This window comes from Lasioglossum baleicum, chromosome 19, assembly GCF_051020765.1.
Source record: "Lasioglossum baleicum chromosome 19, iyLasBale1, whole genome shotgun sequence".
Classification (NCBI taxonomy): Eukaryota; Metazoa; Arthropoda; class Insecta; order Hymenoptera; family Halictidae; genus Lasioglossum; species Lasioglossum baleicum.
Window position 1 is genome coordinate 886,010 of NC_134947.1, and position 72,089 is coordinate 958,098.

Sequence of the window (72,089 nt, forward strand, 5' to 3'; positions counted from 1 at the left end):
AAACTTTAAATAATGACTTTGAACAAATTTTTTTTCTTTGATACTATATCCACCTCCTTATATACTACTACTTTTGTTTGAAGAGTTTTTTCATATATGTATACATAACTGACAGAGATATTATATATAAATAAATTCATTAATACGCTCCAATCTACAAAAGAACAAGAAAGCGAGCTAATAAAAATGTGGTAAAAATAGTTCTAATATCGGAAAAAGAAGTTATTATGAATAATAAGTAGTCTGACTGAAACATGGACTGAAGATGGTCAATGATACCACTGAACGGGGCGTTAAACTAATGGAGGATCATAATAAAATTTTATCTAGAAACAAATAGGAGAAATAATATATGTATACTATACAAACTGTGATGGAATATCGAAAGCAGTATCCTGACGCCACAAAGCAGAATTTGTCAAAGGATTTGTAAATATTTTTTAATATAGCGAGAAACACCTGATCAATTCCTACATGATTAATTGCATTTTTAAGAGGCATTGAAGACTGCTTGTTAACTGGGAGTTATTAAATTTTTCATTTTCCTCAGAGTCAGTAAGTTCTTTACTTTTTTTGGAAGTCATTGAAGTTTCCATTTTTCTTGTAGTCATTAAATTTTTCATTTTCTTCAGCGTCATTAAGTTCTTTATTTTTCTCGGAGTCATTAAGTTTTTCATTTTTCTTGGAGTCATTGAAAAATCCCTCTTTGTCGTTTACGCGCTGTCGTAAAAAAAGTTCTGATATGTTGCTAGTCTAAAAATATGATCAATGCTATTTTTCAGTTTCTCTAAAAAATCTGCATTTGTCTAATTTTTGCGTGTTTTTCAGTTTGTGTAATTAACATTTTGAACCAAAAAATCGGGAAAAAATCTCAAACATCAATTTCAATTAAATGCAATTATATGATTAAATTAATGCAAGTAAATGGGAAAAATTGACCGAAAATTGAATGGCGCAACGGCTGTTTTAATAATTCGAAGGACTACCTCGTCCGGCTAGACCCTTCATTCCAAATTGTAATATTCCAATAATTCAGTATCATTTTAAATATTTCAAGTACTATATTTAAAACTATTAATGAGTTTTAACAACAAAATATTTTTAATGGAAAACTAAATTTTGACAAATAAGATACGATTATAGCAAGCTTGCTATAAATGTCGAAAACTCGAGTCTGGCCAGAGACATTAAAAATTTTCAGGAAACACTATTCTATGATGACGAACGGAGAAAAGGGAAGTGAAACTCGAGGGCTTCGGTCGCCGTGGAGTGGAGTGAAACATTGTAACATGATACGGGTCGGGTCGGCTATATCGATGTAAAATAACACAATATTTTTTAAGAATTATTATTTTATATTAAAACGTTTGTAGCTCATTGCAACGTCGACCGATTTTGACGAAATTTTCAGAATATGTTTAATTGACACAGATTTACAAAACGTATTTTTTAAATTTTCAATGTAGGCCCATATAAAGATGTTGTAAAATGCAACTTTTAGTAAGTGAGTAAATACTTATTTATTTATTTATTTCAGCCTCGTGGCCCAGAAATTGAACTTGGATTATAATTCTCGAAGCCATTCATCCCTCTATTTATCCATTCATCCGTTCCTCCACCCATCCATCCATATCCCATGCCACATCAAATACCTTATTGTCTATGTGTTGATCTATCCCAATGTCTCCCCGCTAATCCTGCCTCTCTCTTGATTATCCCTTGTGATTAATTCTTTCCTTTTTTTCTCTATACTCCTAACCCATTCTACAATTTCTCCCACTCTTTTCTCCTGTACTATCTTTTCTATACCTATGTTAATTCTTTCTACCCCTTCACAGTCTTCTGCCAGGTGTTTTAGTTTCCCCAAGTGTCTCTCATTTTTTCTACAATTCCGATCAGTTGCTATTTTTGAAAAAATTATTTTCACATCCTGTACTAAACTAATTGTTCTAGCTTCCCAAAAAGTTCAAATCGCATAGTACAATATTAAAAAAGTTATCATTTTTAGAGCGTCCGAAAATTTTTGCGAGTCACAGTATGTACATATATCGCACAGAACACAATTCTTCTTTCTATTAAATCGCATTTCTTAGGTCAAACAATTGCGTTTTGTAATGTATAATAACATGTAATAATAAAGTGAAATGTAATAACGTTAAAAATTACTTAATATACACCCGCGGTAAAATCAATAAGTATAACTTTCCTCCTCACAGCAGAAACGTCGAAAAAATTTTGACAATGATGTCCCACAATAAAAAAATCTGAAAAAATTGACGACACTGCCTGCTGTAGGACTTTATCAAGGAACCAAACAGTAGAATAGCATGTTTTCATATTTTCTAGAAATCTGCATTTTTCCGATTTTTGGGGTGTTTTTATTGTTTACGACCACAGTTTGCAACCAAAAAATCTGAAAAATTCTATAAAATGCGTCTTAGGATCCAAAATATGTAACATTTTTTTTAGAATTTTAGAACGTATTTGAGACCGGAAAATTTCGCTCGACTGTGCAACAGGCCTAACGGTTCTGGACAACCGATTACACTGTCCAACACCAAATTTGTTTTCAATATACTGTTGAGTCCTTCTTATAGAGTTTTTTGCGCTGATTCCGAATCTGTCCTTAATTTTTCTCCTATACGCACAGTTTTTGAAAAACATGGCTTTGAAAAAAAAACATATTTTTCAACTTTAAACAAATATTGTGGTTATTATAAAAGATATTGAATTGTTCTTTACAGCAAAAGATTCTGTAGACTTTCCCGAATACAGTGATATCCAATATTAATACATTATGATTGTTTAAACATGTTTAAACAATGATTAAAGACGGAGAGACACTACTTTTGCAACAATTTTTTGAGGATATTTTTCAATTTATCTCAAAAAATTAGGGTCCAGCGGAAAATCGAACTATACCACGCGATAGAGCAGACTTTTATCTTGAGAAGCTACCCTTTCAAGTTTATAACGTCGACGTTTTTTTCGAACCAGAAAACAAAATAACTTCGCCCGACATGAGTCACCAATGCACAGTGCGGTATTGGACCTTAAAAGCTGGCCAAAAATCAATATTGTAAATATTTACATAGAATGTTGTAATTACGCCCCAATATAGATAAATAAACATGCCATTACGTGGTGCACTCCTTTTTTTTGTTTATCCAAACAGTCACCCGTGACTCCAATTAAAACATAGCACTTGTTCGATACACACGCCTTTGATCGTAGCATTCCATTCATACGCATCTCTTTCTTGTTATAATTTTTATGTTGAAAGTGATTTTTGTGACGAAATTTGGAATAGATGTTGTTACAAGAAGGTATGTACATTATATTAAGTATATCTGTGTCAATGTTAAAACTTTTTTATACGTGTTTTTACCGATTTCCAATCCTGGTTCAAATAATGAATATGGAAACAAATTATAAAAATTTATTTATTTAAACAATTATTTTAACAATAAATTATTATTGAAATAACAATTCAAATAATTAATATAGAAACAAATTATAAAAATTTATTTATTTAAACAATTATTTTAAATTATTGAAATGGTATTTCAAACAATAAATATAGAAACAAATTATAAAAATTTATTTATTTATAAATTGTTTAAATAATAAATATTAGGTCGAACACAATATAGAATACAGAATGACAGAGAAACGAAATCCGGAACCGAAATACATAATATCGGTTCTCCAAAATCGTAACCGTAACCGATATAAGTCAGAACTGCCAGCCAGTACGGATATTCTCGTAACAGTTATAAGTGTTATAACATAACATCATTTCGGTTCTTAATAACTATTTCAATCAGAACCGAAAAATAACAGTTTAAACAGTTATTTTCATAACCGTTCCAATCCCTGTCTGTAGCGTAGATTTACCACTATTTTAATATACTATACGATTTGAACTTTTTTGGAAAATAGAGCAATTAGTTTACTGCAGGATGTGAAAAGAAGTTTATTAAAAAATTTCAATTGATCAGAATTATAGAAAAAATACTAAAAGTTGCGTTTTACAACTTTTTAATGTGGGTCTATCTATACTTCAAATTTAAAAAATACGTTTTATAGATTTGTGTCAATTAAACATATTCTGAAAATTTCAGGGTAACCCTAAAGTTATTCTTTTAAATTTTCGTAGAAAGATTGGTTTTCAATTTGGTTTAATTAATAATAACTGTGCCAAAAAATATGAAAAAAATTGGAGACAGTAAGTACTTCATCACATTAAATTAATTTCCAAGATGGTCGCTTTTCAGCTTCGATATAAAATCTGTGTTTCTTCGAAATCTTCCGGCTTTTTTATTTTTTACAACTAGAGTTTGCAAAAAAAGCTCGGGAAAAATTAAAATACTTCTATGAATATAATTTATATTATTAGAGATTTGTGTATTAGTTACATATTTTATATAAAACAATATAAATTGTATGTCATAATCCTGGCCAATGATGATGTAGGATCTGATGCAGTCTAAAGATGATGTAGGATCTGATCTAGGCTAAAGATGATGTAGGATCTGATCCATCCTAAAGATGATGTAGGATCTGATCCAGGCTAAAGATGATGTAGGATCTGATCCAAGCTAAAGATGATGTAGGATCTTGTCCATGCTAAAGATGATGTAGGAGCTGATCCAGGCTAAGTACTAGACTAGGGGGCAGCACTATATGGGCACTGCCAAAACCCGGGCGTGAACACTCTCATATACTCTCTGGTTATTATCAGAGAGTATATGAGAGTGTTCACGCAGAGAGTATATGAGAGTGCTCACGCTCGGGTTATGGCCGTGCCACTTTTGGCTGCCATCATCTCTTTTAGTCCGGACAAGAACCTGTCTCGACACTTAGTCCGGACAAGACTCCGTCTCGACACTTAGTCCGGACAAGTCTCCGTCTCGACACTTAGTCCGGACAATAACCTACATCATCTTTGGCCTTGATCAGAACGAACAGTTTATATCGTTTTATATAAAATATGTAACTAAGATTCTTTCACGAAGTGAAGGAAATATCCTGTATTAAAATAACTGCAAGAAATAATTATTTAATAAGGTCTAATAAAAGACAGGATTGCAGAAGTAGACACGTTGTACGGAATAACTAATTTAATTTTTTATTTAAACAAAAAAGATCGAACAACATTTAAGCTCTACTTCCAACAAACTAGAAAATGTATGTACAAGGTACTATTTACTTAGGACTTTTAGAAATTATATTTAGTTTGAAAGTCGGAATTTCACTATGGACTGGAAAATAAAAGAAAGGCGAAACAAAACAATTAATCGAAAATCAAAAAATCATTTATTATCACAAATTAATATCATTTATTACACACACACTCAAAAAACACAAATATTATAATACATAGACAAATATAATCCAAATAATATAAAACAAATAAATAAATAATTATTATAATACATAACAACTATATATTGATAGGGATGCAATAATAATTAACTAGGTGAAAGCCGATGGAGGAAGTATTGACCTTTTGGCAGGCAGCGATGACAGCGATGATTCTGCATATACCCAGACAACCAACTGCTCCGTTCTGCAGCTGTACTGCGCCGCAGCTATGTCGCGTTTTGGATCCCTGCTGCCGCGCCACTGAACGGAGAACGGGGCTCGATTTTGCCTCGCCGTAAGAGGGCAACACGGTCGCGCCAGGTCGCATTAATGTAGGACGTGCTATGTGGTAGATGTCGCTAAAGTAAATGTCTATTATACAAGTGTGTAGCAGCAGCAGTCTTTCTTTTTACTGACAAAATTAATATTTTTATTTAAATTACATACTACATACTATCAGGTCGTTTGGAAAGTAATTTCGTTTATCGTGTAGGGATGGCAATGCTTCCGTTTGTCATTACTAGACTGCGAATCTTTCTGCAAAGTAGAAATTGACTACATCGATTGCAAGAAATAGAAATCAAATTGAATGTTATTTCTTCAGCAAAGGAGAAAACGAAATGACTTTCCGAACGAGCTAATACATTAACATATTACAATAGGAGAGCTGCATAAAGTCTAAATAAAATCAATCTCATCATTTTCATACAAAGAAACATTTACCAGTTACTTTTAAGGTTCGGTAGGTGTAGAGGGTTGAAACGTCTTCGTGCAAAAAAAATGTGTCGTAGAAGGGAAAGGAAACTTAATTTATAATTTTCGGCTCGAGCGCGTTTCAAGCTACCCGAGTGCATCGGGCTGCCCGGGAGTGTCTCGATCTCGTCGGACGGGTTCGGAAAGAATCGGACAAATTCGGGCGAGCGAGTTTTCGCGCTACTCGAGATTCAATTCTGCGTTCGCACGAACTTGTCCGCTTCTGTCTGACGTCTGAACGCGCTCGACGAAGTCGAGCCACTCTCGGGCCACCGGGCCACCCGATGGTGTGTCACGGATAGACTGCGGATCTTTCTGCAAAATAAAAAATGTCAGCGTCGATTACAGGAAATAGAAACTAAATTGAATGTCATCTCTTCCCTTAATGATTTTAATAGAGGAGAAATCATATATTGACATCTTCAATTTTAAAAATTTTCCAACAACTATCAATTTCATCTACTCAAGTTTGCTATAAATGCATAAAGATCCGCAGTCTATTCGTGACATATCAAGCGGCCCGAGAGTGGCTCGACTTCGTCGAGTGATTTGAAAATTACAGTCAAAACGTGTTGGTCGAGGAAGTGTCGACTTCCAGCTCAATAGTAATGACCTGTCATAAATCTCTCTGTAGAGAACAGCCCCGGGAACGGCACTGAAAGAAATCGAGTCTACCGGGTTGGGTCTGCCTGGGTCTGCCTAGCCCGACCCCAGCCGCGCGCCCGTAGTCTCAATGTGTTGACTTCGATGGCGCACGCTGCGTAGTATGTATGATCGCTGTAATAAGTATTTCAATACAGCCGAAAATGCGTGTGAAACGAGTCCTGCCTCCTCCACTCTGATCCAATCGTCCGCGCATTCGCACCTAGACACGTCACCGTAATCCTGCCTGGGAACCTTCTTCTCAGGCTTACACCAAGTACAATGTCACCAGTTCGAATCCATGCGTGTTGGCGTCTTGCCGCCATTCCCTACAATTGCGTAGTATGTAGTGGGCGGTAACGGTATCGTATCCTAACCCACTGCTGTTGCGCTATCGCTCGTACTTACGAGGCAATGTATTGTGGGTTACTTGTTGGACATAGACAAATCTAAAATGTTTTTTCACTACGTGAATGAAATATGTAAATTCAGGACAGACGCTGTCGATCCTTACGTCAGAAAATGTCTGTTCCAGGGTTGTTACCTTTCACTTAAAAAGGTATCGTTGGCCAAGACTGGTTGCTAATATTATTCTCGAGGTGTAAATGGGGTTATTTAGTCGTATACAGCGTCCTTTGCCAGCTCCTTGTGACGCCCATTTTTATATCTCCATTTCTTTTCAAGGGCTCATTTTACAGTGGAAACTCCAAGGAATATAAACATATTTTTTTCAAAATTTAAATCACTGACGCACAGTGGTCTGGATTGGAAAATCGTGTGCCATTTTGTTATAACTTTTGAACCAGTAGAGATACTGCAATTAAATTTTCACTAAAAATATTTAAAAAATAGTCATTTTTAACTATAGGTAATTAAATATTTTTTGCATTTGTTAAACAATAATTTTTTATAAATTTTCATTGATATTTTTGATTTAAAAAAAATTTTTTGGAATATTCTAAATATGTATTTTTTATATTTATGTTTCACACATGTGTAACGTTTTATGGAATACGTAAAATATAAATTTGAGAAATCTTGTTGCAATCAACATACACAAAAAAAATTACTGTAAAGGTAAAAACGCATTACAAGCGTGTCAAAGATATTTTTTATAATAATTTATAATGATTAAAAAACGAAACGAGCCTACTACCTTATATCTTTATTTTACTAGAGGTGAGCGAAATATCAGAACGAAACAGAATTGAAAAACTTCTATTATATTTTAATACTAAAGAATTACTTCGGATGCAATATTTAACAATAAAATCTTACATTTTTCGCTATGTTAAGTCATCTGATAATAATTTGTACCAACAATATACCTCGCAAACATTCTATTACCAAATATTTGCGAAAATACATAATTTTTCACATACCCGACCGCTATTTTGTTTTTTTAATTTTGACATCAGATTCATATTCAACGACCCTTGAGTTTCAGCAATTGATGCGATACCGCATGCAACTTTAATGGCTTTAAACAATAATAATTTGAGCGGGCGGAGAGGGGCGGAATTAATTTTTTCATGATTATTCAGAAGGAAGGTGTACTAAAAATATTCCAATTAATTAGAAAGCTAAACTCGGCTAAACTTTAAAGATATACCATCTTAAATGGAAAGGACTTCACAAATTTTTCTTACGGCATTGAGCATTATTATATAAATAGAGTATTTACATTAATAAATAATAGAAAGATATGATTTTTATCACAAAAGTCTGCTCTTCAATATAAAAAAAAAAGCGAGAGATAATATCAAATAGGAACGTCAGGGCACCGCATCACAGAGAAGCAATTTTTCTCGTGAAAAATCCTCCTCTTAAAATGTCCTATTTTCAATGTTTATTGCAACTATTATATTTATTAAATTGTACTATTTTCTTCATTTCCGAGGTCTGTGAACATTTGGGAAGCAATGTTTATAGATATCGATACGAGAAAGTTCGTTTTTGGGCAGAAAGGCACACGATTTTCCGATCCAGACCACTGTGTGACGGCTCATCGAAAAAGACGTAAGAAACGAATTAGCTTAAATTTTTCGACTCCATACAGTTGATGGTCGAGGTTAAAAAAATAATTTTGCAATAGCCCAATCCTTTCCTAATAAAACTGCGACGAGGCGATACCTCGTCGCGAACATCGTCTGAACAGAAGCGACTGCTCGCACCTCTATTTATAGATGTTTTCGACACATGCGCGCGCCAATCAGAGAGCGCCGCGGCCGCTCGACCGAGAGCGGCACTCTCCATGGTCCGCGCTTTCGCGCGCTATATAAGTTGCGCCGGTATACCAAGCGAGCGGAGTCCGCCTGGAACCACTCCCGTGCACACCGGATCGTACGAGCCCTTTTCAGAGCTATACATCCGTCCAGAACGCAGGCTGGAAGCACGAGTTCCAGGAGACGACTCTCCACCGTGTTCCCGGCTCCCGGAGGACGCCGTGCCATCGCCTTGGCTGGACCGGACCCGTCGTGTCGGTGTGGTGGGCGCGAATACCCTTAGGTGCCTCTAAAGTGCGGGCATCCGTAACCCGTCGCTCAGGTGCTTCTGTGTGAGGGTTGCGGCACCACTCGGCTCTCCGACCGTCCAGCACGGAGCGACTGGCCTCCGGCCCTGTCCGTGGGTCGAACCTCCGCGGTTCAACGTCGCGATTTGGTGTGGCGGCGGCGGGTACGAAACTCTCAGGTGCCTCTGAGATACGTACGGACCGTGGTTTGTCTCCCAGGTGCTTCTGAGGGAAAACCGCGGCGCCTACGCTGCGTCGGGCCGTGACCTCCGACCGTATCCTGTCACCTCCCACCTCCCAGCGTAAATTCGAAGCGACTCCGCGAGGTCCCCGCGCCGTCCGATACTGCGAAAGCGTTCGCCGCGTACCGGTTAATTATTAATTGCTCCTGACCGCCTGATCGCTTTATAATTATCGCCGGATTATTTTTTCTGTCCACCGCCAGACCAGGGACGCCGACCCAGCTAACGAGTAGCCGTAGGCTCCAGCCGCTGTCAACGCAGCCATCGATGTATATATATGTTCTGTTACGCGGCCGGATTCGCCGGCCTGCAGAGAAGACTTTCTGTTCCATTATACATTCTTTCTAAAACTCGCTGAGCGAGAATAAAGTTCTGTTTACCCGATTTCGCCTTCACTTCATTAACATACCCGTCAGAACCCTGGTCGACTCCTGAGCTACGGGGCATCGCGAAATCGGAACGTTACAAAACCATCAAAAAAAAAAGTGTAGCTCAATCGGATTTCAACGAAAATATGATTTCATTTGTTTCGATGACAAAAAATTCGATTTTTTATAAAATCCTGAGGTGGTAGACAAATTCTGAGACCAGATTTGAAATAAGCGTGGAAGAATCTACGGGAAATGTTGTACAGCATGTTGCAAAAAAGTTTTATTGAAATTGTGCAGGTTTAACGAATTTTGTCAAGGTTAAAAAACGTTCGTACCATCATTTCCCTACTTTTCCCATATTCTGCAAAATTTGAGCTTTAATTTTAAAAAAAATTCATCGTTCTAGCTCTTTTCTATCGAAAGTTATTCGATTTCAACGCAGAATTCATCGGGTTGTCGCGCTGTGGCGACCCGGCGGTGACGATCCTGGCAGCGACCCGTGCAGGACCCTTGCAGCGACCCAATAGCTGCACGGGTCGCTGCAAGGACCACCCGACCACCCCCTGGATCGCGACGGAATGGCCAAAAAAGGTTTGTCACAGCTCTGACCGACCAGTCCTGAACCGCTAGAGGACTCATCAGTAAGGCGGGCCCTGCCCGAGACGCTGCGATATCGGAAGGCGGTTTAAGACTGTGTATATAGAGATCGGTGACGGATCAGGTAGCAGCGAGAAAGGTCTTTCTTTGACTATCTGTCCATCTTGTGGGAAATGTAGGAAATTAGCTGCCACAAAAGAGAGCGAGTTATTATTGTCCGCTTCTGTCCGAACGCGCCCGACGAGGTCGACCACGTTCGGGCCACCCCACAGTGGGCCAGATCGAATAAATAGGAGGAAAAAAATCTAAAATTATACTTATATCAATGGAAATTCTGCTGTCTATGTATTTTGTTATTTTAAATCGATTGTGACAAAAATTAAATCGATATAATCATTAGTTTTAAAAATATGTTGAAATTTATATTTGTAAAACTCATAACTTACCGGTATACTCGTACATTACTTCGTACATTATAAATTACATAGTCTCCGCATCATCAGACATCGGATCCATATCCAGCATACATGTATAATCCTCATCAAGAATAGTGTCTTCATAATTATCTTCATGTTGTGGATCTTTTGGAATGAGTACTAATTTCATAGCTTCTTGTGACAAAGGCAAATCTCGCTTATAACTTGGGACTCGCATAAGAGCTATCAGAGGATCTGATGCAAGTATTAGCCTGTTCAACAGATCTTCATTTGTTGCTATTCTGCTTCTTTTTCTTGTACTATGTTCACGGAAGTACCTAACATCCTTATTACGGGATTCTTGTGCTTCCTCGGACATGTTACCAATTGGCAACAGGAAGTGTTTTATTACGTCATGCCCGTGCAACAAAATTTTATGGACAGATGCTGGCATATAATACCATGGATATAATTTTACAAAAAGTTCTGCTGTCTCATAGGTGTATGTTTTGAAGTTTTCTATATGGATATTAAACCCACTTGATAGAACTTGCAAAATCGTTGCGAACTGCGCTATCAATGTTTTGTCAATACCAGAAATTAGCGAAGAAAGTGACGGGTTTCTGAAAAATCTTCGAGCAGTATTCCCGTCATTGCTAGATCCGAAACCCTGCTTTGTATGATCTATTAGCAATCCAGTTTCGTCTCTAAATCTTTTTATGATACGATCTTTCCTTTCCTTGAATAGAGCTTTACGTTCTGCACCCCTAACTTGCCATTTTTTCAATTCCAAACGATATGATACGTGAATAAGGCATTCAAAACACCTAATCCACGCGTGAAGTGTTGATAAGCCATAGCTTAGTGTTTCATGTTTTATCGATGTCTTTTTAACTAATTTAAGATTATTCATTTCCGATGGCTTCGCACCACACAAATAGCAAACCTGCAACGAGGTATCTGTTAAAATATTACATATTTTTCCATCAATCATGGTAAGTAGGAAAATGTGGTAAATTTTTACGTTCATATTATAAAATTTGACAACAGTAGGTTGAAGATTGTCAATTTGATTTTGGATTATTTCCATTTCGCTTTTGACGAAGTCATCAGTTTCTTTATGAAAAATAAGTCGAAGGGGACGGCAATATCTAGTGGAACTAGGCCTAGGATTTTTCCATAAAATTAAAGATTCTGTGGTTGAATCTACTGGAACACTTTTAATTTGAATCGGTACAAACGAAGACATAAAAAGGTGCGATTCATGTTCACAGTCTTCAAAATTCTGAAACCTATGTTTTGTGACGTTGCAACGTTTGCGACGTCCCTTCTCCGTTAATTCCGCGCATATTTTCGAGAGCGATAAAGGACCGGACCGCCCTCTAACGGGACACGTACCGAGACAGGATTCGAGAGCGCTCCTTTAAGAGACCCCGATATTATCGAGGACCTCCTAATGACATCTGTCGCGCGTGCCGAGAACGGCAAGTTTCAGGGCCGTATATGGAACGCGCAGAAGGAACCACCGACCGTCCGAATTGTCACGGGAAATGAACAATCGCCCCAAGGCCAGGAAGCGCCCGACGGAAAAGCGAATGGCCGTTTCGAGAAATTAGAGCTTGGTGCGAGGACACTCGGCAAGCAAACCGGAGGCGCCGCCAGGACAGTAGCTCTCTTAAACATCTCGTCCAAGGTGACGGACTGGAAGACCTGACGCCGTCTCGCCCCGTCAAGGGAGAGCTACCCCGGGGTCGGTGCCCTCGTAGCCAAGAAGAGGAAGCCCCTCCGCTGGTCAAGTCGAGCGATAGGCTCCTTGACCAATTTCGTGATTGCCCGGGGCCCTAGGGCGCGAAGAGGGAACGCTCCTGTGCCGTAGAGTTACGCCGTGGAAACACGCCATAGGCAATTCGGAAAAGCGGTCGAGTGGGGGGAACCGAGTTCGATCCGCTAGATTGCCGAAAATCGATGGATCACTGTCGCGCTGGCTCTCGTTATCGCATGTCGTGCGCTCTGCACTCGCGTTGCGAACTAATTGTAACTTAGCGTCGGGAAACCGAGAAGTGCCCGTTGGAGGTTTTCGTGGTGTCTAAGATGAAGTCCACCTACGCTCCGGCCGTGCCTCACGCTCTATCGAGAGCAGTTCCGAAAAAGGGCATCGAAAACGAGAAACGGTAAGCCGCACTTGTGATCCATTCGGTAGTTCGTTGCGCGACGGCTCGACCTTCGTCGCGAGAGGACGAATGCTTCCCATTCCGTCCTCGATAATTCGCTCGCGTTCGTTTCGGGAATGCTTTGAGATTTCGAGATTATTTTGAGAGTTTTCGTCTTTAAATTACGTGCGAAAGAGTGTCCTAAGGGGAGTCGCGTTTCGTGCGAGTGATCTTTTCGGTCTCTTCGCATTTCTCGAATCCTGTGTCTCTCGCCGAACATCGTAGGGTTTTCGTCGGCGTTCGATCGCGTAATCGTTAGCGTACGCGTCGGGGCGAATCACGGGCGGAAGTCATCGCGACAGTCTCGCAGTTCGCCGATCATCTGCGCCTCGCGTTTCCGAAGTTCGTTGCGAACGAAACCCCGGTAATTGTCAGCGGTATCGTGCGAGCAAAATCGGTAAGACAACCGCGCGGCGAACGACCACCTTCTCGCTATCTTGTATGAAGAGCGCGGGCTCTCGGGTCGCGGTCACGTGACCGCAGATTTTGTAATTTAACGACTGCTACAATAAATAGCTCGAGACCATATCGTAGTCGAATTACTCGATTCCCTGTGAGATCCGTCCTGCCGAGAGGGCTGTCCTAGTCATCCCGTGTTCGAACCATCTGGCCCAGTCGCGACGTCGTTTTCGATCCGCGTGTCTCGAAGATTCGACTCTCGATCTCGGCTTCTCCGAGCTCGAGCCTTGTTCCCCGTTCCGTGTGGCATCCTTGCGGTGCCTGGCGCCCGAACCTTTCGTTTGTCGTGAGGAAACCGTCGAATCCTCGAGTCTCGTTTGTCTCGGGCGGACCGCGTGTACTCGGCTTGCCCGCGGCCTGGTCTCAGCGCCTGCAAGGCCCGAAGTTGACCGGCTTCCGCGAGTCAAACCGCTCGTCGGAAAAAGGTTAACGTGACAGTTTATACTTATTTTGAGCAGAACTGCCATCAAAGCCCCATTTATGTGTGACTTCAAAAGTAGCATCTGTGCCGTGATAATGAAAAATTTGTTCATTACTTATTGTAAGGAGTAACCTCTCAGCAGTTTTATCGGCAATCGCCTGTAAGTTAACACAAGCTGAAGTCTCAGTTATTGTGCATGACTCCTTCTGTGTATAGCTCTCTGTCTTAGCGTTTATTATCTTATTGTAGGATGGAAATATATTGAAACCTTTTTCTTTGCATTTTAATCGGAGTGTTGTATAAGATTGTTTTAATCATTTTAAATCTAAAATTAATGCAATGGCTTCACTAGGTGAAAATCCTTCCTTCGGATTTTCAGAAAACTGTAATTTCTTTTTTAGTGTCGTAATTGCTTCTGTTGGAGATTTCACTACGCGTTCAACAATTGTAGCCGCTGCTCTTTGCCCTTGGCGATGCAAAGCTGTTTGAGTTGCTACAGCAAGTTGACTTACGGTTAAATTATCTACTAACGATGCAACTCTAGCACGTTGTGATTTAGCACATAGGTCTTCAAATTTTTTTTTTGGTCTTCCTGAAGGAACCGTGACAGATTTGGTTGTTTCTATTACAACTTCTTCGTCTAGCCATTTAGTGTACTTAGTTTCTAATAATTTGAATCTCCTGTAGCATTTAATCCAGTAGCGTTTTAGAACTATTGTAAAATTTGATACATATTTTTCAAGACTAGCTTTTGACAAATTTTGATTTTGTAATTTATTTGGAAATAAGTTACAAGAATTTGCCGATTTTTTGTTGTAGTGGATTGTAATAGTCCTAATTTTTGCAGATGAAGTACCATGTCGCGTCGAGTTATAACAGGTTCACGATCTACCAAAAAAATTATTTCTCATAAAAAAGCAACTTACTGCAAAAAACTTTTGAATTTATATAAAGTATAAGAATGTTACTATCGACTAAAAATAGTTTCAATTAGTAACATTTGGTAACTTAGGCTGTGCACTTTATGAAATGTGAAATAGCTTACAAAAAACGAACATTATGACTGTCAAGATTTCCGGAAATATAAGCAATTACCTGAATCACCAAATTAAAATAAATCTGTAGTTCTGTACTTACTTTCAACTGCTGAATTCATGTTATTAAGAATATAAAAGTCTTTGATAATAGCTAGTAGGTATTCACAATACACGTTCTGATACTCAATGTTTTGCAGCAAACATTCGAGAAATGTAAAACAACGCAACGCGGCATTTGCCTTTGTCATTTGTTTCATTGTTGATAATACTAATACCAGAGGTCACTTTACGTCTCAGGGGAATGTATAGTACATAAAATATTCACCAATAATTATATTTTTTTACCTTCAATTTCGGACTATTTTCCTCCTACTTATTCGATCTGGCCCACTGTGCACCCGCCCGATGTGTTACGGATAGACAGCGGGTCTTTGTGCAAAATAAAAAACGTCAGCGTTGATTACAAGAAATAGAAACTCAAAAGAATGTCATCCCTTTCCTTAATGATTTTAATAAAGGAGAAATCATATATTGACATTTTCAATTTTAAAAATTTTCCAACAACTATCAATTTCATCTACTCAATTTTGCTATAAATGCATACAGATCCCAAGTCTATCCGTTACACATCGGGCGGCTCGAGAGCGGCTCGACATCGGCGAGTGATTTGAGGAGTTGGTGACAGATGAGTTGGGCATTTAATCGGTCATCCGATTGACGATTGATAATCGTTAGTCGCGATTAACGACTAAAGTAGAAATTTAATCGTTATCCGCAATTAACGATTAATAAGTATTTAATCTTATCCGCAAATATAACGATCAATCGGTATTTATTCGTTAACCACAATTAACGACTAAACGAGGATATTAATTGCTAATCGCGATTAACGATTGAAGTAGAAATTTAGTCGTCAATCGTCGATTGAATTTTTGCCCAACACTGGTCAGTGATTTTATTTTTATTCTATTTTCTCGAAAATGAATAAATCCATGAATACTTTCGGCCAACTCGAGGCTACAATGAACACGACCGACGCCCGAGGGTCGAGCCCTGAGGCCTGAGCCCTGAACACAATAGTAGTGCAATAAACACGGCCCGACAATCCCCCGGCCAGCCAGGTAGCTCGGCATGAAACCGCTAAGGAGCGAATGCTGAACTTATTTATTTTCCGTGCTGCCCTCACGAAAGTCACACGAGCCAATTCGTGGCGTTCTGCCGATTAAGAAAAGCCTAAACTCGACGGAATTAGGACCGTTTCTAGTGGTTTTATTCATAACGGAGTGTACACTTTCCACCTTTAAATATAAGAAATTTAAAAATATGTGCTAGGTGTCTCTTTTTATTATGTCGAGCACCCTGTATATGAGCACCAAAAACTAATTTTCATCGTTTTGTTAGTGTTTGACACGCGATTGTAAATACGTTCAAAGCATTGTGCTACCGTCTCGTCCCGTGTTATTGTCTTTACCGTTCGCGTTCAATTTGAACGATTTCTAACGAGCTCCCCAGTATGAGAGTATGGTGGGGATGCCCGCGTGTTACGCGAGGACTCCGATCCGCAACAGTCGAGATTGATGACTGAGAGAGATCTCTGTTCCTCCGAAACGAGAACCGTGAGTCGTTCCTCCGAAACGACATCTCAATTGTCAGTTATTTGTACCGCGTGTTTAAAATTATTATTAAAAGTGATCTTGAAGTCGCAGAAACCCGGCTTCCCTGTTTAAACCAGTGGTTTTAATTCACCCACTTACACTTTCTCCACTACCGGACTGATCCAACCCTTCATACCTGATTATAAACGAAGTGCTCGTGTCGGGGAAAACAGTTAGTTTGGCCGTTATAATTTAAGGAAAAACTTGTGACACCTCATATTACACGTCCGTAAAACCAACAATTTTCAAGACTTCAAGGAATTGTTTGAGATACGTTTTCTCATATTTCACTAAAGACTGCAACATATCCAAATTTGAACAAAATCCGAAACAGTAGTTCTATTTCGCATGGAAATATGGATACTCGAAAACAATTAAAAATTAAAACAATTACAAGAAACTGCGATTTAGATCAATCGTGAGCAGAACAATTCAAATATTCTTTTCTTTACATCTTTCAATGCCTACTATGTATATCTGTTTTATGTGTTGACCGTTTTCGATGACATTTCGGGTAATCGGATAGTGTTTTTTCATTTTCTTAGTTTTAAAAATCTTAAGCTTAATAAATATGGAATGAAAAAATCGTTTGTCCCGCTGTTTCCAAAACCATTGTTTAAACATGTTTAAACAATGATACTGTATTAATATTGGATATCACTGTATTTGAAAAAGTCTACAGAATCTTTTATATGGCGGGGGTAGCGAGCGCACGGTAACCCCAAGGAATCTGGTTAGACCGAATTGGTCTTTAATGTCTTTATGGTTATTACGGCTATTAACTCCTAAGGGTACGGCTGGTGGCACATTGCAGTTCGGCCATGGCACAACAAAAGCCCAAACTTAGTTTTTCAGGAGCTTTTGCTCGAAAAAGTATATTAACGGTTTCGGTTTTATTTCAGCCGCTTGGCATAGTACCGTTACCGGTATTGTCCGGTATGTATAAATATTTTACCGGGATTAAGTCCCTGATTTCACACAGTGAATTAAAGTTTCAAAACGAAATGTTCAGCTCTGTACGAAGCATTAACGACATTAGATTCGAGACTAAAAGACTTGAATTTTTGGAGATGTTATGACATTCCGACGAACATTGCGCCGGACGGCGCACACGGTTTTCACCGACATTTCACCGACTCCAGATTTGACCGGCAACAGTTACAGTAAATAACTCTGACGTTTTTTATTTTGCATAAAGACCCGCTGTCTATCCGTAACACATCGGGCTGGTGACCCGAACGTGGTCGACCTCGTCGGGCGCGTTCGGACAGAAGCGGACAATAATAACTCGCTCTCTTTTGTGGCAGCTAATTTCCTACATTTGCCACAAGATGGACAGATAGTCAAAGAAAGACCTTTCTCGCTGCTACCTGATCCGTCACCGATCTCTATATATACAGTCTTAAACCGCCTTCCGATATCGCAGCGTCTCGGGCAGGGCCCGCCTTACTGATGAGTCCTCTAGCGGTTCAGGACTGGTCGGTCAGAGCTGTGACAGACCTTTTTTGGCCATTCCGTCGCGATCCAGGGGGTGGTCGGGTGGTCCTTGCATCGACCCGTGCAGCTATTGGGTCGCTGCAAGGGTCGCTGCACGGGTCGCTGCAAGGATCGTCACCGCCGGGTCGCCACAGCGCGACAACCCGATGAATTCTGCGTTAAAATCGAATAACTTTCGATAGAAAAGAGATAGAACGATGAATTTTTTTTTACATTAAAGCTCAAATTTTGCAGAATATGGGAAAAGTAGGGAAATGATGGTACGAACGTTTTTAAACGTTGACAAAATTCGTTAAACCTGCACAATTTCAATAAAACTTTTTTGCAACATGCTGTACAACATCTCCCGTAGATTCTTCCACGCTTATTTAAAATCTGGTCTCAGAATTTGTCTACCACCTCAGGATTTTATAAAAAATCGGATTTTTTGTCAACGAAACAAATGAAATCATATTTTCGTTGAAATCCGATTGAGCTACACTTTTTTTTGGTGGTTTTATTAAGAAAGGATTGGGATATTGCAAAATTATTTTTTTAACCTCGACCATCAACTGTATGGTGTCGAAAAATTTAAGCTAATTCTTTTTTTACGTCTTTTTCGATGAGCCGCCAGAGTGATTTAAATTTTGAAAAAAATATGTTTATATTCCTTGGAGTTTCCACTGTAAAATGAGCCCTTGAAAAGAAATGGAGATATAAAAATGGGCGTCACAAGGAGCTGGCAAAGGACGCTGTATACGACTAAATAACCCCATTTACACCTCGAGAATAATATTAGCAACCAGTCTTGGCCAACGATACCTTTTTAAGTGAAAGGTAACAACCCTGGAACAGACATTTTCTGACGTAAGGATCGACAGCGTCTGTCCTGAATTTACATATTTCATTCACGTAGTGAAAAAACATTTTAGATTTGTCTATGTCCAACAAGTAACCCACAATACATTGCCTCGTAAGTACGAGCGATAGCGCAACAGCAGTGGGTTAGGATACGATACCGTTACCGCCCACTACATACTACGCAATTGTAGGGAATGGCGGCAAGACGCCAACACGCATGGATTCGAACTGGTGACGTTGTACTTGGTGTAAGCCTGAGAAGAAGGTTCCCAGGCAGGATTACGGTGACGTGTCTAGGTGCGAATGCGCGGACGATTGGATCAGAGTGGAGGAGGCAGGACTCGTTTCACACGCATTTTCGGCTGTATTGAAATATTTATTACAGCGATCATACATACTACGCAGCGTGCGCCATCGAAGTCAACACATTGAGACTACGGGCGCGCGGCTGTGGTCGGGCTAGGCAGACCCACGCAGACCCAACCCGGTAGGCTCGATTTCTTTCAGTGCCGTTCCCGGGGCTGTTCTCTATAGAGAGATTTATGACAGGTCATTACTATTGAGCTGGAAGTCGACACTTCCTCGACCAACACGTTTTGACTGTAATTTTCAAATCACTCGACGAAGTCGAGCCACTCTCGGGCCGCTTGATATGTCACGAATAGACTGCGGATCTTTATGCATTTATAGCAAACTTGAGTAGATGAAATTGATAGTTGTTGGAAAATTTTTAAAATTGAAGATGTCAATATATGATTTCTCCTCTATTAAAATCATTAAGGGAAGAGATGACATTCAATTTAGTTTCTATTTCCTGTAATCGACGCTGACCTTTTTTTATTTTGCAGAAAGATCCGCAGTCTATCCGTGACACACCATCGGGTGGCCCGGTGGCCCGAGAGTGGCTCGACTTCGTCGAGCGCGTTCAGACGTCAGACAGAAGCGGACAAGTTCGTGCGAACGCAGAATTGAATCTCGAGTAGCGCGAAAACTCGCTCGCCCGAATTTGTCCGATTCTTTCCGAACCCGTCCGACGAGATCGAGACACTCCCGGGCAGCCCGATGCACTCGGGTAGCTTGAAACGCGCTCGAGCCGAAAATTATAAATTAAGTTTCCTTTCCCTTCTACGACACATTTTTTTTGCACGAAGACGTTTCAACCCTCTACACCTACCGAACCTTAAAAGTAACTGGTAAATGTTTCTTTGTATGATAATGATAAGATTGATTTTATTTAGACTTTATGCAGCTCTCCTATTGTAATATGTTAATGTATTAGCGTGTTCGGAAAGTCATTTCGTTTTCTCCTTTGCTGAAGAAATAACATTCAATTCAATTTAGTTTCTATTTCCTGTAATCGACGCTGACATTTTTTATTTTGCATAAAGATCCGCAGTCTAGTAATGACAAACGGAATCATTGCCATCCCTACACGATAAACGAAATTACTTTCCGAACGACCTGATAGTATGTAGTATGTAATTTAAATAAAAATATTAATTTTGTCAGTAAAATGAAAGACTGCTGCTGCTGCTGCTGCTGCTACACATTTGTACAATAGACATTTACTTTACCGACATCTTAATGTGGAAGATCCACATCAGCGCGACCAGCTCTGTATCACCTTACCGGGGCGAGAGACCCCCTGCCCCCTAGTAGAAGGCCTGTACGTGCCTGTACGGCGCTGCGTACGGCATTCGAAACATTGGCGCGACTGTGTTGCCCTCTTACGGTGAGGCAAAATCCCCCACCGTTTTCCGTGCAGCCTCGCGGCAGCTGGGATCCAAAACGCGACATTGCTGCCCGGTGCAGCCCTGGTTGTCTGGGTAGGAAAATGCATTTTATTATTCAAATCTGAAGGTTTTTTTTACTCTATTTAAATATGTATTATAATCTACTTAAACCTATTTAAAAAATAATACAGATTATTTACATGTTCAAAAAATTATATTTGTTGAAACAATTTAATTTACCTAGAAAATTCTGTTTATAAAAGGATACGAAAACTTTTATCTGAGCAAAAATATACTTTGTTTAGACAATTTTTCTTGCAAGATCCTGTTAAAAAAAGATGTTAACTAATAAAAAAATATTTGTTTTAAACTCTTGATTTGTTTCAAAACGATTGTTGCAAAATTTAACATATTTAAAAACTGTACTTGCTTAAATAGATTGTATAGTTAGAAAAATTAAATTTATGAAATATTTGATTATCTAATACATTTAAATAAAAAACATATTTGATTGAATTGTAAATGATTAATTAAACTTACATTAGCGGATCTTGATCATTTCCATCGTTGACTCAGCTTATCCCGACTCGCGTTTCAGCTACTCGGTCCACCGAAACGCGAGCTCGGAGAAGCGTGGAAAAATTGGCGACGAGAGATGGTCTGTATCTAATTCAAAGATCCTTTCGGATCCTTCAAGATCCTTTTGACCAGCTCGAGGCTTGAATGAACACGTTCCGAGGCCCGAGGGTTGGGCCCCCTAGACCTGAGCCCTGAACACAATAGCAGTACAATAGCCGGGCAATCCCCCGGCCGTGTTTATTGCACCACTCGGCCAAGGCGCCCGAGGCACCGATGATAGGCAAAAATATTGAATTAGATACTTTTTCCAAGATATCTTCACGAGTAAAAGCAGTAAGCAGTGACCGAATTCTATCGAGTTTAGACTTTTCTTAATCGGAAGAACGCCACGAACTGGCTCGTGGCACTTTCGTGAGGGCATCACGGAAAGATCAACAAGTTCAGGATTCACTTGTCAGGGGTTTCATGCCGAGCTACCTGGCTGGCCGGGGGATCGCCCGGCCGTGTTTATTGCACCACTCGGCCTAGGCGACCGAGGCACCGATGATGGGCAAAAATATTGAATTAGATACTTTTTCCAAGATATCTTCACGACTCGTGAAGCCAGGTAGCTCGGCATGAAACCCCTGACAAGTGAATCCTGAACTTGTTTATTTTTCCGTGATGCCCTCACGAAAGTGCCACGAGACAGTTCGTGGCGTTCTTCCGATTAAGAAAAGTCTAAACTCGATAGAATTCGGTCACTGCTTACTGCTTTTACTAGTGAAGATATCTTGGAAAAAGTATCTAATTTAATATTTTTGCCCATCATCGGTGCCTCGGGCGCCTAGGCCAAGTCGTGCAATAAACACGGCCGAGCAATCCCCCGGCCCTCGGGCCTCGGAACGTGTTCATTCAAGCCTCGACCTGGTCAAAAGGATTTTGAAGGATCCGAAAGGATCTTTGAATAAGATACAGAAACTAGTTACAAATGTATCCGTAGCTTCGGATCCTTCTGCTTCGGATACAAGAGTATCTAATTAAACGTCGGATACAAGTTACTTTTGTATCTATATCTTCGAGAGTAACTAATTACAAATTTTGTATCTATTATTCGTGATCCGAAATTTGTATCTAATTACATATTTTGCCCAATTCTGTTTAGAAGGCATATCTTAGATTTTCATTATAGGCACAGATAAAAAAGTTAAAAATCGTAACCTGTTAAATCGTAACCATTTATCTTCAAAATTCCAAGCAATAGTAATTTAAAAAAAAAATTCTTATACATTATCTATTAAAGTGACTTTTCTAACATCTTAAAAAAATCCATTTTTCGTAAATCCATTCCAATATGTCCACCATGGAAATAGAAGAAAGGTCAAAGAGTCACTGCACACGGTGTGCGAGTTGATGGGAAAACTCCGAGATGAATTGCTGCAGCTCTCAACTGACCGTGGAGGTCTGCAAAGTATATGTATAACACATCATTGCTATTGAGGCATAGAAAGATGTCCGAGTCATTCTTGGTGGCACCGACAGTAAAGTAATAAAGAACCATTCTTGACACTAGTGCGCTGGTAAAGAACGACTTCATTCCATTCAAACCGATGCACAGTGGGCCCAAACGCCAATCTAACTGATAAAGTCGTATTTTCAATCATATACTATTACTTACTTTTTTATTTGTTTCTATTCTTAAATCCCTGTAGATGTTTAAATTATATTCTGTTTTGCTCTGAATACTTTTTATATAGGGTAATATTTACGCAAATGTCTATAGTCGCTGCGGCCTTTAAGAGTCCCCCAGAACGGTCAGTGCTTTTGCTACTGGTAAACGTTAATATTAAATGCGAATATTTTGCCTTTCATGGGTTTTGGAGAAGAAAGTACGTACTTTCATTCTGTAATTACAGAATTTGCAAAAGTTAATGAATTTTCCAAATACCCGTGTTCAAAGGTAGACAATTTTTTACTTCATGCATTTCAGTTTTATCGAATGTAAGTAACCAAATTTACGCGTATTCGTCGAATTTCCTGTTTGATTTCGTAATGTAGACTCTGTTTTTTAATTCTTGTAAAAATCAGCTGCCAGAATTTGCCAGAAATTGTTTAATGTAACTTTAAAGTTTGGGACAGTTTGCGATCACTCATAAAGAGGGTTTAAGATTTTTGTGGTTCATAGTACTGACTGAGAGGAGTAAAAAATGTTTAATCAATGTAGGTCATAAAATTAATACTTCTAGTGTAAAACGGAATTTTATGTTTTCTTGTGACAGCACATAAATTAATAGGATGGCTGTATAAGATTTAAAAGACTGATACCTTATAGTACTTACTTAATTGTATTTGATATATAGAATGTTTTGTGAAAGATTTTTTTTAATATTCTGAAAATTGACAGGATTAGAGTAAAAATTGCACGAGTAAATATGACAAGCATTGATAACTGTGTGTCCACGCGGCGATAGATGAACACTCCGTAATCGATGAAAACTCTGAACAGGATTCTGGTTATTATAAATGTTTTTAGAATCCAAGACTTTCGGTTTTCTGTGCAAGTCAAGTAACTGGTAATTACCTGTCTATCATAAAATAAGGACCGCGACCGGGCGCGACCGCGGGGCCTCGGCTGCGGCCGAGAAGTCTCAATCATGGTTGGGAGGAATAGTCCTCGGTCGTAAGATTTTTCCCGTAACAAACACGAATTTTTGGAAAAAATGGCTATATTTCCCTGTCCAGAGATCGTCAGTATCTCTCCTATAGTGTAGGTGTGTATTCAGTGCATGGATGTGTGTACAAAACTAATCAAGTGTGTATGTTTGTAAATATATATGAGGTTTTTATTTTAGTGTCCGTTTCAGTTCATTTTGTGACTAAAAACGCTAGTAACTTTAATTTCCGCAGAAATGCTCCTTCTCTCTAAAATTACATTAATGTGAATGACTATAAAAAGTTTAAAAAATTTTTTGTGGTCCAAATTACCATAAATTTAAAGATTGAAGTCTCCCGGTTACAACGACTCCATACAAGTTGCAATAAGAAGCTGCGTTTGATCACTATGATTTTTTATCAGCTAGATTGGCATTTGGGCCCACTGTGCGATGAGGGTTTCGGGGTTTTTACCTCTTCATTAAAAAGGTATCGATGGCCAAGAGTGGTTACTAAAGTCTGTCTCATGAGAGAAGGGACTTGGGTAACGACCAGTTTGTGTCGTTCGCTGCGCAGGTTCGCCCTGATTGTTAGTACTCCCAATGCACAACGCATGCGCGCAGTGGCACTGAAGCGACGCCACGCGCCACAGCGCTGCAGACTGCCTCATTCGCGTTCTACCGGGTGTACTCAGGTGTACTGCATTACGCACGCTTCCACAGTTTTCTTTGTCTTGTCTTTGCACAGTGTTTTTGAAGTGTCAAAATTATGTAGATACAATATATTAATACACATCTACAAAAAATGTACAAATTATATATAAAATTAAATAAAATATATTAAGTCTTTACATAATTCAATCATATTCTTTGTGTGTAAATCGTAATTTGTACATTTTTTGTAGGTATGTGTTATTATATTAACACTTATCTACAAAAAATGTACAAATTATACAAATAAATTAAGTATATTATTTATTACGCGTGCAAATAGTCCCGATTTCCCATTCCGAATCATTTCATGCTAACCCGTTTCACTCCGGTACACCGTGTACATGAATACTCGCGTCGAGTAGAGTGGGGAGTGGGTAGTGGAGTGGGAGCTCGGAGGTTCGCAGCAAGCCGCTGCCTCAGTCGAGCTGCGCGAAACGAGTCCCTTCTCTCATGAGACAGAGTTTAATATTGTTCTCGAGGTATAAATAGGGTCATTTAGTCGTATACAGTCTGCTGGTAAAAATACCAACTCGAGACCAGCGGTATAGACAACGGCTCATAATAGCGGTCCGCTCGACTCGTCTCTACCTGAAATGGGGGGTACGTATTTTATTTATCGATATAAGTCCCCAACACGGGTCTGCCGAGGGTCATTTATACGCCAGGGATGCTATTCTTTGAGTATTTCCGAACGCCGAGAAGTGTAAACATTTTTTATGGAACTTTCACCAACATATCGTGGCATTTTTCTTGAGATTTTCTTGGCTTGTTTCATGTTTAGCGAGCTAAAAAAAATAAGACATTTTTTCCTATAACTCTGATTCAGCGACGATATCGGCACATCCACTGAAGGTGTACGTCTTTGAAGTCAATCGGTCGACTAGACTCTAGTCACTAGAGTGTGAGATATCATGTCAGCCATGTAAAAAAACTTTGTTTCGAGAAAAACGCGTGTTTAAAGTTTCTCATACCCGTTATATGAGAATGGCATACTTACGACTAGTCTGCTAACCCAGGTCCATACAATGGTCCTTCCTCGTGTTCAAAAAGTCCTGTTTACTTTCAGAAAATGCAAAAAATAAAAGACCAATTTTTTTAGTGGTGTAGACTAGAATACCCACTTAATAATACCTGTAGCTAAAAATATGAAAAAATCGGAGATAGTGTTGATGACAATACCTCATTATTAAATTAATAATATTCAACATGGTCGCATTTACGCTTCGATATGAAATCTGTATTTCTTCGAATTCTTCCGGGTTTTTACCACGTTTTTATTAGCACGCTTTCTTGTTTGTTTGTCTGTTTGTTCGGTGGCAAATTTTGCAATTGATTATAAACTAACTTCCTGATGAGCTAGAGACTTGAAATCGGTTACATGGCTCAGAACTGGATGACAATGCATTATTCAAAAAAAAATTTTTTTAAAGTCTATCCGTTTCGGAGATATAACAATTAAATATTTACCTGTTCACCCCCCCCCCCCCCCCGCGAAACTACGTCATCGCGTTCAGCGACCGCCACGCCACGCGACAGCGCTCCCTACTCCACTACCCGTTCCCTCTCTAACTCATCCCCACTCCACTGACCTGATTCGCACCGAAGGAGCTCAGTGTGCGTCCGTGTGTGTCAGTGTGCGTTTGAGCTCCGTGCGGTCTTTACAAAGTTACTACGTATTATTATACTATAATGTTTGTTTACCAATCGAAGGGACAGTTACACCGAGATTTTCGGTCGAACCTTTATCTTTGACATTTTACCACGGCGTTCGTTTTCGATATGACGCGTCGCAATACCGTCTGAAATTTACTACATGTCTCTGTTATAATCTCATCAAAATGTTCAAAATCGATTGTAAAATTTCACACATACAAGACTAAAAAGCAGAAAATAATTATTTAAATAAAAATAAATTTTTTAAAAATACCACGTTTTTAAAACGGACTAAAAAGTATATATATATATATATATTAATTTATGTATATATTAATTTATGTACATATCGGGTACCGTACAAATAAGCTTACGTTAGTTTAGCACACGCTTGTGCACGTGTTTGTAATATAAAAACCGTGTGTGAATGATCCGGTAACTTCAGCCACCTGTCACACGATTGTATTGGTGAAACTTGTCACTGTCACAGGTAAGTTTTTATTTTATTGATATGATATAATTTCCATTATTTGTAACAATATGTTGCCATTTTTCAGGTAACCTGTCAATTCCTGATTTGCGATGACTTGGTATTGTGTTGGTAAAACTTGTCACTGCCATTTCAGGTAAGTTTTTATTTTATTTATATTAATAATAAAATTAAAAATTTATATTTTATAATTATATAGATAAATATATTGTGATAAATATACATATACATATAGATAAGTATATTGTTACAAATATATTGTTATGTATTATTGTATATATTAGTGTTATACGTATATGCGTGATTGTATTGTATTATACTATGTACCTAATGTGTTTGTAATAAATGGAATTTTGATCAATTTAAATGTTAAATTAAAATTAAATTTAAATGTCCTATAAACCTCATATAAATGTCCTGCGTCCTGAATATATCCAGCCGTACATCCAAATAACATCCGTATGTTTCCAGATACGTCAGACGATTGTTTAAACAGTTAAATTTTTATTATTTGATCAAATGTTTAAACCAATAATATTTGATTACTTAAACGATTGTTAAAACAAATAAATATTTATTATTTAAACAATTTTCGTCGTGTACAACAAATAAATATAAACAATTATCATGTTATTTGACGAGAAAATATTGTTTTAAATATTACTGACAAATAAATCGAATTACTTTATTAATATCATATTTTTCCTTTCTTTTACCAATTACACTTGTACGTACTTATTACCACGTTTTTATTAGCTCGCTTTCTTGTTTGTTTGTCTGTTTGTCTGTTTGTTCGGTGGCAAATTTTGCAATTGATTTTAAACTAACTTCCTGATGAGCTAGAGACTTGAAATCGGTTACATGGCTCAGAACTAGATGACAATGCATTATTCAAAAAAAAATTTTTGAAAAGTCTATCCGTTTCGGAGAAATAACAATTAAATATTTGCCTGTTCACCTCCCCGCGAAACCCTACGTCCACGTGTTCAGCGCTCCCTACTCCACTAGGCGTTCCCACTCTGACTCATCCCCACTCCACTGAACGTCGAACCTTTATCTTTGACATTTTACCATGGCGTTTGTTTTCGATAGGACGGGGTTGCAATACCGTCTGAAATTTACTACGTGTCTCTGTTATAATCTCATAAAAATGTTTAAAATCGATTCAAAAGTTTCACACACGCAAGACTAAAAAGCAGAAAATAATTATTAAAATAAAAATAAATTTTTTAAAAATACCACGTTTTTAAAATGGACTAAAAAGTATAAAATAATTTTTCCTAGCCCCGTACAGATTCCTAACCACGTACAGATAATCCTGAAAATTTGTGATTGTGAATTTTTAACATCTACGCAAATACTTGTAAGATTTAAAACGAAAAACGTGGGGCGCATGCAATAGATAATTGATGCATGAATAGTTCACCTAAATTACTAAAAATTTTATTGCTTCGCAAATGATATGAACTGTTGTGTGAGATTTCTCAACGGCTTCTACTCTCTACACTCCTTACACTATTATCTTGCGCCCCACGTTTTTCGTTTTAAATCTTACAAGTATTTGCGTAGATGTTAAAAATTCACAATCACAAATTTTCAGGATTATGTGTACGTGGTTAGGAATCTGTACGGGGCTAGGAAAAGTTATTTTATACTTTTTAGTCCATTTTAAAAACGTGGTATTTTTAAAAAATTTATTTTTATTTTAATAATTATTTTTATTAAATACTCTTATGGTTACACTATGATATAATTCAATGAAAAACTTGTGACTTTGGGTATTCGGATAGTGTTTTTATATTTTCTTAGTTTTAAAAATCTTAATCTTAATAAATGTGGATTCGAAATAATCGTTTACAGTCGGTTTATGGTCGGGTCATTATTGGGCGATCGACAGCGAAGCTATTTTTCAGAAAGCTGTTTTTTGCGCGATTTAGACAGATAATAGAGTCACTGAAACCCCAAAAATAAATAGCTGAAAAAGAATGAAACTTCTACCAGCCAGACCTTGAAAATTTAAAGACTCGCCAGCGACAATGGGGATTACCGTCTAATGTACTAAAAACAGCTACGATTTGCTCCCTTTAAAGACTCGTAAAGTATAATTGAGGGTTGACTCTTAGAAGGATTAACGCGGGACCATGACGCGGTAATCCCCATTGTCGCTGGCGAGTCTTTAAATTTTCAAGGTCTGGCTGGTAGAAGTTTCATTCCTTAAGGAGGTAGTATACCCTCGATTTGTAACGAGAAAGGGACTACAATCTTACTAGAAAAATGGCTCGAAACATGGGTTCGCGCGAATCGGTTGTTTGTCCTTATTTGAGCTAATTGTGGGCTGGGTGAGGGCTCATTCGAAAGAGGAAGGTTCACCGCATGGTGCTCTGGTCATGATTTTAACGACATTATGTTTATATCTAATAATATGAGGGCCCAAAGTAGAGTAAAAATCTAGGGAAAAAACCAGCAGATTTCAATGCATTTTTCTGTCTCCAAAAGACTTTTTGAATGATGGGGTGACCAGAGCACCATGCGGTGAACCTTCCTCTTTAGAATGACCCCTCACACAGCCCACAATTAGCTCAAATAAGGACAAACAACCGATTCGCGCAGACCCACTTTTTCGATCGAAAATCTAGTAAGATTCTAGTTATTTGCTAGACATTTGCTATTTACTAGAATCTTACTAGATTTTGGGTCGAAAAAGTAGGTTTACGCGCTTCGGTTGTTTGACCTTATTTGAGCAGATTTTGGGCTGGGTGAGGGCTCATTCTAAAGAGGAAGGTTCATCACATCCCGCTATGGTCATCATATAAGTCAAAAAATCTTTTGGAGACAGAAAAATGCATTGAAATCTGCTGGTTTTTTTCCTAGATTTTTACTCTACATTGGGCCCTCATATTATTAGATATAAACATAATCTCGTTAAAATCATGACCAGAGCGGGGTGTGATGAACCTTCCTCTTTAGAATGAGCCCTCACCCACCTCAAAATATGCTCGTATAAGGTCAAACAACCGAAGCGCGCAAACCCATGTTTCGAGCCATCTTTCTAGTAAAATTCTAGGTATTTTCTAGTTACAAATCGAGAATATACTACCCCCTTAAAGAGTACAAGTTTAAAGGGACGAAATCGCACCCGTTTTTAAGGAAAAACCCATCACGAGGTCCGCAAACGAAATGGGGGTGGAATTGTAGCATTGGAAAAGATTGACTTCAGTTCTTAGGAATACCTGGTCGTGAATAGTTCACTGCATGACTGTGAATCACAGCGATTAGTTTCGTACAAACGTGAGATTTTTAAGGTAAATAGTGTCCGCGTTCCGGTAGCAATATATTGTATTACGCGATTAGTGGGTATATTGTGCCGTCGCGTTTATACAATCTGTGGTTGTGGTAATGGCTGGTGTACGCGCCAAAAGAAGTAAGAAAAGGTTTCAGCGTCATTGGTATGACGCTGACGACTCCTTGAAGGTTTGGCTGGAAGAAGTTTGGCCTCGGACGAGTCGAAATGTTTTTGTAAAGTCTGCAATAAGATTTTCGAATGCGGGCTGTCCGAAATACAGAGGCATGCGTCCAGGCAATTTCATGTGCAGAATATGCAACAACTGCTTCAGGCAAATGCTGCACAGTCTGCCCCAGGAATTAGCCAACCTGAAGAGATTTTAGTAGTAGATTGTTCACTCGACGAAAAAATTAAAGTTGCCGAACTTAAGTACGCAGCTTTTTTCACCGAGAACAATATTCCCCTTTCGGCCGCCCCCCATTTTCTTGCCATTATGCAAGACATAGGCAAAGAGCCCAAAGTATTACAGGGAATGAAAGTTAGCCGCAGAAAGTGCGGGCAACTTATATCAAATGTTTTGTGCGTTCGTGAGACTGAACGCATTGCAGACAATGTACGGCATTGTAAATTCTCTGTTCACGAGGATGAGACTTCCGACTCGACAAATGACAAGTGGCTGACATTGGCAGTCAGATATGTTGAGCCACGTCATTTGTCTGTTGCGACAGAATTGTTGCAACTAATTCATCTTGACGCCAGCGATTGCTCAGCAGGAAAGATTTTCAAATCTTTCGAAAATCAATTGCTCAGAATTGCAAATTCCTCTGAGAAATATCGCGGCTCTTAGTTGTGACAATGCTTCTGTCATGGTAGGCCGTTCTTCATCATTCAAGACTAAGCTTCTTGAAAAAAACCCGCAAATCGTAACAATGCCGTGCATTTGCCACTCGGTAGCACTTGCAGTGAGTGCTGCTTGTGCTACACTTCCCAAAGAGTGCGACGAGTTACTTCGTGGTGTCCCTTCTTTTATCAATAACAGCCCAAAACGGGCTGCAATTTTGCGCCAATTTCAGAAGTGTTCTGATGACTCTCCATTAAAAATATTAAAATTGTCGGGCACACGCTGGCTTTGTCGACACCAGTGTTTGAGACGATTTTTACTGATTTGGGACAATATAGATCATTTTTTAACCGAGCAGGCGTTTTCCGAAAATTCGGAATTGGCACATAGATATTCCTCCTTAATGAAGAAAGTCGATGTTAAAGGATATTTCCACTTTCTGGATTATGTCGTCAATATTTTGAATCAATTCAATGCCTTCTTCCAAGGTAGGGAAACAATGGTGCAGGAGCTGCAGCCGCAGCCTATTTAATAAGCGATTAAATTTTCGGATATTAAATCAAAAATTAAACTTTGCTATTTTTGGTCTCATGAATGCAAGGCGTAAATAAACGCTTTCTAATAATGCTCGATTAAAATTACAGAAAATCTGCTCGGATAAATGTTATCTAAATTTATTAGAAAAACAACGAAAATGTTGTGGGGATGCCGATTTTCGCCACAATGCACCACGCAGCTTCTCCACTTATCAAAAGTCAAACGAAATATGGGCCACTGTCGCCAGATCGAGGACATCGAGAGGAATACAGTTTACCCCCTCTCTGATAACCAGATCAGTCTACGGCACGGGCACCGTGGTCTACAGTCTACGGTCTTAGTGAGGGCGTTGGAGTGTAGCCATGGTAGGGGAATGGGATAGTAGAAGGGGAAAAGCGCTTCGCTATCTTCTGGCGACACTGATATAGACAAATGTCTTCAGTTAGCTTAAAAGCACCGCACCGACAACTACTGAATTTTCCGTACAGTTCACGTGTCATCAGCTAGCAAGCCAACTAACATTAATATTAATTTCATTCACTGTTAATTATCATTTTTTTTTTATTAGTTCATTTTTTTCGTTTCTATTAATTTCTTCATTATTTTCTTTTAACATTTGTTTATTATATTTTTTAAGACTTTTGCCGAATACTAGGCAGATTTGTGCGTGTTCGCGGATTCGTAAGTGTTCGCGGATTTGTGCGTTTTTTTTTTAGTTTCTTTCAGGTTGCTCTAGGACTTACGATATGGCTTCATCCATGATATCATCGCGGAAACTTATGTATACATGCATGTACAAGGACTGCAGCAATAACCGGAAAGACGGACATCACTTGTACTATTTCCCGAAAAGTGACAATCCCTTGTGTGCTCAATGGATTGCAAGAGCTGGTGAGTACATGATTAGTATTTATTAACTATGTACAGTAAAAATCCGCATTTGCTGTCAAGACTCGCCTGTGCGCTCATTGTTAAGTGCCTACTCACTCCACTGCCGGCCAACGCCGCGCCGCACAGTGGTCTAAACGGGCCATTTAGCTGGACAAAACCCAAAAATGGAAATTTCGCAGAAAATTTCTCGCTTCGGTAAATGAGAGGTAAGGTACCAGGTCAGAAGAATCACTGTTGGTTTTTCCCTTTTTATCACCCCATAATAAAATATACCCCCACGAACAACTCATTTTTCATCTTCGTATTTCTTCATCGTCGTTCGACACCTCACTATTCATTAGTATATCTCGTTGTGAACATCTAGTAGTGGAAATATTTGTGGAATTTTTCATTCTATGATGGATACCAGCATGAACCAAAAGGACAAAACTCAAATAAAACTTAAATATATTGTTTATTTGCTGGCAAGAAAATGTTTCAAACAAAAGTTAATCGATACTCAGTCATCTATAAATCCCAATAAAAACATTTCACAAAAATTTTTTTTTTTAATAAAAAAATATAATTATGTTAATTTTTTAAACGCCACTAAGTATTTATTATTACACATTGTTGTAGCTGATGTCAAGACGAATCTAATGACCTACTTAACTACGGCTTTAATCTTAAAATAATGCTAGAATAATTTTGTCCAGCTAAATGGCCCGTTCTAGCTGTTATAAATCGACGTTCTAGCTGTTCACACCTATTTCACCATTATTTCAATATATAAAGACCACATTAAATAGGGTAAACATTATTGAATAAAAAATATATAGTTATATATAAATAATGAAGGTGACCACAATTTTTTATTGAAAAAAGATTTTTTTTGAATTTTTTTGTATTGATATTTGTAAAAGACTATGTACTGATTGCTTTTTGTAGGAAACATTTTTTTGTCACACCACCGGAAATGTCTGAAAAATCGTGTGAATAATAAATAATAATTGAAAACTGGCTATTCAGGCATTCAAACACAAGAGTAATCCATAATTTTTTAGTAAATGAAGTTTATTACATGTAATGAAATAACAAAAATGTGTTATTAGTGTCTTATTTAAAGAATCACAAATATTCAAACGAGATCAAGTATTATATTTTACAAAGTTACTGACTACAATCAATTGATCATGCGGATTTTCTGTTTGTGACTGTATTTATCTATTAATAAACAAAAATGTATACTATAATTCCTCTTAACAAAAGTAAGGTCTGTATCTAATTAAAAGATTCTCTCGGATCCTTTAAGATCCTTTTAGCCAGCTCGAGACTTGAACGAATACGTACCGAGGCCCAAGAGTCGAGCCCTGTGGCCTCAGCCCAGAACACAATAGCAATGCCATAAACCCGGGTAAAGGTGAGCGCATACTAGATGGTCGCGGGAAGGCCGCGGGAAGGCCAAAGCCGCCGATGGACGCCCAAAGCCGCCGATGGACGTCCATGCGGCAAGGGAGCAGGGCTACCTGCTGTGCGTGGCAGAAAAAAAGGTCTCCGTGGGCTCCCCACCTCTTTTAGGGAAAGGGACCTTTCTTTCAGGGAGCCCTGCTCCCTGCTGTGGAGCCGTCGGCCCGCTAGAGATTTCTTCCCGCGTGGACGTCCATCGGCGGCTTTGGGCGTCCATCGGCGGCTTTGGCCTTCCCGCGGCCTTCCCGCGACCATCTAGTATGCGCTCACCTTAACCCGACGGCCAGCCAGGTATATGTATTGGTGTGAAATCGCTAAAAATGCAATTGCTGAACTTGGTTATTTCATGTTTGAAATATTCATATTTTTGGATTTTCTGCTTGTGACTGTATTTATCTATTAATAAACAAAAATGTATACTATAATTCCTCTTAACAAAGGTAAAATACAGGTTTTAAATATGGAAAACCTGCTGTGATGCTATTACTATGATCTCTCAAATACAAATGATTCAACTAAGCTAGCATAAGTTCGAATGTTTATCAACGGTCATAATCTAAAAAATTCATAAGATAGGCCTGGGTTAGGTCTTTACACTCTTAAAAGCCGCTGAGAGTGGTCGTCAATGCGACTCGTGCAACGCGACTCGCCGCGGTATTGCGTGTCACGCGACGCTTTAAACTATCATAACTTCGGAGTTGGGATTAGTTGGGATCTGAATTTTGCACGATCTTTCAGAAGAAATCTTGCCGAAAATGTTCCACTTTGTTAGAACACACGAATTGACACGAATGACAACTTTATCCCTTGTCAAAGGTGAAAAACTTTGACGATTTTCCTTAGTTGATTAAATATTTTTTTTATAATAAATTATGAACAATGATGTTTAATTCCTGGTGCGTTCTCAACATAGATATACATTCTTCATATAAAAAAAAATTGGGCACTTAATCTTCAGTAGGTTTTCCAGGACATCATTATGAAAAGCAGGAATTTTTTCGGTGATAAATCGAGTCTGAGAAAGTTTGATCTTTGAACGCTTATTGTAGCGAGAGTTTTTAATAACTTTCATTGATATTGTCATTTCACAACCCGCCTTTTTTTGGTTCTCAGCGAGGCATACTGAAACGGCACGAGAGATCTTCCATGGCTAGGACCAGGTTGTGGTTCATTAAATATACGTTGTTCTTCAATGAAAAGGCCTTCAGGTATATTAATATTATTGGAGAGCCATGAATGGTATCTTTTTGTAAGATACATTTTTACCCTTTTGCAAAGTCTCCACTTTTTACTTAACGATAAGTGTTAATCTTCACAAGTTTCCCGAAGCTTCTTATCAATTATTGTAGAACATGTATTGATATTCAAACGTCTCTTTAGTTCAACTAAAATGTTTGATACCTTTTCTGACTTATCACTTGAAATCCATATATTAAGTAAGTCAGAATTTTTTACTTCTACAATAGATCCTACAGGAAAAAAGGAACACTCATTAAAAAGTATATAAAATTAAGTACAACAGTTAGTTGCAAAAAACTCTAAAATTCTTGAACTATGTACAACAAGTAATATGTATATCTAAATGTGTAAGAATTTCAGAATATTTTTTACCGTTTTTGTTATATGTTAATTTGAAGTTTTGTATGCAAGTAATGAATAAACCCACCGTTGAACATTTATACCAGATATAAATCTATTTTTAATAAATGTGAAAATAGTGTACATACCTTGGCGAGCACTTTCCATTTTATAGAATTTCAATAATTTCAAAATAAATATCAATCATGAACAACAAACCAGAAATGTTGGGTTCCTTATAGATCAAAGTGATAGATCTTTTTCTGTTAAATTGCTAACAGGTTTATTGGAATAGAACAATTATTGCAACACTGCTCTACAGTTAATGCAATAGTAATTGATTCCACTTTTCAATTTGACACTCTTTCTACACTTTTACTCGCTCTAGACTGATAAATCTGTGAAATGCTCTTTATGAAAACTCGCTCGTAACTGACTCTCAATTCAACAATTTTAATTTTACTTCCTCAATTGTTTATTTTATCCCTCCTCTTCGGCTAATCGTCTTTTTACAGACGCGCGATCTTCATTTATTTAACGGATATTCATGGAAAATAACGGCCACTCTCACAAACACACACACACACACACACACACATATGTATGCATCCTCGTCTCTATCCTCACAAATGGTTGATATACAGGGTGGACGATGTATCTGAAGACATTCCCATTGAAGATTTTGAAATAATTCCCTCTCCCACCCCCAGGAGGTGGGGGTGGGGAGTCAATTATGGTGTTATTGAATAGCATTTTTAAAAACTCGTAGGTCAAATTGGGGTACTTTTTTCAGGAGCATCCAAATCTAAAATAAAAAAAGGGGGTTCCCATTTAAGTTTTTTATCATACCCCACCTCCACCCCCAAGGGGCGGCAGGGGGGTCGAGTTTGTATCATTGGATGTCCCCCTTCGACACGAACAACTTTCATTACCCACTTTTTTTGATCCGATGCATAGTTCTCAAGATATTTCAATCTCTTCGGACAAATCGTCCACCCTGTATAATTATTGCAAAATTGTATTATGCATAAAAATGATTATTATATGATTATTAATAACAATTTCCATCCTAATACGCATTTTTTGCAAAAGAAATGTATTTCATATCGTGATATACACGAATATAGAATTTTTCTGTGGCGGACAAATGGCAAAATTTTGTACAAAAATCCAAATTTGTTTACGAATGTATATGTATTGGTAATTATTCGCAGAAAATGAAATTTAACGATATAACTAATAAATTTAAAAAGAAATTAACGAATTTTCCACAATAAAACATCAAGGCATGGTACGGGCACTTATTAAAAAGTTTATAAAATTAAGGGTTGCAGTTAGTTGCAGACTAAACTATGAAATTCTTAAACTATAACAAGTAATATATCTGAATATGTCAAAATCTCAGGATATTTTTTGCCTTTCTCGAGATATGTTAATTTGAAGTTTTATATGCAAGTAATAAATAAAACCGCCGTTGAAAATTTATACAAAAAATAAATATACTTTATTAAATGTAAAAAGAATGCATATACCTTGGTGAGCATTTTCCATTATACAGAATTATTATTGCAACACTGATTTACAATTAATGTAATATTATTTGATTTTTGGGAGTCTAGAGAGTGCGACACATGGTAAAATTTTTTATAAAAATCTAAATTTGGTTACTAATGTAAATGCAATAGTAATTATTCACAAATAAAATGTAACAATAAAATTAATAAATTTAAAACAAAAATTAACAATAATTATGCATAAAAATTATTGTTATATGATTAATAATATCAATTACCACCTAATAAAACGTTTTGCCAAAGGAATTTATCGTACATCGTGATATACACGTGTAGTGAGATATGCCACGTTTGTCCGCACTGTGGAACGTCACGAATTGGCTCGTGTGACTTTCGTGAGGGCAGCGCGGAAAATAAATAAGTTCAGCATTCGCTCCTTAGCTGTTTCATGCCGAGCTACCTGGCTGGCCGGGGGATTGCCCGGCCGTGTTTATTGCACCACTTGGCCAAGGCGTCCCAGGCCCTCGTCGCTTCGTCGCCCTAGGTCTAATCATAACCTCTTAATCCTATCCTAAATACCAGTAAACTTAAAAACTTGTGAGACAACCAAAATGAACGCCTATTGTCGCCTGTTATTTAGGACAGGATGAGGGGATCAGTTAACTGTTAGCTCCATTTCTTTTTTTGCAACATGTATATTTGGAAGTGAAAAATATAAAAGAGTAGGGTCATTTCGTCGGATTCAAGCTACCTGGCTGGCCGGGGGATTGCAGGCCGTGTTTATTGCACCACTTGGTCAAGGCGTCCCAGGCCCTCGTCGCTTCGTCGCCCTAGTGCGGTGATGGGCAGAAAATTATTTGAATAAAAATTTCGAGGATACTTTAATGAATAAAACCACTAGGAACGGTCCTAATTCCATCGAGTTGACATATTAAAATACTCATTTTCGTCAGTTTATTCTACCAAATGAGAAGAAACAGACGATGTGCTATCTTTTTATCCCGGAGTTTATTCTAGTTTGAATGTTTACTGCAAATATTGTTAAATCGTTGCATGTTTGAAATATTCATATTTTGTTATGTGATCGTATACATGAATAAATATTCTTTAACTGTCATTACTTTTTTCATAGGTAATCCAAAATTAAAATCTTATACCGCATCAACGTTAAGTCGAGTGGGTAAGTACATTTAAATTTTCATTAAAAAATGAATACATTTACAGTTTGTCACATTCATGTCAATTGGAAAAATAATAAAGATTGATTAAGTATTCTAGTCATTAAAAATGAATTTTTCGAATTAATTTTTTTCTTTTTTATCTATTAAATATGGATTATACTAAGAATAATATTAACATATATTCCACTTCTGCGCTGCGAAGCCGAAACAAATTATTATTATTAACATATATCGATTAAGAATAAATTAAAGCATTAATAGGGTACAAAAAATATTTCTTTGTCATTAGAATTCTTTAATCTAATTCAGCTCATAGATTTTCCATTCGTTTGGACCATGTATCCGGCCGGCAAAGGTTAAACAATTTTACATTACAGGTATATGTGCTGAACATTTCTCGCCCGAAATGTTCAGGACTGAAAGTAGTTCCCGCCCGAATATAAGGCCGAGATTAAAAGCGAGTGCTGTGCCCAAACCATGGGAAAATGAGGGACAATGTCGAGAAGAAGAGGAACTTCGTCAAGTCATCGCGGGATATCACGTGGAAGAAGAGGAACCTCAAATCATCGAGGGATGCAACGCGGGAGAAGAACAAAGTGAATTCGTCGAGGGATACACCGTCGAAGAGGAAGACGTTGAAATCATCAAGGGATGCATCGCGGGAGAAGAACAAAGTGAATTCGTCGAGGGATACACCGTCGAAGAGGAAGACGTTGAAATCATCGAGGGATGCAACACGGAGCAAGATAATGGACACGAGAGAGGAACGGAGGATATCGTGACGTCTGAAGAGGATTACAATGTTCACGTTCCGACGAAGGTTTATGGAAAGACGACATTATATTTCTCAGAAACTGAGGACGATAGAATGGACTGGGTAGATATTGAACCGTCCACAAGCTACCTACCACGAAAGACAAGGACCCCAAAAAACCCCACGATTGCAGAAGATAAAATCGCAACACGATTGCAGAAGATGAATCGCACATTGAGAAGGAAAATAACAGATTTGAAGCTCGCATTGAAATGCAATAAGCAAAAACTTCAAAGAGCGATGGCAGCCAAAGTTCGTGTTAGCAAAGCAGCAGAAACGGTGGATGAATTTTTGGATAGACAAAAATGTGTGAACAAAGCCTCACGAACGATGGTAAAATTGCAGCTGAAGAAGCACAACGCGCCGTACACGACGGACGAACAAGATTTGGCGAAAATGATATTTTATCATTCTCCGTCCGCGTACAACAGATTGAGGAAAAGCGGATGTCATTTACCCGCAGAAAGTACAGTGCGAAAGTGGATTGCAATTAACAATCTGAACACTGGATTTCAAGACCACGTCTTTGAAAATATAAAAAGACGTTTATCCGAATTCCCATTGGAGCAGAGATTGTGCGCACTAAAATGGGATGAAATGTCCATTAAGACATGGGAAGGAGTGGTGTCTGAGACACCGTAGTGAGCAGACGTGTTTCGTGTCGCGCTCTCAAGGTGAACAGTCATTTGACTGCGAGTTGCTACGAGTTTATACTGTACTATAGAGTGAAATAGTTTCTGGAGTGGTTTTGTTGAATTTTAAGTTTCGGACTGCTGTCGCAGTCTCGAAAAATTGTACCAGGTTAGTGCTGTGGCTTCTGACTACAGGGGCCATAACAATATGGAAAATCAAAGTACAATGCAACCATCTGTAATGCAAACCTATGCTGGAGTGACAGCATACAGTACTCGACCAAAAAAGGACCAGGCCATAATAATGGACTCAATCGAAGGAATTACTAACGATGACTATTTAGATGGTTTGGAAAATATTACGAGCATAGAAAACATCTTGTTTATATCAAAAATCTCAGGAGGCAGAGTTTGTGCTTTTTTATCCAGCAGATCTTTAGTAGAAAATCTAACAAATAAGTCAGTACAAGTAAAGGACCATTTATTAACAATTAGACCTCTAATGGAAAAAAATAAGAGAGTTGTCATCTCCAATGTAAGTCCGATCATACCACACGAATTATTAGTCGATTTGTTAAAAAGTAAAGGCATTAGATTGGTCTCCCAAATGAATTACGTTAGAGCAGGGCTGACCAAACCTGGGCGCTCTCATATTTTTTCATTTCGTCGCCAAATATATATCAAAGAAGAAGACGAGCACCTTCTTCCGGACAAATTACAAATAACCTACGACAACACAACATACTGGACTTACTTGAGCACGGATTCAACGTGCTGCTTCATATGTAAACAGAACGGGCACGTGGCAAAGTCATGCCCGAAACAAATCCAGAATACGCCTACGGTTAACGAATTGATGCATACTGTCAACAAAGATAGTAATGACAACTCACCGGATGTTCTCTCAAATACAGACGACATAAATAACGAGAAAAAAGGTATTAAAAGACCTGTTCCATCATCCACGTCATCGGAGGGCTCTCATGAAATCCTGTACTCCAAGTTAAACGAATGTACAAATCGATCTTTTGACGAAAGAAGCTCATCCCCTACCTTACCAACGACAAACAACGATAATTTCAAAAAACCGATCACCAAGAAAAAGAAACTTACTGGCGAAGATACCTCACAAAACTGTACCAAGGATATAGATGAAATTCTTACGCCAATTAAAGACATCTTGGAGCAATCTCCTAATCTTTATGTTTTGGACTACACCCATTTTAAAATGTTTCTGGAAAAGTCTCGAGGACAACACAATTCATTAGAAGTTGCTTTGGAATTCACCAAAGATATAGATGGTTTAATTGAAATGATTGACATAGTTCATAAACATATCGAGGATCGAAGTCTAAAATCAAGATGCACGAGAATTAAAAAGAAAATTCTGTTACAAAATATGTCTGACTCTGATCACGACTCCAACCACTCTCTATTTTCTGATAAATTATAACATTTAAAATATCACCTTTAATAAAAGAACATTCTATAAATCCGATCATGACCACCTATCATCATAAGGATTTGAATATACTGTTTTGGAATCCAAGAAGCATCTTAAGAAGAAAAGAAGAACTTCCCAATATCCTCATCAATCTGGACATCTTTATATGTGTAGAATCCTGGCTCTCAGAAGAATCTCAAACGGATAAAAACTTTCACTTTGCTGGTTTCAAGACCTTCAGGAAAGATCGTCTGCATTCAAGAGGGGGTGGTATTCTTATTCTAATTCGCAATAATTTAGCTTTCTTTGAACTTCAAAATATAAAGTGTCCTGATCAATCTGTTGAACTAGCTGGCATAAAAATTACTAACATAAACCCCGCAATAGATATATTCGTATGTTATAGAGCTCCCCATTCAACACTCTCACATTCTCAGTGGGACGAAATAGTCACTCAGGTAGATAAAAGTCAACATGCAATATTGATGGCGACTTCAACGCTCATCATACAAGTTGGAATTGCAAAAACAATGATACTAATGGTGAAAGACTTTTTAATAGTTATAACAAATCTGAATTATTTCTTCATAATTCAAAATCTATTACCTATTTTCAATTTAATAATGATATAAGGTCCAATTTAGATCTTATATTTTCTTCAGCAAACATAGCTCATAATATCAATGTAGAAGTAAACGACGAAACTTGGGGCTCTGATCATTACCCCTTATTTGTAACAGTATCGACTAAAAAAAGTATATATCACAAAAAGTCCTTCAGATTAAAATCATTAAGAACAAACTGGGATGAAGTATCTACTAACCTAGATAAAAATTATGATCGATTTTTGACAACAGATTACGACCTTTTAACCGCAACTGAAAAATATAATATTTTCACCAATATACTAACAAATGCTGTAATAGCAAACACCCCAAAAAAAAGAATTGTTAATGACAAAGTCCATCGAAATCCGGTACCATGGTGGGATTTGGAGTGTGACAAGGTCAAAAGGCTCAGAAAAGCGGCTTTCAAAAAATGGCAATTTACTAAAAACAGTAATGATTACATAGAATATAAAAAATTTTCGGCTCTTGCTAGAAAAACTTTTAAAAAAAAGAAGAGAGACAATTTTAGAGATTTTGCAAAGAGTATTAATTTCCGCACCAGTAAAAAATATGTTTGGAACCGCAGCAAAATCTTAAAGAACAAATGGATTAAATTAACACCTTGTCACACTCCTGAGAATCACCAGTCTGAAACCAAAATCAGGGAAGCTCTAGACAAAATTAGTCCATCATGGGTCTCTGATGATCCAGATAGATTGCCTACTTGTAAGGATAACGATTTTCTCAATTCACTATTTGACTTTGCCGAGTTTAACATTGCTCTCAATAAAAGAAACACTCGTTCAGCTCCAGGCACAGACGGTTTAGATTACGAAATCCTTCTAAAACTACCAATCAAATACAAATTAATTCTTCTAGACATATATAATGAAATGTTTACTACAGGCAGCTTTCCTGAACAATGGAAAGAATCATATATCCATTTTATAGGAAAATCCGACGGCAAAAATGTAAGACCTATATCTTTGACATCCTGCCTATGCAAGCTTTTTGAATCAATGGCAAAACATAGATTGGATTGGTGGGTTGAGCGAAATAACGTTCTTCCTAAATCTCAAACGGGTTTTCGCCAAGGTCAATCCACCATAGACAATTTGACCAACATTACCCTAAGCATTGAAGAATCCGTTAATAACAAAAAGAACCTTTTAGCTACATTTTTAGATGTCAGCAGCGCATTCGATAACGTTAATATAAATATTCTTTTGCAAAAATTGGCAAGTATTGGTTGTCCAATTAATATGATTAAATTTATTAAATTCATAACTTTTGAAAGAATAGTATATACAGATCTCACAGGCGACCAGGCTAGAAAAGTGTTTAAGGGTGTTCCTCAAGGCGGAGTCCTTAGCCCGCTTTTATACAATATATATGTTTCCAACATTGCTGATAATTTACCTAAGAGTGTCATAGTTTCTCAATTTGCAGATGATATTGCAATGTATTGTAACAGATACACAGTCAGCAATAGTAAAAGATTACTAGAAAAAGCGATCTCGCAAATCGATATCAATTTACGTAATTTGGGATTAGAACTTTCTCCTCATAAAACCGTTTTTATGCATTTCAACAGACTCAACGTCCACCCAGGACAAACAGAAATAAAAGTAAAGAATACTACAATTAAATCAAGCGAATTTGTGCGCTTCTTGGGTATAATATTCGACTACAAATTGTCATTTAAAAATCAAATTGATCATATACGAAAGAAATGCACAAGAGCTATGAACATAATCAAATTTCTTCGAGGCACGTGGTGGGGATCAGATCCAGAAACCTTAATTATACTTTACAAAAGTCTTGTTCGATCAATAATGGACTATGGCTGCTTTGTATATTTTCCCACCCAACTAAATCAAATGGAAAAGTTAGAGAAAATTCAATTCGCGGCATTAAGACTTGCCCTTGGGTATAGAATCAGTACACCTACCAATATTCTGTTATCGGAATCTAAACTTCAACTCATACAAGAACGATCCCGATTCTTATGTATGAATTACCTCAATAAGGTTCATTCGAATCAATACTCAATAATTTATGCAAGCATTTCACGGCTCCGAAAAATTATTGATAACAAATATATCAAGCGTAAAAATAGTAATCGGCTTCTATATCAATGCATAAGAGACACCAAGAATTCAATCAATCATATTTACGCCGCTAATTACCACAATAATGATGTTCAAGAATATTATTCTTTCATTAGCAATATTTATATCAACACAGAATTTGGTTCGTTTCTTACATATGTAGAAAATCCCAATATATTAATTGAAAATTTAATTAAAGAAGAAAAATCCTATGCTCTGTACACTGACGGCAGTAAGTCTAAAAATTCAGTTTCTGTAGGAACAGCATGTGTCTGTAATGACTTAGATATAACAGTTGTAAGAAGTTTAATCAAAAACGCGTCAATTTTCACTGCAGAATCTATAGCCCTGAACGACGCTGTTAAAATAGCTTTGAATCATCCCAATCAGAATTTTCTCATTTTTACGGATTCTCTCAGCGCTCTACTTTCCTTACAACAACCTATTATAAACACAAAAACGAATCCCTATATTCTCGAAATAAGAAAAAATGTTTTCAAATTCGCTTCCGAGACCTCAAACGACAGTAAAATTAAATTTTACTGGGTACCGGCTCACTCTGGAATTCTGGGCAACGAGACTGCTGACGCATTAGCGAAATCGGCGGCTAACACGATAGCGGCATCCTTCATCAGAATTCCCTTCACGGATCTAAGGGAATCGGCTAAATCAGTAGCAATACAAAATACATATAATATCATAGAGAAAGAAGGTTTATTCAAAGGTGTAAATTACTTCACACATTTCCACAACCGAAAGTCAAAACCGTGGTTCAGTCACACAAATCTCCAACGTGAGATTATTACAACGGTAAACAGATGTAGATCAGGACACTACAATCTTGCCAGTTCTCTCTTTCGTATAGGTTTCATAGATGATCCAAAATGTCATTGCGGTTATGAAACTCAGGATATTGACCATGTGTTATGGCAATGTCCCACGTTTGATGATCAGAGGTTAGAATTTATCAAACAATTACAGAAACTGCATTTTTTTCTTCCGCTTTCATATAATGTTCTTTTCTCCAGACCTACGGTGGAATTATGCAAAATATGTTACTCGTTTTTGAAGGCCTGTGATCTTAAAGTTTAAGATAACGGTACATCTTTAAATCTACTTGAGTATTGACCGACGTTTATTTATAGTTATATATATATTTATATATATATTATATTTTGTATTGCATTATAAAAAGTTTCACAATGTATTGAAAAATTATGTATTGCAAAATAATCTCTACCTAGAGATTCAAATTGCATTGAATAAAAAAAAAAAAAAAAAAAAAAAAAAGACATGGGAAGAATATTCAGCTTCCCTAGATCAAGTGGAAGGACTTGTAGATTTGGGAATGTTGGGTCGACATGACGAAAAAGCGCGCTACGTGTTCGCTTTCTGTGTCGGCAGCATTAATGGACACAACAGATTGAGGCAGCCACTGGCATATTTCCTTGCCGGAAAAGGAGGACTGAAGGCAGCAGACCTGAAACAACTATTATTCTCATGCTTGCGACGACTGAAAGAGAGTGGAGCACATGTAAAAATTTTAACATGTGATCAGTGCACCCAAAACCAGAAACTGTACAGAGAATTGGAAGTGTGGAAATGATCGGAGACGGTATATGGACTATTGTTCTTTATTAGGTCACTATATAAAATCCGTTATACAAATCGTAAGAGATCGTACTGCACTGTTACACAATCTTTGACTCTACGAAGTGTTTACTCGATAATCTGTGTCGCGATGACAGTTGCGTGATATTATATACTCGCTCGCGGTGTCGCGGGGAGAGACGGGGGACCTTTGTCTTCGCGGGCCTAGGCTGTGTTCGTGTTTGGGAAACAGCTGACTTGGTGACCAGGAGAAGGACGCGATCTGTTTCTCCTTGTTTGTGTCGATGTTTTTTAGGAGTCGGTTCGTTGCCCGGAGGTGATGTTCGGGCCACGGCTGACTCGATGATGAGGAAAGAACGCCGTCTTTTTTCCTCATCGTTGTTTAGCTGCTACAGAAGTAACAGAGGACCAACCGTTCTTCCATTATGAGGGAACAAAATATTATGCGGCATTCGATTTCCCTCATTTGATTAAACGGATAGTGGCACAATTACGATCATACGGAAATATATACATTGAAAACGAATGTATCATGTCGTTTTCCGACATGGATGAAACATGGAACTACGACAGAGCCATGAACTCGTCGCGATTGCTGCCACACATAACCGAGATCCATTTGCACCCAAATGCGTTTCAAAGTATGAACGTTAAGCGTGCATTCCAAATGTTTGGAAAGAAATTCGCTGCAGCAATCGAAGTTGCGGGCAACGATCCGGAAGGGCTGAAAGACCACAGCACAACGTGGGAAAACACGGTAGAGTTTATCAGAAGTATGGATAAGCTAATAGATTTCTGCAATTGCTACAACGTCAACAGCAATGGCAACAAGAAGCCCATTCGCAAACGACATGACGTCGTCTACCAGACAATACAAGATGCGACGGAATGGACGAAAAAGTGGAGTATTCGCCCAAATAGACAAGATGGACCTCCAATGAAGAGACCGCCCTGCTTCAAGGGTATCACCCAGACTTTAGGGGCTTTTTGGCACAATTAGAGAACTGTGAGCACGAATATCTCGGAAACTATGCGAGATAGCGAAAAACTGAACACAATCAATCTTATGGCACATATTGTCAGCTTTAATTTTGTATAGAATGGTCTTACCGCTGTATGACTCGACCACCGCTGATGAAAACACACGTGATTTCGAGTTTGCCGTAGGTTTGGTAAACCAAGATTCCGTGGAACATTTGTTCTCGAAGCTCCGACAACGAGGAGGATTCAATTTCAACCCAACGCCGCGTACGGTCCGGCTGCATTTGCGGCACATTATGTGCTCGCAATTTATCAAAATTGGAGATCGAACCAATACACAAGAAGAGGACGAAGAATCTTCAGTACTAATTGGAGGTGAAACCTACATACCTGCCCAATGTAATTTCACACCAAGTGAGAATTTACCGGCAGACGAAGAAGACGACGGAGCGTTACAATGTGCAATACATTTGAACGAAAACAGTATAGAGGCGGCGACTTCTACTGAGAGGAACGATGGACGAGGAAACGTCTATCACCTATTTCGCAGGTTATATCGTACACCACATAATGCGAAAATATGGTTGTAATGAATGTCGCAATAGTATGTTAAAAACGCCATTGGACGTGATGGAACCTGCAGAGAAATACATTGCAACCAGGGAATATTCAGATGACGACGACGACGACGAATATGCCCCTGACGTAAGAAAACTCTCACGACCCACGGAGGAATTTGTAAAGATAATTACAATGCAGTTACAAATATTCCAAAACAACTGGAGTAAGTTTTGGCATCGGAAACATCTACTTAAACAGCTATGCACGACGGCCATTCAAAGGGTCAACCTTCAAGATCCGACTTGGTTTAATGAAGACCATAGCTGCTACGAGCATAGAGTAGCACCATTGACACACTTATATAAAGTGAAACTGCATGACCAAGCTAGGAAGAGGAATGAAGAAGAAAAGTCTCTACATAAACCGACGAAATCCCAAAAGCTGAAGAATTTACTACATAAGTAAGCTACAAGCAAGCTATCCGACCTCGCGTTTTGGTGGACCGAGTAGCTGAAACGCGAGTCAGGAGAAGCTAAGTCAACAACGGAAATCGTCGTAATCTTCTGCCTCCACGAAAAAAGTAAACTGCTCCATCACCGTCGCCAATATTTCCACGCTTCTCCGACCTCGCGTTTTGGTGGACCGAGTAGCTGAAACGCGAGTCAGGAGTAGCTAAGTCAACAATGGAAATCGTCGTAATCTTCTGCCTCCACGAAAAAAGTAAACTGCTCCATCACCGTCGCCAATATTTCCACGCTTCTCCGACCTCGCGTTTTGGTGGACCGAGTAGCTGAAACGCGAGTCAGGAGTAGCTAAGTCAACAATGGAAATCGTCGTAATCTTCTGCCTCCACGAAAAAAGTAAACTGCTCCATCACCGTCGCCAATATTTCCACGCTTCTCCGACCTCGCGTTTTGGTGGACCGAGTAGCTGAAACGCGAGTCAGGAGTAGCTAAGTCAACAATGGAAATCGTCGTAATCTTCTGCCTCCACGAAAAAAGTCAACTGCTCCATCACCGTCGCCAATATTTCCACGCTTCTCCGACCTCGCGTTTTGGTGGACCGAGTAGCTGAAACGCGAGTCAGGAGTAGCTAACGCAACAATGAAAATGATCGAGATCCGCTAATGTAAGTTTAATTAATCATTTACAATTCAATCAAATATGTTTTTTATATTTAAATGTATTAGATCAGTGGTCGGCACGGAGGAGACTCTGCAGGCCGTTTTCGGCTCGCGCCGCCTCTTTTCACCGACCGCACGTCCCGTTCCCCGTAACGGCCCTAGTCCTCGAGTCAGCTCAGGCCCGTACCTATCCCAGACCGTATGAACTGCGCGTGGCGCATTAGGGCGACACCCGTATCAATAGGTTTCCACTAGGAGTGCGCGGGTTCCCGAAATTTACGGGAACCCGACAGTCGAGTCGAGCCGGAGAAAGTCGAGCGAGCTCGAGCGAGTACTCGAGACATCTGAATGTTCGAGTAGCTTGATCGCATCGAGTAGCTTGATCGCATCGGGTAGCTTGATCGCATCGGGTAGCTTGATCGCATCGGGTAGCTTGATCGCGTCGGATGCTTGATCGTCACGGATAGCCGGAGACATTCGGATTACATTATTACATAGATTAGCCAAACTCGGACGCGATCTTTTTATACTCGTGATTAAACATACGATTCGTAATTCGCACTAATGAGGTCCTAAATTATGTACTCGGTTTTATAAGACGAAATATACAATATATACATATATATATATATTTCGGTTGTGGATTTCGGTTTCGGCTATGGTTCTGATGATTTCGATGATTTTTTATAATGTTATACAAATCAACATTTTGAACAAATAATTACAAAAATTTGTATTATTATGTATTATTAAACTATTATCTATTATTATTCTTTATTTGAACAATTTTTTAAATAAGTAATCTTTTGTAATATTTACAATTTTATTTATATACTCATTATTTAAATACGTATTTATTATTTAAACAATTATTTAAATAAATGTTTATGCTGCAATATATAATGTATACAAATCCGTTTGTATACTTATTATTTATATAGCTATTTATTATTATTTATTTAAACAATTTTTAAATAAATAAATTTTTATAATGTATAGAAACTTGTTTATTTTACATTATTTGAATTATTGTTTCAATAAGAATTTATTGTCAAAACGATTATTTAAATAAATAAATATCTGTAATATATTGTGACGTGGCAGCTTTTGCTGACGTCTATCCGAACCCTTTAACCGAGACCGGGTCACCTGCGAGCCGATGCGAATCGAGGCGAGCGTAGCGATCGATCTCCCTGGAGACAACCGGTTTCCAGCGGCGGAAAATTTATCGCATTTGAATGTCGCGCCGCTGGGCGCGACACGAGGTTTCAGGGCCTGCTCCCTTGCAAGGGGAGCCGATACCTATCTTTGACTGCTAATTGGCGATAATCACCACGAGAAGACGCCCGGCAGACCTATCGCGGGACGGCGCTGACGGAGAAGACAACGGGGATTGGACCGAGCTCGGATCTGTCAACCCGGAGATGCCGACAAGGAAGTTACTTCTTAGGGATGTCCAACGGCCCAACCTTGCCGACTCTCATCCGGGAATGGCCATGAGAGCCCACCCGGAATGGCTCGGGTCCACCCCTACCGCCCTCGCAGCGTTATCGGACGCGGCCCCGAGAAACTAAACAATTATCGGAGGCCTGGGTCCGAATTCACTGAATTCGGCCCGGCAGCGAGGAGCCACGCGATAGGTCCGACCGTCGCGACAGCGAAGATAGATGAGGAAGTAGTGGGGACGCTCCGCTTCCGCGTTCCGAGCCGACACGAAGTAGGTTACTAGGACGCAGGACTGCGAAGTAGAGACACGTATTTTGTAATCGCGCTATCGGCTAAGTACTGTGCATCGACAGCATTTATCGGGCTGGAATCGCGCCGTTTGGTAAGTGCCGGTCATAATACTGCGAATAAAGTTCTGTGATTGCTCGTGTTGGCTCGGGACGTCTTTTGGAAGGTTCTGTAACCTATTTGCGCGGGCTAAGTGCTTCGGCGCGTCCGGGGTCCGAGACGAGTGTTCTCGCGCCGGCGCCGAAGCAGTGTGTCGTAGCGATCCCGAGTGGTTTTGCGGGACGTACGAATTTCGATTGCGGCCCTTTAGATTCACGATCCTCGGAAGTTCCACGGTGGGACGACGCGACGCGCCCGCTTCGATCTCGCTACGTGTTTGCCGTCCTCGCCTAGTCTCTTCGCACTGCGACGCGTATTCTATCGGGGCTCGGCGGAAATCGTGCCTTTCCAGGCTTGTATCATTCACGCGGAATCCTGTGACCGCCGAGTCCGACGCGAACCGGGAATATTACGCGCGAACGACCGAACACCCGTCGAAATCGATCGAGATCGCGCCGGCGGCCATCTTGTTCGCCACCGGCTCTCGCCGGTGGCCTGTCAACGTTAATTCCCGAGATAATAAACGATCTTTGTCTGCCGTAAATGTCTCGGTTCATTCTTTCCCTGTGAGAAACGTTCCCGTCGCGGGGAATGCCCCGTCTTTCACTCCACGTGTAACCTCGGACCCTTCTACCGCTATCCCAGGTCGCGCAATCCTCGTGTGTTCGGAAAAGTGATCCCTCGGGTTTGAATCCCGATTGTTTTCGTGCGGCACGAGTGCGTGCCTGGCGCCCGTAGGTCCCATTTCGAGCGCTCGAGGGAGAACAATTTCGAATACGCGAGTGATTGTTTGTCCCGGGAGGACCACGTTTCGCGCGACCGAGCGTGGCCCGGCCGTCAGGCCATAATTTCCCGAGTCCGGTCACCGATTCTGTCGAGAACCGGTGAACGGCGTGACAAATTGGCGCCCGAACAGTTCAAATCTCTCGCAGAAGAAGCGATTTGAGAAAAGGGTTTTTCTTAGAGGCGCGTGGAGAAGCGCGGGGCTCTCACAGGAGAAAACATATTATCGGCGAAGAAAGGCGAGTCACAGAGACGAAGCGAGCCGCGGCGTAATAGAGACACGCGACCCGTGTAAACATTTTTTTTTCTCTCCTTCGTTCAGTCGGAAGAATCGAGTCAGCACGGAATTTCTATTATAATTTGGTATTTATTGTCTACAAGGTTCACCTTGTAATCGTTTCGTGTGCCATTCCAGCGGCTAAGCGTAGATACCGGGTGACCAAAATTATGTTGAATAAAGATTTTATTGTTTACTAAATTATTATTTATTGAATCGTAGAGTTATTTAATTGTTTGTTTGTTGCAGTATTTATTTATTTATTTAATTAGTGTAAATTTCTAGTCATTTAATTTATTCAAATTATTTATTATTACTGAAGTATTTATTTAATAATTTATTTATTTATTTTTTTTTAACGTCTCCAAAGGGGTTTAGGGGAGCAACCTTCGTAGCTTGTGGGGTCTCGCGGTCGGTTGCGTGGTACGGGCGACCATCGCACTTGCTGATACGGGACGCGCCAACGAGTGCGACCCACCAGCAGGTCGAGGGTGCCCCTCGCAAGCCGGCACGCGGGATATAGCACGCGGAGGTTGCGTCACTAAAATTCGCCCGAGGAGACGCAAATTAAACAAACCTTTAGTTTGTTTTGTCGGGGTCACCCGCCAAAAAGAAAATTAGTTATCGAGGCCCGGAATGACACACGATTGATATAATTTATGGAAAATTAATTGGAATTTACTGTGTATTCCCCCCGTTTGTGTGGTGTTGGGGGAAGTATGGTGTCGAGTCCGAAATATGGTAGCCACTAGACGAGTGCCGCCCTAATGTGCGATAAAAATTTCGTTTGAATGATGTGCGAAGGTCTCTCTCCCTATTGTTTCACGAAGGCTAGCGCTGGCCTAGAGGGGAATTTGCGATGGAAACCCTTTTGCGAACGCGCACGGACCTTTGTCGAACCGCAAAGGACGCGGAAGATTCAATTGGCGACAAAATTTCTTTTTTTTTCCGTTAGACGAAAATGGGGCGAATTGCTTGGGGAACAGCCGTGAGTAGGAAACGGAAATTTACGATAGTCAAGGAAGTTCGGACACCCGTTAGAGGAAGGCACGGGAAAGTCTTTTTTTGTGCGGTAATAGAAGCGTTCCCTTTGTTTAGCCGCGTAGCTGCGCGAGGCCGTCTGCATGTACCGCTTACACCACAGGCAGCTGACGAGCTTGGTTATCGGTTATTTACTATCGTGGCGGTCACAGTTACTAGAGGTTAATCGACGAGGGGCCCACCCTAGTTTCGCGTCCGCTACCGAGATATCTGCCGCCAATGGCGGAGGGAGCGACGATTCGGGCGACTGTCTCCCCAAAACCCGCCCGGAGGGAACCCAAACCCGGACCGGGAATTCGAGAACCTCGAGCGTCGTGCGGGAAAAGGAGTTCAGCTACCGCGCCGAGGGGAACCGAAAAGTACCGGACCGGGGTAAGAACACGGGATCCTTCGCGAGACCCCCCGACGCGCAAAGCCGAGGTTACCGCAACCGTGGCAACGCGACAAGGGTCATCGCCCGCCAAACAACGCGTGAGCGAAGCGTACCTGCTGCAACGTTTAAGTGTCGTAAGCCAGGACACCTGTCGAGAGTATGCCGCGAATAACCTGGGCTGCATTGCCACGGAGGCGAGTCAAGGGGGGTAACATTAAGGCGTTGCCGTAGATGCAACAACCGGCGGGTAACGGGGGGAGATGTCGATCAGAGGGGCCGGAGAGACTTCGCCCGAATTAATTTCGACGCACGTAATGACGATCAATAACGGGGACAATAATCGATCACCTCTCTTGGCTGTGGACGCGGGTATCGGCGAGTAGCCGATCCACGACCTAAATAATTTAGGTGCGTCGCGGACATTAGCGAATTAAGACGTCCTCGAAAAATCGATGACGGGGATATCGCGCAGAGGGAAGCGGACGGGCAAAGAGGAGCGTAATATTTTCGCGCGGGGCCAGGGTAATCTCGCGACCTCCTATTTTTGGGAACAGATTCGGTCACGCAATTCGGCAGGGTATCCGAAGACCATCACGCGGTATGGTAGTTCACGATGCAACCGAAGCAAACCCATCTGGTAGCCACATTTCGGGCGAGATGGTAAGTGGAGTAATTCGCGGAAGTTGAGCGGGACCCGGAAGAATTTAGGAACTGGTCCCATTTGGAACGAGATGATTTTGTCGTCACACAGATCACCTTATCGCGGGAACGTAGGTTTGACGGGGACGTAGGGAAATTCTCAACCCCGAGGACCGCGGGACCGAGATCCTGCAGGAGGGCACGGTAACCCGCAGGCAGGGCAATGAGAGATCGAAAGGACCTAGTATCGTATTTATCGCATTTCAGCCCGCTACTACTGGCCACGCATGTATCGAACAACTGTCGAACACGTAAGACGCCGTAATACCAATCAACCCACGAAGGGGGAGCAGACACTCCCACTGGGGTTGATGGGCCAGCGACGTGTTCACACGCCGGGGACAGTAGTAACCGCCGATAGAAGGGATCCGCTCCCGCCTGGCAGATCCGGTCACGGGTACCTTTTGGTAATTTAAAATCCTGTTACGAAATTGAGAATGCGCCCCGATCCGACCTGGATCGGTCCGGAAGCGGCCGAGTCCCTCGAGGGGTTGGTTTTCTCGCGTTGGGGAACCCCGACGTAGTGCTCGCGGACCATGATGCCGAATTCGCGAAACAACGGTCGTAGGGATCTTGCCGACGAATGCGGCATTTCCGGTCAAGTACCACCCCCCCCGTACCACCCGCGAGCGAACCCTGTCGAGTGCGTGGATCGAATCTTGAAAACAATGATTGTAGCTTATTAAGGGGGGATCAGCGAGATTGGGACCTGACTTTACCGCATTTTCGAAGCGCATATCATACCGCGCACCACTCCGTCCTACAGGCTCTCCCCCAGCAATTCTCTATTCCGGGCGAGGACCGCGACCGGTATTAGCGCTAACTCGGGTTCTCCGGTAGGCGCCGGTCGTTCTAGCAGGCCTCGCCCAACTAGGAAATTGTAAAGGAAACAGGTACTCGTCTAGGATTGGTGATGTTGGGATCCGCGTTTGTCTCTACCTTGGTTTTGGGTTACCGTGAGGAAACTCTGAGGAAGATCGATCGTCACCGAGCCCGCGAATGAAATGACCGGTAACTGCCAACGGTGTGGCCCGGTCTCCTTTAGGGGGGGAGGAGTTGTGACGTGGCAGCTTTTGCTGACGTCTATCCGAACCCTTTAACCGAGACCGGGTCACCTGCGAGCCGATGCGAATCGAGGCGAGCGTAGCGATCGATCTCCCTGGAGACAACCGGTTTCCAGCGGCGGAAAATTTATCGCATTTGAATGTCGCGCCGCTGGGCGCGACACGAGGTTTCAGGGCCTGCTCCCTTGCAAGGGGAGCCGATACCTATCTTTGACTGCTAATTGGCGATAATCACCACGAGAAGACGCCCGGCAGACCTATCGCGGGACGGCGCTGACGGAGAAGACAACGGGGATTGGACCGAGCTCGGATCTGTCAACCCGGAGATGCCGACAAGGAAGTTACTTCTTAGGGATGTCCAACGGCCCAACCTTGCCGACTCTCATCCGGGAATGGCCATGAGAGCCCACCCGGAATGGCTCGGGTCCACCCCTACCGCCCTCGCAGCGTTATCGGACGCGGCCCCGAGAAACTAAACAATTATCGGAGGCCTGGGTCCGAATTCACTGAATTCGGCCCGGCAGCGAGGAGCCACGCGATAGGTCCGACCGTCGCGACAGCGAAGATAGATGAGGAAGTAGTGGGGACGCTCCGCTTCCGCGTTCCGAGCCGACACGAAGTAGGTTACTAGGACGCAGGACTGCGAAGTAGAGACACGTATTTTGTAATCGCGCTATCGGCTAAGTACTGTGCATCGACAGCATTTATCGGGCTGGAATCGCGCCGTTTGGTAAGTGCCGGTCATAATACTGCGAATAAAGTTCTGTGATTGCTCGTGTTGGCTCGGGACGTCTTTTGGAAGGTTCTGTAACCTATTTGCGCGGGCTAAGTGCTTCGGCGCGTCCGGGGTCCGAGACGAGTGTTCTCGCGCCGGCGCCGAAGCAGTGTGTCGTAGCGATCCCGAGTGGTTTTGCGGGACGTACGAATTTCGATTGCGGCCCTTTAGATTCACGATCCTCGGAAGTTCCACGGTGGGACGACGCGACGCGCCCGCTTCGATCTCGCTACGTGTTTGCCGTCCTCGCCTAGTCTCTTCGCACTGCGACGCGTATTCTATCGGGGCTCGGCGGAAATCGTGCCTTTCCAGGCTTGTATCATTCACGCGGAATCCTGTGACCGCCGAGTCCGACGCGAACCGGGAATATTACGCGCGAACGACCGAACACCCGTCGAAATCGATCGAGATCGCGCCGGCGGCCATCTTGTTCGCCACCGGCTCTCGCCGGTGGCCTGTCAACGTTAATTCCCGAGATAATAAACGATCTTTGTCTGCCGTAAATGTCTCGGTTCATTCTTTCCCTGTGAGAAACGTTCCCGTCGCGGGGAATGCCCCGTCTTTCACTCCACGTGTAACCTCGGACCCTTCTACCGCTATCCCAGGTCGCGCAATCCTCGTGTGTTCGGAAAAGTGATCCCTCGGGTTTGAATCCCGATTGTTTTCGTGCGGCACGAGTGCGTGCCTGGCGCCCGTAGGTCCCATTTCGAGCGCTCGAGGGAGAACAATTTCGAATACGCGAGTGATTGTTTGTCCCGGGAGGACCACGTTTCGCGCGACCGAGCGTGGCCCGGCCGTCAGGCCATAATTTCCCGAGTCCGGTCACCGATTCTGTCGAGAACCGGTGAACGGCGTGACAATATATATATTTATATAGGGGGAGTTCCCCTAGCCCCGGACAGCACCTAGTATCGGACATTAGCTGTATCTCAATAATCTGAAATGCAACAAAGTCGTTTTAACCGTCAAAACAAAGGAAAGGCTAAAACAAACGACGTGCGGAAATTGCACGTTTCTGTCGCGTGAACAAAGCCATTAAAATCATTCGACTATTAGCGTTCTTGTAAAAATATTATAAAAGATTACTTATTTAAAAATATTATAAAAGATTACTTATTTAAAAATATTATAAAAGATTACTTATTTAAAAATATTATAAAAGATTACTTATTTAAAAATATTATAAAAGATTACTTATTTAAAAATATTATAAAAGATTACTTATTTAAAAATATTATAAAAGATTACTTATTTAAAAATATTATAAAAGATTACTTATTTAAAAATATTATAAAAGATTACTTATTTAAAAATATTATAAAAGATTACTTATTTAAAAAATTGTTCAAATAAAGAATAATAATAGATAATACTTTAATAATACATAATAATACAAATTTTTGTAATTATTTGTTCAAAATGTTGATTTGTATAACATTATAAAAAATCATCGAAATCATCAGAATCATAGCCGAAACCGAAATCAAATTTAATCACGAGTATAAAAAGATCGCGTCCGAGTTTGGCTAATCTATGTAATAATGTAATCCGAATGTCTCCGGCTATCCGTGACGATCAAGCATCCGACGCGATCAAGCTACCCGATGCGATCAAGCTACCCGATGCGATCAAGCTACCCGATGCGATCAAGCTACCCGATGCGATCAAGCTACTCGATGCGATCAAGCTACTCGAACATTCAGATGTCTCGAGTACTCGCTCGAGCTCGCTCGACTTTCTCCGGCTCGACCCGAACCCGTATATGCGGGAACCCGCGCACCCCTAGTTTCCACATTACCATTGAGGTACTATTGTAAATGCGTTTTTTTATGTGGTTTCCCCTGTAGGCCTATTCCACTCTGTTGCATGACAATTTCTGAAACTAACTTTGAACGAATAAACACGGAAAAGAGAGAGAGATATATATATATAACTTTGACAAATACTTCGATAACCGTTTCACTGATTTCGATTCCCTTAAAAATGATTTCAGACTATTTCAGAACCCCCTCGCGGCCATAATCGAAGAACAAGCTTCCGAGTATCAAGAAGAACTTCGCGATTTTCATCAAAAAGTTCCTCTGAAGACTAGGGAAGAAAACAGTGTCGAATTTTTTAAAATATTAAATGAATCAAGATATCCTCTCCTCAGACATTTCGCACTGAGAATTTTTTCAATGTTCGGATCGACATATCTGTGCGTATGTTCGTTTTATAAAATGCGGAATATTAAATCGGAAAAGCGCACCCGGTTGAATGACGCTTCTTTATTGTCTGCGATGCGAGCCGCGACATCTAATCTTTCATTTGATATATCTGATATTCCGAGTACATCTAAACGTCCACGAAGAAGTTTGTCTGAATGACTGTTTAAAATTTTGGCAATGGAATTAAGAAGTAGTTCTCTCTCTCTCTCTCTCTCTCTCTCTCTCTCTCTCTCTCTCTCTCTCTCTTCCGCATTTATTGTTCAAAGTTAGTTTCAGAAATTGTCATGCAGCAGAGTGGAATAGACCTACAGGGGAAACCACATAAAAAAAACGCATTGACAATAGTACCTCAACGGTAATGTGGAAACCTATTGATACGGGTGTCGCCCTAATGCGCCACGCGCAGTTCATACAGTCTGGGATATGTACGGGCCTGAGGACTAGGGCCGTTACGGAGAGCGAGACGTGCGGTGGGAAAAGGAGGCGGCGCGAGCCGAGAGCGGCCTGCAGAGTCTCCTCCGTGCCGACCACTGTATTAGATAATCAAATATTCCATAAATTCAATTTTTCTAACTATACAATCTATGTAAGCAAGTACAATTTTTAAATATGTTAAATTTTGCAACAATCGTTTTGAAACAAATCAAGTTTGAAACAAATATTTTTTTATTAGTTAACATCTTTTTTTAACAGAATCTTGCAAAAAAAATTGTCTGAACAAAGTATATTTCTGCTCAGATAAAAGTTTTTGTATAAACATCCTTTTATAAACAGAATTTTCTAGGTAAATTAAATTGTTTAGATAAATATAATTTTTTGAACATGTAAATAATCTGTATTATTTTTTAAATAGGTTTAAGTAGATTATATAATACATATTTAAATAGAGCAAAAAAACCTTCAGATTTGCATAATAAAATGCATTTTTCTATTTGCAGAATCATCGCTATCATCCCTGCCTGAAGAAAGTTCAGTACTTCCTCCACCGGCTTTCACCTAGTTAATTGTTGTTGTATTATAATAATTATTTATTTATTTGTTTTATATTATTTGGATTATATTTGTCTATGTATTATAATATGCATTTTTCTATTTGCAGAATCATCGCTGTCATCCCTGCCTGACGAAAGTTCAGTACTTCCTCCACCGGCTTTCACCTAGTTAATTGTTGTTGTATTATAATAATTATTTATTTATTTGTTTTACATTATTTGGATTATATTTGTCTATGTATTATAATATGCATTTTTCTATTTGCAGAATCATCGCTGTCATCCCTGCCTGACGAAAGTTCAGTACTTCCTCCACCGGCTTTCACCTAGTTAATTGTTGTTGTATTATAATAATTATTTATTTATTTGTTTTATATTATTTGGATTATATTTGTCTATGTATTATAATATTTGTGTTTTTTGAGTGTGTGTGTAATAAATGATATTAATTTGTGATAATAAATGATTTTTTGATTTTCGATTAATTGTTTTGTTTCGCCTTTCTTTTATTTTCCAGTCCATAGTGAAATTCCGACTTTCAAACTAAATATAATTTCTAAAAGTCCTAAGTAAATAGTACCTTGTACATACATTTTCTAGTTTGTTGCAAGTAGAGCTTAAATATTGTTCGATCTTTTTTGTTTAAACAAAAAATTAAATTAGTTATTACGTACAACGTGTCTACTTCTGCAATCCTGTCTTTTATTAAACCTTATTAAATAATTATTTTTTGCAGTTATTTTAATACACGATATTTCCTTCACTTCGTGAAAGAATCTTAAGTTACATATTTTATATAAAACGATATGAACTGTTCGTTCTGATCAAGGCCAAAGATGATGTAGGTTACTGTCCGGACTAAGTGTCGAGACGGATTCTTGTCCGGACTAAGTGTCGAGACGGAGTCTTGTTCGGACTAAGTGTCGAGACGGATTCTTGTCCGGACTAAGTCTCGAGACGGAGTCTTGTCCGGACTAAGTGTCGAGACGGGTTCTTGTCCGGACTAAAAGGCAGCCAAAAGTGGCACGGCCATAACCCGGGCGTGAGCACTCTCATATACTCTCTGTTATTATTAAATGTTACATTCTCCGCCATATTTCAGACGATGTTTTGGCACTACTTTAGCACTATTTAGAACTTTTAGCGATGTGGTATATCCGATCACTGTAACTTTCACGTTATCCCCGCACCCACTCGCGCCCACTTACTGGTCCCGCGGAATAACACAGGGGCTGGCAGTCTTTAATAGTATCTCGTCGGTGACCGGGCGCAACGGGGGCGGGGATAACGGGAAAATTACAGTGATCTGATATACCACATCGCTAAAAGTTCTAAACAGTGCCAAAATAGTGCCAAAACATCGTCTGAAATATGGCGGAGATTGTAACATTTAATAATAATCGATATGGTTTCGTGATAATTCGCATTCTCACCGATGCATCGCGACGAGAATCTCCTCAGTGGTCTTCTTTACCAACAAAATGCTGTCGTTGGCCTTCTGTTTCTCTGAATGGAGCCAGAATATATCCTAGAGGGCGTAAGTAATACCGAAAAATTCGAGTCCCGCCAACTCCCATAAGGTTGGCAGTCTTTAATAGTACCTCGTCGGTGGAGTTGACGAGCTCGAATTTTTCGGTGTTTCTTACGCCCTCAAGGATATATTCTGGCTCCATCCAGAGAAACAGAAGGCCAACGACGGCATTTTGTCGGTGAAGAAGACCACTGAGGAGATTCTCGTCGCGATGCATCGGCGAGAATGCGAATTATCACGAAACTATACCGATTATTATTAAATGTTACATTCTCCGCCATATTTCAGACGATGTTTTGGCATTATTGTGGCACTATTTCGAATTTTTAGCGACGTGGTATATCAGATCACTGTAACTTTCACGTTATCCCCGCGCCCGTTGCGCCCTGTTACCGGGCTCACTGAATAGCACAGGGGCTGGCAGTCATTAATAGTATCTCGTCGGTGCCCGCGCCCACTTACCGGTCCCGCTGAATAACACAGGGGCTGGCAGTCTTTAATAGTATCTCGTCGGTGACTATATGTATATGTATAATTTTCTTATTGTATTCTTATTTCCGTTATTATCACCATTGTAATAATTGTTTACAATATAATCGATAGTTTATAGATGAAGGAAAAATGAAAGTAATTACTACGTAATATTCTACAAATGTATATTGGAATTTAAATAGTAATTTGAACATTATTGCGTTATATATAAAATAATGATTCTTAAAAAATATTCTGTTATGTTATGTAATGACAAAATTCAATCGTTCTTATTAAGATCCTTAGTAGGAAACAGAAAATTAATTTTTTTACTTATTTATCCCATACTTGTAGTGCTCGATAGCATTATTGACTGCAATTATTAAAGCAGAGGTAGTAACAAGATAAAAGTATTAACTAATTTTCGACGGCTCCTATCCATACAATGTTATTTAGAGGCAATATTTCGTACGAAGATGTCTAAAAAAATAATTCTATTTGACTCTATACGAATATTTCTTGCACCATATATGACGCTATTTAAAAAGTGCGTGTAACATTATTTTATTTCATTCTGAACTGAAACATGATTCATTTATGAGTACATTGTGCGACGAGGCGAAGAGCTAGCAGACGAAGTCGAAGTCGAAATAAGGACTCTCCGCGTCTCTTTTTTCCCCGACGCTGTCCTTCTTTGTGTCGGAAACTTGCGTACCGTCGCTCATTGCATAAGCAAATATCATCGGAATTATATAATTTTGGTACCATTTTCATAAAAAGAAACACAATTCCCCAAATATGTTAAGGAAAATCCTATAAAAAAGTAATGATAAATAATTAAGCTTTGTTGTTTGATTAGTAGTCTCACACCGATATACCCGACCCGACCCGTATCATGTTACAATGTTTCACTCCACTCCACGGCGACCGAAGCCCCCCAGCTTCACTTCCCTTTTCTCCGTTCGTCATCATAGAATAGTGTTTCCTGAAAATTAAATGTCTCTAGCCAGACTCGAGTTTTCGACATTTATAGCAAGCTTGCTATAATCTTATCTTATATGTCAAAATTTAGTTTTCTATTTAAAATATTTTGTTGTTAAAACTCATTAATAGTTTTAAATAGTACTTGAATATATTTAAAATGATATTGGAATATTGGAATATTACAATTTGGAATGAAGGGCCCAGCCGGACGAGGTAGTCCTTCGAATTATTTAAACAGCCGTTGTGCCATTCAATTTTCGGTGAATTTTCCCCATTAACTTGCATTAATTTAATCATATAATTGCATTTAATTGAAATTGATATTTGAGATTTTTTCCCGATTTTTTGGTTCAAAATGTTAATTACACAAAGTGAAAAACACGCAAAAATTCGACAAATGCAGGTTTTTTAGAGAAATTGAAAAATAGCATTGTGATCATATTTTTAGACTATCAACATACCAGAACTTTTTTTACGACAGCGCGTATAGTCCAGTCGCCAGGTACTTTTAGCTGGAAAGTATTCCGAACTTAATGAAATTTTGACACGTCATTTAGGGGTACTCTGGGGTGTCGAATCTGAGTTTTCAACCTCGAGAACCCTGTGCTAACTTGGGAGAAAAAACCACGATTCTTATTACCTTGTTTTAGTTTTTCGCCTATTACTCAAAAACTGAAAAAAACGACGGCGGGGTCCGATCGGGGATGTTTTTTTTTATTATTAATATCTATATTGCTATTAAACATAACACCAAGAAGAATATAAAAAGGCTTGAATCCACTCGGTTGAAGTAAATAAATCAGTTAAACCCCAGTTAATAGTGAAAATGTAAGGGGTATCCGTAGTATGAAGATTATATATAGATATGTTGAAAAACTAAAGTTATGAGCCAAAAACTTGCAATTGCCTGCTAAATGTCACAATGCGTGGCTCAAAATGTCATTTTGAGAAACATTTCCTAATTTTGAACGCCTGTCTATCGGTGCCTGTTGGGTCAAAAAAAAGATTGACCAGTGAAATTTGAAGGAAATTTAATGCTCTTTCCAAAAATGAAAAACAAAAGTTCTGAGGACCCACAGTTTTTGAGTAATAGGCGAAAAACCAAAACAAGGTAATAAAAATCGTGGTTTTTTCCCCTCCCCAAGTTAGCACAGGGTCCTCGAGGTCGAAAACTGAGATTCGACACCCCAGAGTATCTCTAAATGACGTGTCAAAATTTCATTAAGTTCGGAATACTTTCCAGGTAGACGCCTTTTTTTCGACCTGTCGACTGGACTATATGAAAAAACTTGACGACACTGAGGAAAATGAAAAATTGAATAACTCCAAGAAAAATGGAAAACTTAATGACTCCGAGAAAAATAAAGAACTTACTGACTCTGAGGAAAATGAAAAATTTAATAACTCTCAGTTAATAAGCTGTCTTCAATGCCTCTTAAAAATGCAATTAATCGCATGTAGGGATTGATCAGGTGTTTCTCTCTACATTAAAAAATATTTAAAAATCCTTTGACAAATCTGTTTTGTGGCGTCAGGATACTGCTGTCGATATTCCATCACACACAGTTTGTATAGTATATATTATTTCTCCTCTTTGTTTCTATATAAAATTTTATTATGATCCTCCATTAGTTTGTTACGAGCCAGGGCCGCGAGCAGCACGAGTGGCCGGCGAAGGATTACCCTAGGAATATGATATAAATTTGTTAGTTAAGGAACGCGGACGAACCCAATGCGAAATTGGGGAGCCGCTAGGATTATTGACAGCGAGGACGAACCTGACGCGAAGTCAGGGAGCCTCTAGGAATGGAGTCAAACGCAGACGAACCCGATGCAAAACCGGGGAGCTGCTAGGAGGTTGTATAATAGCACAGACGAACCTGATGCGAAATCAGGGAGCTGTTAGGATGCGGACGAACCCAATGCAAAACTGGGGAGCCGCTAGGTTGGATAAATCTCTGTTCGGACAATTGGAATGTCGCGAAAGAACCTAATGGTTAATCAGGGAATTGCTAGGATAATTAGTAAGCCTCGTAACTAGTATAATTTAATTGATACAATCCGAGCGGTAAGATTGTATCATGTGGGGACGTTCAATTACTTGGTTAGGATATTGGACGATAATTATGGGTTTAATGAATTTGAGTTAATTATCAAAAGAAGACAAATATATTCTTACTATAGAGTTTCGTTCTACAAGTGTATTTGTGTCGCGAATGAACTGAATTTAGAATAGGAAAGAAATTGAAAGGTGATATTACCTAAGCTAAGACGCACGGTGTTGACGCACTGGCAATGCGGGGGACTCAGAGCAACCTTGTCACTGCCTAACAGATTTTAGACCGAACTCGTGGAATCTGTACGGTTAAACTTTGATTCAAAAGGAACGAACGTCCGATCTCACTGGTATTCGTGATTACGACAGTACTAGCCCCCGAGTGTAGAAATGTAAGGGCTTATATAGCCCTGCAATGACAGGTGGTACTTGTCAGTACCCTTCAAGTGAACATTCGTATTTTGTCAACGACCAGTTGGTCGTGCGTACGTTTGGGCCCTAAACTAACCTAAACAGTTATGTATGTTTATCTGGAGAAAAAACTCTGTTCGTTTATCTAGGACGGTTCCTGCCAGAGATGATATTGAACACCTGTTCGTCATCCGTAACAAGTTTAACGCCCCGTTCAGCGGTATCATTGACCACCTTCAGTCTATGTTTCAGTCAGACTACTTATTATTCTGTCACGCCGTTCACCGTTTCTCGACAGAATCGGTGCCCGGACTCGGGAAATTATGGCCTGACGGCCGGGCCACGCTCGGTCGCGCGAAACGTGGTCCTCCCGGGACAAACAATCACTCGCGTATTCGAAATTGTTCTCCCTCGAGCGTTCGAAATGGAACCTACGGGCGCCAGGCACGCACACGTGCCACACGAAAGCAATCGGGATTCAAACCCGAGGGATCACTTTTCCGAACACACGAGGATTGCGCGACCTGGGATAGCGGTAGAAGGGTCCAAGGTTACACGTGGTATGAAGGACGGGGCATTCCCCGCGACGGGAACGTTTCTCACAGGGAAAGAATGAACCGAGACATTTACGGCAGACAAAGATCGTTTATTATCTCGGGAATTAACGTTGACAGGCCACCGGCGAGAGCCGGTGGCAAACAAGATGGCTGCCGGCGCGATCTCGATCGATTTCGACGGTTGTTCGGTCGATCGCGCGTAATATTCCCGGTTCGCGTCGGACTCGGCGGTCACAGGATTCCGCGTGAATGATACAAGCCTGGAAAGGCACGATTTCCGCCGAGCCCCGATAGAATACGCGTCGCAATGCGAAGAGACTAGGTGAGGACGGCAAACACGTAGCGAGATCGAATCGGGCGCGTCGCGTCGTCCCACCGTGGAACTTCCGAGGATCGTGAATCTAAAAGGCCGCAATCGAAATTCGTACGTCCCGCAAAACCACTCGGGATCGCTACGACACACTGCTTCGGCGCCGGCGCGAGAACACTCATCTCGGACCCCGGACGCGCCGAAGCACTTAGCCCGCGCAAAACAGGTTACAGAACCTTCCAAACGACGTCCCGAGCCAACACGAGCAATCACAGAACTTTATTCGCAACAATATGACCGGTACTTACCAAACGGCACGGCTGAAGCCCGATAATGGCGGTCGTAACACAATACTTTTGACGACTACGCGGTTTCAAAACACGTGTAAGTGCAACTGGGTCCTTCGTCCTAGTGACACACTTCGCGTCGGCTCGGAACGCGGAAACGGGGCGTCCCCCACTACTTCCTCATCTATCCTCGCTGCTACAACGGCCGGGCCTATCGCGTGGCTCCTCGCTACAGGGCCGAATTCAGGGAATTCGGACCCGGGCCTCCGACAATTGTTCATTTTCTCGGGGCCGCGTCCGATAACGCTGCGGGGGCGATGGGATGGACCCGAGCTATTCCAGGTGAGCTCTCGTGGCTGTTCCCGGGTGAGAGTCGGCAAGGTTGGGCAGGTGAACGTCCCTACGAAGTCATTTCCTCGTCGGCATCTCCGGGTTGGTGAATCCGAGCTCGGTCCAATCCCCGTTGTCTTCCTCGTTCGCGCCGTTGCGTGATAGGTCGGCCGGGCGTCTTCCCGTAATGGCTTTCGCCAATTAGCAGCTGCGGATAGGTGTCGGCTCCCCTTGCAAGGGAGCAGGTCCTGAAACTCCGTGTCGCGCCCAGCGGCGCGACATTCAAATGCGATAAATTTTCCGCCGCTGGACGCCGGTTGTCTCCAGGGAGATCGATCGCTACGCTCGCTTCGATTCGTATCGGCTCGCGAATGACCCGGTCTCGGTTAAAAGGATTCGGACAGACGTCGGCAAAGCTGCCACGTCACAATTCATAATAACTTCTTTTTCCGATATTATAACTGGTTTTCTTTTGTAGATTGGAGCGTATTAATGAATTTATTTATATATACATATATAAGGGAGTAGAGAGACTTCCAGGATTGCAAGATATTCATTTACTCATTTCTCGATAATACAAACACGGGGTTTTTCACTAGTCAAAAAAAAAACGCCAGATAAAACATCGATCTAAGGCGCTATCTGCCTCAAAAATAATTTGCATTATTCGGCAGCATGTGTAGCTATGAAAATAGCTATATGCGCAGTTGTATGCTTCCGTATCTCTGTCAGTCATGTATATATGAAAAAACTCTTCAAACAAAAGTTGTAGTATATAAGGAGGTGGATATAGTATCACAGAAAAAATTTTTTTGAAAGTCATTATTTCAAGTTTTCAAGGTCACGGATGTTTTTTCTATCAACAAATGTTTATGCTATATATGGATTCTTAGAGAGAAAAAAGACAAATTCAACGATATATCATAACGTCTATTTATGTCAAGATTTAAAAAATTCAAAATTTTCAAATATGCTGCGCCTCATTTTCCCATGATCCAATCGGCCCCAAAATTTTTCCAGATCATTTTCCCAACATTTGTTACAATTCTGGTTTACGGGGCCAAAAAATATCATGGTCAAAAAATAAGGTCCACCCTAATGTACATATACGTAAATTACGAGAAACAGTAAAGGGTGCTTAACGTCGAAGAAGAAAATCCTGGTAATTAAAACTTAATATGTACTACATTCCACGTTATTAGAATAATTGTAGTCTAATTATGATACATTTTATATCAACATTTTTTATTTACACCTCGAAACGCCACTGTCTCGGAAGGAAATGGACATTCGAGAGAAGCAATAAAATTAGAGCATCATCGCGAAAAGAGATGAGTTTGCAATAACCTCAATATTTTATGAAATTCTATTATAATTATAGTTATGACTGTATTTTTTTATTATAGAAAGACAGAAGATCAAATTGTGTGTATAAAATCAATTTATATATATTATACAATTTATTTTAATATTTGTTTGACAACTAATAAATCTACAAATTGTTTCATAAACTAAACAATACTTCCTGCATTTTCGTATTCTCCAATCAGTCCAAATAAATACCATCAACGTGTTCTCATATACCAATTTTTATTAATGCAATTATGACAGTAACAAAACGTTTCTATTTAAAATGAATACATATTTTGAACATAGTTTTAACATTTTTAATTTTTTGGAAGGTTAAAAAATGTAATTAAAAAAGTAATGAAAAATAAAAATAAAAAAAAATCCTCGTTGCACGGGGACTCGAAGGCTAGCTCCAGATTGAGATTCATACGCTCGACGGCTCGACAGTCGAATTTCAGTTTCGTTTCCGTAAGCCGTAAAGCATGGCAACATGGCAAGTGCTAAAAATAGATTGCGGCTGGCACAAGCGCACAAGCAGCGCACACGGATATAGTAAAGGTACGCTGGTGAGTGTAGCGCGCGGGCGCGTTGCTAACACGATACCAATACAGTGTCTTCTGCACCGACGAAATGCCGTCGGTGGCCTCCTGCTTCTCACTCCAGTCAGAATATATCCTAGAGGGCGTAAGAGAACACCGAAAAATTCGAGTCCCGCCAACTCCCGTAAGGCTGGCAGCACCGACGAGATACTATTAAAGACTGCCAGCCTTACGGGAGTTGGCGAGCCTAAAATTTTTCGGTGTTCTCTTACGCCCTCTAGGATATATTCTGACTGGAGTGAGAAACAGGAGGCCACCGACGGCATTTCGTCGGTGCAGAAGACACTGTATGTATCGTGTTAGCAACGCGCCCGCGCGCAACACTCACCAGCGTACCTTTACTATATCAGTGTGCGCTGCTTGTGCGCTTATGCCAGCCACAATCTATTTTTAGCACTTGCCATGTTGCCATGTTGTATTGCTTTACGGCGGAAACGAAACTGAAATTCGGCTGTCGAGCCGTCGAGCGTATGAATGGCAATCTGGAGCTAGCATTCGTGTCCCCGTGCAGCGGGGATTTTTTTTTATTTTTATTTTTCATTACTTTTTTAATTACATTTTTTAACCTTCCAAAAAATTAAAAATATAAAAACTATGTTCAAAATATGTATTCATTTAAAATAGAAACGTTTTGTTACTGTCATAATTGCATTAATAAAAATATATTAATACCTCATTATACCTATAGGTATATGATCGAGAACAGGTTGATGGTATTAATTTGGACTGATTGGAGAATACGAAAATGCAGGAAGTATTTTTTAGTTTATGAAACAATTTGTAGATTTATTAGTTGTCAAACAAATAATAAAATAAATTGTATAATATATATATAAATTGATTTTATACTAGCATACACAAGTTTATTTGATCTTGTGTCTTCCTATAATAAAAAAATAAAGTCATAACTATAATTATAATAGAATTTCATAAAATATTGAGGTTATTGTAAACTCATCTTTTTTCGCAATGATGCTCTAATTTCATTGCTTATAAAATGTATCATAATTAAACTACAATTATCCTAATAACGTAGAATGTAGTACATATTAAGTTTTAATTACCAGGATTTTCTTCTTCGACGTTAAGCACCCTTTACTGCTTCTCGTAATTTACGTATATGTACATTAGGCTGGACTTTATTTTTCGACCATGAAATTTTTTGGTCCCGTAAACCAGAATTGTAACAAATGTTGAGAAAATGATCTGGAAAAATGTTGGGGCCGATTGGATCATGGGAAAATGAGGTGCAGCGAATTTGAAAATATTGAATTTTTTAAATCTTGACATAAATAGACGTTATGATATATCGTTGAATTTGTCTTTTTTCTCTTTAAGAATCCATATATAGCATAAACAGTTGTTGATAGAAAAAAGATCCGTGACCTTGAAAACTTGAAATAATGACTTTGAAAAAATTTTTTTTCTCTGATACTATATCCACCTCTTTATATACTACAACTTTTGTTTGAAGAGATTTTTCATACATACATAACTGACAGAGATATTAAGGGGCGTAATTTGCATTATTCGGAAGCATACAACTGCGCATATGTATAGCAATTTCATAGCTACATGCTGCCGAATAATGCAAATTACGCCTCGTAAACGAAAAAATAGGACTTTTGAGGCAGATAGTGCCCTAGATCGATGTTTCATCTAGCGTTTTTGACTAGTGAAAAACCCCGTGTTTATATTATCGAGAAATGAGTAAATGAATATTTTGCAATCCTGGAAGTCTCTCTACTCTCTTATAAATAAATTCATTAATATGCTCCAATCTACAAAAGAAAAACAGTTATAATATCGGAAAAAGAAGTTATTATGAATAATAAGTAGTCTGACTGAAACATAGACTGAAGGTGGTCAATGATACCGCTGAACGGGGCGTTAAACTAATGGAGGATCATAATAAAATTTTATATAGAAACAAAGAGGAGAAATAATATATACTATACAAACTGTGATGGAATATCGACAGCAGTATCCTGACGCCACAAAACAGATTTGTCAAAGGATTTTTAAATATTTTTTAATATAGAGAGAAACACCTGATCAATCCCCACATGCGATTAATTGCATTTTTAAGAGGTATTGAAGACAGCTTATTAACTGAGAGTTATTAAATTTTTCATTTTCCTCAGAGTCAGTAAGTTCTTTATTTTTCTCGGAGTCATTAAGTTTTCCATTTTTCTTGGAGTTATTCAATTTTTCATTTTCCTCAGTGTCATTAAGTTCTTTATTTTTCTCGGAGTCATTAAGTTTTCCATTTTTCTTGGAGTCATTGAATTATTGCCATACGTTACCATATTGTAATCTTCTAGGTGTATTGTATAACTTCCGTAAGGATATTTTAATGATATTATCGATACATATCTAAGTTCATTCGGAGAAAATTCGTTAAAAAGCTAGAAATATTGTCTTTTAAGTTTTTCACATGAAACGTGCATTATTCGAGCTTTAATACAAATAAAGAGCAGGCACGCGTTTGGCGAATATACCTAATGTAGTTATAAAAAAACCAAGTATATTAAAAATCACGTTATAAGTAAAGAAAGAAAACCATTATTACCATTATCTATGTCATAAGAACGCAGAGTATTTGAATCTCGGATAACGCAATAACTCGCCCGCCCGAACTTGTTCGATTCTTTTCGTACCCGCCCGACGAATTCCAAGTCGAATCGAAGGGCCGCCGCCGGACTTTCTGCGACCCGACCCGACTCGAACCCGAACATCGAGCGGCCCGCACATCCCTAAATTATTTATAATTATAAATATATTATATTAAATTACCTATATTATAATAACCTATATTAGGTAATTATTATCACACTTTAAATAAGTAAATATGGCTCAAATTATGCCGTATTTAGGCTCATTTTAATTAGAAGGATCTCACAAATACGTTGGTAATTCCGTAAAAAAAGATTGAAAAATAAAAAACTTTCCTATGTGCAATAATGTGCATTGATGTAATCGGTACGCAGCCTTTTGAACTGTGTCGGCTGCCTCGTACCCCAGTCCCTCTTTGTCGTTTACGAGCTGTCGTAAAAAAAGTTCTGTTACATATGTTGATAGTCTAAAAATATGATCAATGCTATTTTTCTATTTCTCTAAAAAACCTGCATTTGTCGAATTTTTGCGTGTTTTTCACTTTGTGTAATTAACATTTTGAACCAAAAAATCGGGAAAAAATCTCAAATATCAATTTCAATTAAATGCAATTATATGATTAAATTAATGCAAGTAAATGGGGAAAATTTACCGAAAATTGAATGGCACAACGGCTGTTTAAATAATTCGAAGGACTATCACGTCCGGCTAGGCCCTTCATTCCAAATTGTAATATTCCAATATTCCAATATCATTTTCAATATTTCAAGTACTATTTAAAACTATTAATGAGTTTTAACAACAAAATATTTTAAATAGAAAACTAAATTTTGACATATAAGATAAGATTATAGCAAGCTTGCTATAAATGTCGAAAACTCGAGTCTGGCTAGAGACATTTAATTTTCAGGAAACACTATTCTATGATGACGAACGGAGAAAAGGGAAGTGAAGCTGGGGGGCTTCGGTCGCCGTGGAGTGGAGTGAAACATTGTAACATGATACGGGTCGGGTCGGGTATATCGGTGTGAGACTACTAATCAAACAACAAAGCTTAATTATTTATCATTACTTTTTTATAGGATTTTCCTTAACATATTTGGTGAATTTTGTTTCTTTTTATGAAAATGATACCAAAATTATATAATTCCGATGATATTTGCTTATGCAATGAGCGACGCAAGTTTCGGACACAAAGAAGGACAGCGTCGGGAAAAGAAGAGACGCGGAGAGTCCTTATTCTTTTAAGATTTCGACTTCGACTTCGTCTGCTAGATCTTCGCCTCGTCGCACAATGTACTCATAAATGAATCATGTTTCAGGAAGTGGTTCAGTTCAGAATGAAATAAAATAATGTTACAAGCACTTTTTAAATAGCGTCATATATGGTGCAAGAAATATTCGTATAGAGTCAAATAGAATTATTTTTTTAGATATCTTCGTACGAAATACTGCCTCTAAATAACATTGTATGGATAGGAGCCGTCGAAAATTAGTTTAATTAGTTAATACTTTTATCTTGTTACTACCTCTACTTTAATAATTGCAGTCAATAATGCTGTCGAGCATTACAAGTATGGGATAAATAAGTAAAAAAATTAATTTTCTGTTTCGTACTAAGGATCTTAATAAGAACGATTGAATTTTGTCATTACACAACATAACAAAATATTTTTTAAGAATCATTATTTTATATATAACGCAATAATGTTCAAATTACTTTTAAATTCCAATACATTTGTAGAATATTACGTAGTAATTACTTCCATTTTTCCTACATCTATAAACTATCGATTATATCGTAAACAATTATTACAATGGTGATAATAAGGAAAATAAGAATGCAATAAGTGAATTATATATAGTATTATAAGGCAATTACAGAATAGGTAATGTCAGCATTCTACTATATCATTCTTCTTCAACTTGACGAATATCTCGTCGATTGTGGAACTTTTACCGCTGTGGTATATCAGATCACTGTAACTTTCCCGTTATCCCCGCGCCCACTCGCGCCCACTTACCGGTCCCGCGGAATAACACAGGGGCTGGCAGTCTTTAATAGTATCTCGTCGGTGATATTCGTCAAGTTGAAGAAGAATGATATAGTAGAATGCTGACATTACCCATTCTGTAATTGCCTTATAATACTATATGTATATGTATAATTCTCTTATTGTATTCTTATTTCCGTTATTATCACCATTGTAATAATTGTTTACAATATAATCGATAGTTTATAGATGAAGGAAAAATGAAAGTAATTACTACGTAATATTCTACAAATGTATATTGGAATTTAAATAGTAATTTGAACATTATTGCGTTATATATAAAATAATGATTCTTAAAAAATATTCTGTTATGTTATAATATGTAATGACAAAATTCAATCGTGCTTATTAAGATCCTTAGTAGGAAACAGAAAATTAATTTTTTTACTTATTTATCCCATACTTGTAATGCTCGACAGCATTATTGACTGCAATTATTAAAGCAGAGGTAGTAACAAGATAAAAGTATTAACTAATTAAACTAATTTTCGACGGCTCCTATCCATACAATGTTA

General features: G+C 39.4%; 1 protein-coding gene across 1 annotated transcript; it reads left to right on the top strand.

Annotated features, from left to right (window-relative positions):
- The first annotated feature begins 29,641 nt into the window (after positions 1-29,641).
- On the top strand, positions 29,642-39,552 carry LOC143218560 (uncharacterized). The gene is made up of 2 exons (XM_076443792.1): positions 29,642-32,393; positions 38,406-39,552. Exons 1-2 carry the CDS (start codon positions 32,226-32,228, stop codon positions 39,543-39,545), a joined length of 1,308 nt encoding a protein of 435 aa, XP_076299907.1. The 5' UTR covers positions 29,642-32,225; the 3' UTR covers positions 39,546-39,552.
- The last annotated feature ends 32,537 nt before the right edge of the window (positions 39,553-72,089 follow it).

What these genes read in the sequence shown, in the direction of transcription:
- LOC143218560 (XM_076443792.1), top strand. Translation starts at nt 32,226, where the DNA reads ATGGCTTCATCCATGATATCATCGCGGAAACTTATGTATACATGCATG. An exon ending in AGTACATGATTAGTATTTAT is followed by an intron (nt 32,394 to 38,405) that starts TAACTATGTACA and finishes TTCAGCTCATAG; the next exon opens with ATTTTCCATTCGTTTGGACC.